The 72,089-nt window shown below is 40.2% G+C and overlaps 1 protein-coding gene, 1 long non-coding RNA gene and 2 pseudogenes across 3 annotated transcripts; 1 reads left to right on the top strand and 3 right to left on the bottom strand.

Annotated features, from left to right (window-relative positions):
* Positions 1-13,254: 13,254 nt before the first annotated feature.
* LOC101002116 lies at positions 13,255-15,221 on the bottom strand (annotated as a pseudogene). The gene has a single exon (XR_641873.3). The product of XR_641873.3 is annotated as a transcription factor Dp-1 pseudogene (transcript).
* A 19,758-nt stretch (positions 15,222-34,979) lies between these two features.
* LOC101002820 lies at positions 34,980-38,308 on the bottom strand (annotated as a pseudogene).
* Positions 38,309-41,590: 3,282 nt separating this feature from the next.
* Positions 41,591-51,267, bottom strand: LOC116271794. The gene is made up of 3 exons (XR_004180546.1): positions 51,246-51,267; positions 46,433-46,576; positions 41,591-41,900 (listed from the first exon to the last, which is right to left on the bottom strand). It is a non-coding gene; the product is annotated as an uncharacterized LOC116271794 (long non-coding RNA).
* Positions 51,268-51,413: 146 nt separating this feature from the next.
* LOC101002470 (putative protein FAM47C) lies at positions 51,414-54,410 on the top strand. Its single transcript, XM_031660600.1, has 2 exons — positions 51,414-51,797; positions 52,492-54,410. The coding sequence occupies exons 1-2, from the start codon at positions 51,414-51,416 to the stop codon at positions 54,262-54,264; spliced, it is 2,157 nt and encodes a 718-aa protein (XP_031516460.1). The 3' UTR covers positions 54,265-54,410.
* Positions 54,411-72,089: the final 17,679 nt, after the last annotated feature.

The following is a 72,089-nucleotide window of genomic DNA, read 5'->3' as shown; positions in this document are numbered from 1 at the left end:
AGCTTTCATGAATAAATGACAATCCACTTTTTAAAATTTTAGAACAGCTTTAGGTTTCAGCAAAAATGAGCTGAAAAAAATAGAGTTCCATATACTCCCTGCCCCTACACATGCATAGCCTCTCCATTTTCAACGTCCCCCACCAGAGAGGTACATTTACTATAATTGATAAACCTACATTGACACATTATTACCACCTAAAGTCCATAGTTTACATGAGAGTTCACTCTTGGTTTTGATATCGTTTGGATGGTTGTTCCCTCCAAATCTCATGTTGAAATGTAATCTCCAAAGTTGTAGGTGGGGTCTGGTGGGAGGTGTTTGAGTCATGAGAGTGGGTCTCTCATGAATGGCTTGGTATCCTCCCCACAGTAATGAGTTCGCATGAGATCTGGTTGTTTAAAACAGCTTTTGGCACCTCTAAGCTTCTCTCACTCCCTCTCTCACCATGTGACGCGCTGGCTCCCTTTCACCTTCCATCATGACTGTAAGCTTTCTGAAGCCCTCACCAGAAGCAGATGCCCATACTATGTTTTGGGTAGAGCATAAAAACCATAGGCCAAATAAACCTCTGTTCTTTATAAATTACTCAGTCTCAGGTATCCATTATAGCAACAAAAACAGACTAATACAGTGTTGTACATTTTATGGGTTTGGGAAAATGTTTAATGAGTGACAGGTATCCATCATTATAGTATCATATGCAGTAGTTTCACTGCCCTAAAAAAACTCCTCTGTTTTCCACCTATTCATCCCTCCTCAATCCCAACCCCTGGCAACCAATGAAACCTTTACAATCTCCATAGTTTTGCCTTTTCCAGAATGTCATACAGTTGGAATTATTCAGTATGTAGCTTCTCAGAATTGACTTTCACTTAGTAATATGCATTTAAGTTTCCTCTGTGTATTTTCATGTCTTGACAGCTCATTTTTTGATAGCACTGGATAATAAATACTCCATTGTCTGGATGTACTAATTTATGTAACCATCCACCCTCTGAAGGCTATGTTGGTTGCTTCCAAGTTTTGCCAATTATGAATAAAGCTTCTACAAACATTCAACTGCCAGTTTTTGTGTGGACATAAGTTTTCAAGTTATTTGTGTAAACACCAAGGAGAGTCATTGCTGGATCATATGGTAGAAGTATGTTTCGTTTTGTGAGAAACTGCCAAAGTGTCTTCAAAATTGGATGTACTACTTTGCATTACCATCAGCGAAAAAACAAGAGTTCTTGTTGCTGCACATCCTTGCCAGTATTTGTTGTTGTCATTGTTCTGGGTTTGGTTTATCTGAAAGAGAATGGAACCCGAGCCCCAGTCCAGAAAGCACAGAAGCTTAGCCACTAGGCCACAGGGTGAGGTTCTCTTTTGTCAATGCTGCAGGAAATAGAAGCAGGCAGTTGAAGCATTTCAAAGGATTTTAACTTGTTTCAGATGTGAGCTCAACTGGAAGGTTGTTTAGCTAATTAATTAGATGTTACCGTTTCAAAGACAGGATCAGATTTACATCTCCAAAGGACTGCGAAGTCCAGCAGGACATTTAAAGGGTATTCTCTGATATTGGGTCAGTAAATAACCCATGTCATTTATTAGTTATGGTTTAGAAGAAAAACTTTATTGGATCTGTATTTTATAATCTCAGTAGTTTTCTTCTCATTCTGTAGTTGTTCCGTTTGTTTTCTCCGCTCCAAATTTAAAGACGTTTACCCTCTTTTGAGAGAAAAAAAAAAGTTTGCATTGTGGAATTTCAAAAATCTCTGCCTAAGAGCTTATGGGAGCTGAGGGAACAAGCAGAAAGGGATGAATTCAGATGACAGGGGTACAAGGAGGAGGAGCAGTTGGAGGCAAAATGGAGAAAGTCTCAAGTCTTTTTTCATTTGAAATAATTTTAGACAATCTTGATTTCCTCTTGCAAAGAAATTTCTTTATCAAAACTCTTTTAAAAGCTTCTAAGTAGTATTGAAACATTGCTCTCCCAGTTAAATTTTGGTTTTATTTTAAAGCCAGCTTTATTTTTATTAGTAGAGCATGCAGATAAACTATATTAGGTGTTTCAAAGACATCCTATTTAGCCTATTGTAGTTAGGGGTCTTTATGCTTTAAGACCATTTTTCTAGATATTGACAGGAGGTGGCACCATAAGTATTGTACGTGAATCCACCTGAAGTTTCTAAAGGTGGATGTCTCCTTTAGAAGTACAAATGCAGGTTTGTTACATATGTAACAAACCTGCACGTTATGCACATGTACCCTACAACTTAAAGTATAATCATAATAAATAAATTTAAAAAATAAATAAATAAAAAAAATTAAAAAATTAAAAAAAATAAAAATAAAAAAAGAAAAAGGGAAAAGAAAAGAAAAGAAAAGAAAAGCATAGTGTAAGGGATAAAATGAAAAATATTTTTTGATCATCATTTTCTCTTCAATTAATGGAGAAAATGCAAGTTTCTGATTAGATACTTATATCTCTCTTTATTTGATAATTAGCATTTTAGGGATTATTTTTGGAAAATAGACCTCTATTAAACTTTTCTCTGTATTTAGTATATTAAGTATCAATGTAAATGTGTTTTTCATGTGTGTCTTTATGCAAAGCATGTTTCTTTTTCAATTCTGTGGTAGGTAAATTGAAGAATTTATTTTAATATGTATTACAAGATATTTTAAGAATATAGCAGTATGCTTTATGTCAACTTGGTTTCATCATTCACAGCACCTCAACATTTTATAAATGTGAATTTCTCAACCTTTGAATATAAAACTAAATTAAGGATTAAGATTAAAGTGTTTCCAAAAGAAAAAAAAAAAGAAGTACAAATGCAAATTAGATTTTCCCTTTGAAAGACCAAAAATATCTAGTGGGAGGAATTCCGGTTACTCCAGATAAAAGTGCAGATTTGACCATTGAACCAAACTTCAGAATCTGGCCAGTTTTAAAGATTACAAATTTTTCATTTAAGCCACAAAAATTTCATTTTCTCTCTTCAAAGAAAAACTGTTTTCTCCTTGACCAAATTTCAAGTGAGTGAAAAGGTTTCAAACTCTAAGAAATAAGACAAACAAAACCTTTACTGCAGAGAAAAATGAAAATGACAAATATGCAGTCCACAGAATCCCTAGAATAAAAGCTCTGCTTTAAAGTAGGAGTTTTCTCAGAAGACTCCTCTTGAGGAAACTCCTACCTTAAAATCAGAGCTTCAATTCCAGCTCCATTGAGCATGGAATTGGGTTGCTTGAATAAAGTTTCAATCTCAAACTGAAACTAGGGCAACTGAAAACCTGAGAGGAGCTTTGACAGAGACCCCCATCAGCTGCAACAAGGTCGGGTGAATGAAAAGCATTCCCTCTTGACATAATTAATTTAGGGAGTCCTGAGATTTTAGTTTCTTTTACATGTACAAAATTTAGAAGTTTTTTTCTATAAACCCAAGTTTAGCTTAAAGCAACCTCCTTACATATTTTAAGGTCGGCCTAAAAGTTTCTCTGTACATCATGAAGTACAACTTAAATGGAGTTGTATATAGACTGTAGCCCACTCTTGTGCCAATCACTGAGTTTTGGTCAATCAACTGTGGCCAACGGTTCAAATCATATTCAAATAAGGCAAACCCTGAGCTGTAACCAACACCAAAATCAAATTTCAGCTTCAAAAATCAATATTTTTTGACCTCTAACTTTGGGATGCTACGGAGAGCCCCTGAAGCATCCAAAAGAGAGGTAAACAGGATTATATGACATGTTAAGTTACATGCAAAGCATTGCCAAATGAGAAATAATGTTTAACTTTCTTCAGCCTATATTTTAATGAATGTTATTAATATATGTTCCAAAATTGTATGGAATTTCTAAGATTCCAATAAGTCTGAGTATATGCTATCAATCGTAATTATGGTTAAGTTACTGTAGACCACAGAAATAACCACATTTCCTTGTCAATTGTGTCTTTAACTGTGACTATTTAAAGCCATTTCCATAGTTAACTGCTTGATTCTGATGCAGTTTCTGAAAACTTCACAAGCATGCAACATCCAAGAATATGATGTCTTTAAGGAGGTTCAGGAAAGGATGGAAAGGACCCTGAGAAGCACTCCTCAGTACAGGTTTCTAATAACTTTAGAATCATATCATTTGGACTGGGTAAGAATTCCCAGAACTTTAATGAAGAGACTGACTAGTATATAAAACTGCTCACCCAGGCAGAACAAAAATTAATTAATATCAAGAAAATATTTTGCAGGTTTTCATGCTAAATCAGCCAGTACTGAAAATGTTTAGATATACAATTTGAATGAACTCCATGATCTAAGTATAATTTCCTATGATAACCCATCAGTTATCAGTGCTATGCACCTAAATTGGAGAAATCGCTAGTATTTAAGAAGACACAAGTGTATTGTTAAGCATAGACTCATGGAAAGCCAGGATGGCTGTCTTGTCCTTCTTAAGTCCTTAAAGCTATGGTTATTAAAAGTTCTAAATCCAAATTAAATATATATATTGGTGTGGTGACTTCTAAGTTGCTAAAATAGTTTATGACCAATGTTTGGTTTGTCAAACCCATATTCTTGGGAAGACAAAAATTTCAGGTACGTTCTACTGTCTGATGGGCTATTTAAACACTTCTAAAGGGATTCCATTCGATTGTCATTTTCAGTGCATGTTTTCTGGTTGTACAAAACGTTCCTATGCAAGAAGGCTAATGTTATAACAGTAGCTCATTATACCAAAGTCTCTTTTCACCAGGTAAAGAAAGCTTTTAATGGTTCACTGAGAGCAATTAACCCCTTCACAATATAGAACATGAAGATTAGACCTTGTAAGAATATCATTGAAAGACTACCCTTGCCATCCACACTGCAGCAAAACTTCTGGATCTTGAACCTTGAGTTCATAATCTCACGACTTAGAGGGGTCCCTCCTCACTCTTGGAACTATAAACACGTTGGAAACCTTAAGGTAAAACTAACCAGGGAAGTTTCTCCTCAGAAGAAGGTGGCATCCTTGATGTAGACAGCTTTATCCCAACATCACAGATCAAGACTTCTCTACTATCATAAGACTCTTATCTTTGACTATTTTTCCCTTACTTATGCCTCTATGAATGATAGAAGTGAAAGGGGGATCTGTTGTGTGCACTCGTGGGGTATACTTTCTTTTTTCTTCTTTTTTTTTTTTTTTTTTTTTTTTTTTTTGAGAGGGAGTCTTGCTCTGTCTCCCAGGTTGGAGTGCAGTGGCGCGATCTCGGCTCACTGCAAGCTCCGCCTCCCGGGTTCACGCCCTTCTCCTGCCTCAGCCTCCCGAGTAGCTGGGACTACAGGCGCCCGCCACCTCGGCCAGCTAATTTTTTGTATTTTTTTTTAGTAGAGACGGGGTTTCACCGTGGTCTCGATCTCCTGACCTTGTGATCCGCCCGCCTCGGCCTCCCAAAGTGCTGGGATTACAGGCGTGAGCCACTGCGCCCGGCCTCGTGGGGTATACTTTTATCTGTGAAAAATTTTGCAGCCAGCCTTATACATGGATAACCTTATGCCTCGATAGATGGAAGATGAAGGTGTAATGTACTTGAGAAATTGTAAGGGTATATAATTTGCCTCACAGTCAGTCAGAAACAGAACACTGGTCCATTCCTCTAAACCTATATCATAGGCTAAAAAGAACACTGCCAGGAGGTCTTCACTCTTCTGAAGGGCATTGTTTGTTAAGTCCTTTTTTCCATGGTTTAGAGTAAATGAGGTAATGATTAGAAATTGATCCCTCATGATATGCTTTATAGCAGATTCTACTGTAGAGGCTATGGTTACATAACAGACTTTAAAGTCTCTTGTGAAAGTTATGCTGAATAATAGAATTGCTCTGTATTACTAACTAGCTAAACAGATGTATCTATGCAACTGCTGGAAATTCTTGTTGCCCATGAAGAAATACATCACACCCAGTATTACAGAGATTCAGTTATAGGGTATTAATGAAGAGACTGCTTAAAGTGAGTAGACTCTTCATCTAGCTCATTCTTTGGTCTATTTCATTTTAGTTGGTTTGATGTATGGGGAACCTGGCTAAGGAGCAGACTCCAAACTCGTGGTATTATCCTCCTGATAGTCTTAATAGTAATCTCCCCGGTACACTGTATTCTCTCAAAAGTTTTAAATACTTCCATGCAGCCATCTCTAAAATGTCAAATGGTCTCTCTTTAACTGGAATGACAAGAGCTGAAAGAAATATGTGACCAAAAAGGCACTGTTACCCATGAATGACATGCTGAGACCAGAAATCCAAAATGATGGTAACTGAGAGTGGCACTAAGGTCCTAAGTTTTGGTCACACTCTCACCGTGAGAATCTGACCAAAAGGGGGGAATTTTAAAACAAATTATGGGACCCCATTGTTTGCCCAACAGACCAGATGAAACCAAAATGTAGTCATTTATGCTAAATGTGACATAATCAAACTAAGACTTTAAGGAAACATACAAGATTTTAGAACAGACCACGTTTTGTTTCTCTCCTGCAGCATAAGAAGGTATTCTCTACTCTAAACCTTACAAAAATAATAATAGTAATAACCTTAAGACCTTGTTTCCACCTTACAAAACCCGCAGTTCTGCTATTTCCCAGTGGGTTTCAAAACCAAATAAGTACATTTACAATGGTGATAGTGACATCAATGACTAAAGTTTTGGTAAATCTCTCACAATTAAGAGGATGACAAAATGGTGGGAATTGTTAAATCAAGTTTAGCCTAAAGCTATCTCCTTACATATTCTAAGTTCATCCTAAAGATTTCTCTGTACATCATGAACTATAACCTAAATGGAGTTATAGATAGACTGTAGCCTACTCTTGTGCCAATCACTGAGTTTTGGCCAATCAACGATGGCCAACTGTTCAAACCATGTTCAAGTAAGGCAAATGCCAAACTGTAAACAACCCCACTGTTTCTGTACCTCACTTCCATTTTCTGTATGTCCTTTCTTTTTTCTGCCCATAAATCTTCTTCTACCATGTGGCTGCACTGGAGTCTCTTAGTCTTCTCTGGCTCAGGAGGCTGTCTGATTTGTAAATCATTCTTTGCTCAATTAAACCCTTAAATTTAATTCAGTTAAAGTTTTTCTTTTAACAGTACATATGGTCAAGTAATTTTCTACAAGGCCACCAAGAAGACACAAGGTAGAAAGAGTAGTCTCTCCAATAAATGGTGCTGGGAGAACTGGATATCCACACACAGAATAATGAAACTGGTCTCTTTACACCATACACAAAAATCAGCTCAAAATGGATTAAATACCTAAATATAAGACCTGAAATGTAAAACTGTTTAAAACAAAGGGGATGGGGAAGTTATTCGACATTGGCCTTGGCAGTGACTTTTTGGATATCACACCAAAAGCACAGGCAAAAGCAAAAATAAATAACTAGGACTATAAAAAACTAAAAAGCTTCTCTACAGCAAATAAAACCATTAACAAATTGAAAAGGCAGCTAATAGATTGAGAGAAATTATTTGTGAATCATATATCTAATAAGGGGTTAATATCCAAAATATTTAAGGAACTAAAAGGAAACTAAAACTATTTTCCTCAAAATATACTTTTTTGGTATATTTTGAAATGGCTATTCAGAGGACCTGCAGACAGGAATAGTTCTGAAAAGCTGTCATTTGTGGAGTATATATGCATTGCTACATTAGCAAAATAAATAGTCAGGCTTTCTTTGAGGCCCTACCCCTTATTCAGATCTGGAAATAATTAACTCAACCACAAGCTGCTACCTATTCTTTCTGATAGCTGTTGCCTTTGAGGTTTCATCTACATGACAAGATTGCCTTTACCCCTTGCCTTTATTTCTCTCTCCCTCCCATAATCTTGAAGCATGGTCTTGCCATGCTTTAAGCCCCTATTCTTCTGTTACCTCAAGATGGTATAAAAATGTCAACTATCTGGCCCTGTCTTTGAGAGTTTCATATTTTGTATGACTCCCACGCACACATGTGCATACTAATAAATTTTCTATGTCTTTTCTCCTATTAATCTGCTTTTTGTCAGTTAATTTTCAGTGAATCTTCAGAGGTCAAAGGAGACATTTTTCCTTTTAGCCCCTTCAGAACTCACAAAATTTTATAGCAAAATAATAATAATAATATAATTAAAGAATGGGCAAAGGACCTGAATAGACTTTTTCCAAAGAAGGCATAAAAATGGCCAATAGCTATAAGAAAAGATGCTCAACCTTATTAATCATCAGATAAATGTGAATCAAAAGCACAATTACATATCATCTCATACCTGTTAGGATGGATATTACCAAAGGGCAAGAGATAACAAGGGTTTTCAAGGGTGTGGAGAAGAGGGAACTGTTGCACACTCTTGATGAGAATCTAAATTGGCATCGCTATTATGGAAAACAGTATAGAGGTTCCTCAAAAACTTAAAAATATAACTACCTTAAGATCCAGAAATCCCTCTTCTGTGTATATACTCAAAAGTTTTCTGTGCTCCCATGACGAGCATTATTCACAGTAGCCAAGATATGGGAACAACCTGAGTGTAGTGTGAGTGGGTAGTTGAACGGATAAATTGTGGTAGATATATAATGGAATATTAACCTTAAAATAAGAGATACTGCCATTTGTAACAACATGGATAAGGATGGAAGACATTTTGCCAAGTGAAACAAGACAGACACAAGGTGAAAAATACTGCAGGATCTTGTATGTGGAATCTTTTTTGTTAAAAAAAAAAAAGTCAAATACTTAGCGCAAGGAGGAAATGGGGATGTGTAGGTCAAAGGTACAACTTACAGTTATGTGGGTTAAATAAATAAGTCTGAGATCTAATGCACAGCAGGAGGACTGTAGTTAACAATATTGTATACTGAAATTTTACTAAGACTTTATTTTAGACGTTCTTATCACAAACAAAGGTAAATATGGATGGATGGTGATGGATACGTAAAATTGCTTACCTGTGGTAATTATTTCACTATGGATATGTACATCAAAACATCTTGCTGCTCACCTAAAATTAATACAATTAAAAGGGAAATATGCTCCTGACTGGGCAGGAGGAGAAAGCTAGGTGACCCGGAGCCAGCGTGGCTGGGTACCTAGGGTCTTCAAGAAACTGCCACTCGCTGCCAGTCGGGGGCGCGGGCTGGGCTCCCCCAGCGGGCCAGGGGCGCGGTAGGGGCGGGACCCGTGCGAGCCTCCGGCCGTGGGAGCAGAAGCCGAAACCACCAGGTGCTGGCCCTCCGTCCCTCCCTGTTGGGCACCACCTCCCGCAGCCTAGGGAGGGGCCGGGACGGAGCTAGCCTGGTCGCGTGGGGCGGAGCGGGCGCTGGGCCGGCGGCGAAGGTCCGGGGTGGAATCGACGTTGCTGCGGCTGCCAATGACCCCCACCCGGCCGGCCGCCTCCGCAGACCCACCTTGGCCACGCCGCAGGGGGCGCGCAGAGCCCCGAGGGAGCGAGTCCCAGCGCGTAGGGGCTCGGCGGCTTCCCAACTCGGGAGGTCGGGCTCCTGGCTCACCGGACCCGCCTGGCGTCCTCGGGCGGCAGCGGCGCCCAGGAATGGCTTCGGCGGGTAGCGGCATGGAGAAGGTGCGCGTGTCGGTGCTGACCCCCTTGAAGCTGGTTGGGCTGGTGTGCTTCTTCCTGACGCTGTATCTGGACCTGGGGGCGGTGCTGAGCCCGGCCTGGGTCACGGCTGACCACTAGTACTACCTGTCGTTGTGGGAGTCCTGCCGGAAACCCGCCAGCTTGGACATCTGGCACTGCCAGTCCACGCTCAGCAGCGCTGAGGGCCCGGCGCACCGCGACCCCTGCCTCTCGCCCCGGACTGCCTCGCGTCCCACTGCCAGGACAGTCGCCACCTGTCCCCACCTCTCCGCGTCCCCTGCCCTGGCCCGTCTCACCGTGTCCAGGCCCTTCTCGGATCCTGGGGCTCCAGCCACCTCCCTGGCCTCCACCCCTCTTCCCTCCACATCCCTGGTCGCCAAACCTAAAGCGACAGCCCACGCCCTCTCCCTCCGCTGTGGCCATTCCTCCTATTCTGCAGTAACACGTAACGCTATTTTGGGTATTTGTTATCATTTGAGGCGAGAGCCATGTGGCTGTGTAAAAAATGCGACGCCTTCCACACCCCCGTTAAAAAAGAAGCAGGCAAAAACTCCCCAACTCCACCGAGATGCTGCGGGGGTTCTCTGTTCGGTCTTCCCCACTCTTTTTTCCCTCCTCTTTCGAGGACGAATTTGCCTAGGTTTACCTCTTAGTGTTCACATTTCTGCCTGTTCCACTCCACCGTATCTGGATTTTCACCAGTTAACTCAGATTGGGATTTTATTTCCTTAAACTTTTGGGAGATATGAAGAGTTGGGAGAGGGAGGGGCTTACTTTCTTTTGTGGTCTTTGGTTGTGAGTTGCCCTCCCATCTCCCCAATCCAAAGTACCTCTCTTCTCCAGTCAGACCTTTATTTATTTCTCCTTTGCAAGAGCTGCTCACAGATAGCCTGGGACTTTATAGCTTATTCGGCCCGTACTAAAAGCTGCAAATGGATCCCCACTGTGGGAGATCCCAGGACAGAGTTGTCTGACATTGGAGCTTGGAGTGGAAGCAAAATGGTATCAAGACATTATTGGAATGATTGTTCAGTTTAAATAGGGATAGTTATTGTATAATTAGATAATATTGTATTAAAGTTAAATTTCCTGATTTGCTCATTGATAGTGGTTAAATAAAATAATGTGTTTTCTGGCCAGGGATTACGGTGGCTCACGCCTGTAATCCCAGCACTTTGGGAGGCCGAGGCAGGCAGATCACCTGAGGTCAGGAGTTCGAGGCCAGCCTGGCCAACATGGCAAAACCCTGTCTCTACTAAAAATACAAAAAATAGCCGGGTGTGGTGGTGGGTGCCTGTAATCCCAGCTACTCAGGAGGCTGAGACTGGGAGAATCGCTTGAACCCAGGAGGCGGAGGTTGCAGTGAGCCGGATCGCCATTGGCAACAGAGCCAGACTCTGTCTCAAACAAACAAACAAACAACAACAACAAATATATATATATATGTTTTCCTTTTTTTAGTCAATATACACTGAAATATTTAGGGGTACAGGGTCACAACATATGCAACTTACTCTCAAATGGTAGAAAATATGTATATATGGTAGAGAGAAAAAATGATAAATGAGACAATGTTACAAATTGATGAATACGGGTAAAGGACTTTTCTTTTACTATTTTTGTACATTCTTGCAAATCTTCTGTAAGTTTTAAAGCATTTAAATTTGTAATTAAAAATATTTTTCCCAGGTATAAAGTACTTTTAGCACAATGAATTCAAAGTGCTTGCCTTTTCTGTAAAGGAGAATGATAAAGTAGGATGAAAAGTTATTAAGTGTGTGAAAACTGTTAGATTATCTAAAATTTATATTTCTTGAAAACATACAGTGTGAAAAAACAGATTTTATGTCCTAAACATATGAACCATATTGAACTCTAAACATTCCATGATATTTGGTATAGATAGTGAACGCTTTCAATAACATTTAGATGACATTTGCAAATAGTACTTTATTCTATTTAGAATATATAATAGCTCACGATTGGTCTAGGAAGGTGAATACCTTAAGACAAAGCCAGTTATGTTAAAACACACACATATATGCATGTTCAACCACACACTCAGAGAAAACTGTGTGAAGCCCTCCCTATTAGAGTGAGACACAAGATGTATTTGTCTTCTAGCACACATGACATCACTTGTGTAGCATCTAGTGTTATTTTTGTGCTGCCCAGGACTGGATCTTTATACAATGGCTACCTCTGGTAATGCAATTTCCAGCTGTGGAGCAGTTCTATGGAATTTTCACCCCCACCATGTGCTTTTCTATCCATGCTCTCTTTGAATAGCATGTAGTCTAGAGTAAAGAATGGTGGGCCGGGCGCAGTGACTCACACCTGTAATCCCAACACTTTGGGAGGTCAAGGCGGGCTGACCACCTGAGGTCAGGAGTTCGGGACCAGCCTGACCAACATGGTGAAACCCTGTCTCTACCAAAAATACAAAAATTAGCCGGGCATGGTGGCAGGGGCCTGTAATTCCAGCTACTTGGGAGGCTGAGGCAAGAGAATCACTTGAACCCGGGAAGCGGAGGTTGCAGTGAGCCAAGATCGTGCCATCGCACTCCAGTCTGCAGGACAAGAGCGAGACTTCGTCTCAAAAAAAAAAAAAGAAAAGAAAAAGAATGGAAGAAGAGTATTCTCTCAGAGTGGGAAGGGAAGTCCAGATATGTCTTTTCTTTTGTATGAGAAGTAAAACCTTTTAAAATACTATCAGCGTCTATTAACTTCCTCCATACTTTGTCTCTCATTAGGCAAAGCAATGATGTTATCTATAACCTTCTAGAACAAAACTTTGTGTGAATCAAATCCTTCCCCCTGGCCAAGGTGATAAATCCTAGCTCAGCAGAGTCCTATAGAAATGGGGCTCTCAAAGACAGTCCAGCACACAGGAAAGTGAACCTAGTTCTCCAACCCACATAATATTATTAGTTAAAAGCATCTTCCAGTGTTCCTAACAAGGGTAATTTTTGTTTGTTTGGTTTTGTTTAAAATGCCCAGGCGCATTTTATTAATAAAAACTAACAGTGCCAAGTTAAACAAGTCAAACAATTAAAGTCTCTTTATATTCCATAAAATATTACAGAAAAGTTTATTTGTGTTTCAATAAAAAGACTTTCATTTTAGAACAGGGAGCTAATAGCAACTGTGCAGTTAATGGGTTTTGTGAATAAATTTTAAAAGAGACTACTGCCTGTCCTTAAATTCCTTGTTCTTTTTATTAAAAAAAAAGAACTATTAAAAATGATTGACAAATTTTGAGTTAAAAAATTGTTAAAATATTCTCTATATTTAATTTCAATTTTATAATAGATTACAGGAAGATGCTTATGAAACAAATACATTTGTTTCAGTACATGTCTTTAAATGATAGACTGATAAGTATGTAAACAGCTATATAATAAAAGGTTTCCAAACGTTACCTGTAAGAAATCAGGCAAATTTTACCATAAGCAATAAACCATTCCAAGCCTTCCAAACAGTCTCCATTGCCGCACCAGCGTGGCAATAAGCTTTAACCAAGCGAAAACAAACAAACAAAAGCACTTTGCAATTTGTTGCTGCAAAATAGGGAGAGAAAAGAGTGTATAAACTTGATGGAATCACGACAGTCAATATAATTTAAGGGAAAATAAAGTTAATAAGGTTGATGGTGTTTATTGTTTAAAAAGTCGAATTCTGCTGTTTGCTTGGGGCTCTGGACACCGTACCACTGAACAAATGGAAAACTCCACAGAGTCTCACTATCTGCCAGTGGGGACGCCGTCCAAACTCATGGCAAATAAACGGAGTCAGGTGCTCACCATCCACAACAGGAGGGCGTTTTATTTTCATGCATGTGGATGAAATACAATTTCTCCAGCAAACTCAGCAAAAACTGTTCAGGGGCAAAACTGAACTCTGCACTTAAAGAAAAATAGAAAATGAAAACACAAAATACTAAAAAGTAAATAAACACTCTGCGTCAGCACACTGGTATCAAAACACATCCACAGCACGTCCTAAACCTACGGGAAACAATCCTTGCTTATCAAAGGTGCATATCTAAATTCAATAGCTTACCAATGTCTTCTTGGGAGTAGGACAAAAGGGAACAGAAAATCCACATTAAAAAAAAAAAAAAAAAAAAGAAGTTTCTTTTCCCTAAATGTTTTCCTGAAGCGGCATTTGAAGTGGGGAGGACGTCAGTCGTCCTTGTCATTCTCGTCGAAGTCATCATCCTCCTCCTTGTCCTCTCCGACATAGGACACCGGGGTCTCCGCCCTGGAGCCGCTGTGCTGAGACACGTTGGAGCTTGTGGCCAGCACCCCATCTGCACCGTTGGTCAGGTCACTGGCAGAGAACCTTGTGCCTTTAGACGTGGAACCTGCCGCTGTGATGAACACGCCTCCAACAGTTCCCTGAGCCATTTCTGTCACATACGGCTCCAGCGCCTTTGGGACCAGACTTCGGGCCATTTTAAGGTCTTCAGCAGAGCAGCTCCCGGACTCCAGCCAGCAAGCCATGCCCATCCGCTTCAGCACTTCTATGTCACCGTGGATTTCAAACGTGTTGTCAAAATTAAATAGATACTCAAGTTTGTCGTTGGAGATGCTGCAGTCGATGACGGTCTTCTTGCTGGTGTTGACGATGATGAAGGGCAGGTGGATGACCGAGTTGGGTGGTGGCGGCCGGCTGGCCTGCTGCTCCGTGTGCCGATTTCTCTGCACCAGGTTCTTGAAGGCAATTTGTTGTAGAATAAGTTCTTGAAGTTGAGACTGTTTCTGTTTTATTCTTTCAAGTCTCCTCTGTCTTTCTACCTCTAAGTTCTGACATTCCTGAGCCGAGTTGGTGGGCAGACCAATCCACTTAATCTCCTTCTTCTCCTTGGAGATGATGTTCATGGCCATCAGCACGTTTAAGGCATCATAGACGCGCCGTCTTATGTTCTTCTGGTCATAAGCTGACTCGTTTGGCAAGATGTGGTTGTCGGCAGCACTGAACTCTGCGACCAGCTCGTCCGCCACTTCGTTGTAGGAAGTGGTCCCTTTCCTCTGCACCTTCTCGCAGACCTTCATGGAGAAATGCCGCAGGCCCTTGCAATTCTCTCCCTTCCTGATGCGCTTCCCTGCAGACCGAGGTGAGGAGTCAGAAGGCTGGTTCTGAGAGGCAAAGTGAGTGCTGGGGGGGTGTGGGCTTCCTACCACCAGGCTGTCTGACGCTGCAGGTCTCTGAGGCATACCAATCACCACTTGCTGGGCAATGCTGACATTGGACTGTCCAAAGGCTTTTGGCAAAAGCTGCTTCCCGAGCGGGTTGACTGTGGAGGGGTGAACGGCCACGAGGGACACCACGCCTTTCCCGGGACTAAGGTTCTGATCTATGAAGACCTTGAGTTCTCCGTTGGCTTCAATTAGACCGGCATCTTTTGCCATGTTACCAGATCCGGGAAATCAATGCTACAAATGTTCACCTTCTCAGAGAAGAAAAATGATTTTTCTGGGCGCAGTCCCGGGGTCCCGGCGCAACGTGCAGGCTCGCGGCGTCCACCCCGGACACTGGCGGCGCCCGCCCGGCAGACCGGTAACTCTGACAGGTGGGCTTCCGGGGTCCTCGCCACGCGCCTGTCACTAGGCCTCCGGCCGCCTCCGCTCTAGGCGCCTCCCGCGCGCGCCGGAACCGGGTCCCCGCGGGCCGCCGTGGGGCGGCCTCCCCTCCCCCGCCCTGCGCGCCTCCGGCCGACCCTGGCCCCGGCCCCACCTCCGGCGCGGGGCGCGGGCGCGGTGGCGGGCGCTGCTGTCTGCCAGGAGGGCCGGGCCCGGGACCCCCGCCCCACGATTACCTGGGGAGCCCCCACCAGCGCCGAGCGCGCGGGGTCCGCGAGGCACAGGGGCGCGCGGGGCGCGGGAAGGCGCGGGTCGGGACCGCGCGGCGCCTACACGTGGCCAGGGCACGGGATGGGGTGGCCAGGGGTCAGCCCGCGCCCCTGGCCGCCGCCTGCGGCTCCCGCGGCATCCCCTGCCCGTCCGCACCTGGTTGCCCGATCCGGCCGCGCGGGTGGGGGCGCGGTGCCGGCGCAGAGAGGCGCGGGCGGAGGCTCGGCCGGGCGGTCCGGGTCCTGGCGGGGTCCCTGCCCTGGGCCGAGCGGCGCCGAGATCACAGGGTAATTTTTAATTACTAGCAGTGTACGTAATTCAGGGATGCAGATTTCAAATATACACCAAAAAGATAGGCAAATCTGTGCGAATTTTTCTTTTAATTCCCAATATACTTACTTTTTAAAATTATTTTCAAAAGCTTGTCTTGCTTCTTTGAATGTGCAGACTTCTGTGTACTCGCCCTCAATCTTGGCTAGCATTTTAATACTGAATTGGCTTTTTTCCTGTGAAGAAAACTAAAAAGATATATAATTATAAGCAAAAAAAATATTTTTTTTATTGAGATAGTATCTCACTTAGTCACTCAGGCTGGAGTGCAGTGGTGATTATGTCTCACTGCAACCTTGACCTCCCAGGTTCAGGTAAGCCTCCCATCTCAGCCTCCCGAGTAGCTGGGACCACAGTTGTGCACCACCACCATACCTGGCTAATTTTTATATTTTTTGTAGAGACTGAGTTTTGCCATGTTGCTCAGGATAATTTTGAACTCCTAGGCTCAAGCGATCTGCCCACCTCAGCCTCCCAAAGTGCTGAGATTACAGGCGTGAGCCACTGCACCTGGCCAACAAAGAGTAATTTTTTTTTTTTTTTTTTGAGATGGAGTCTCACTCTGTCACCCAGGTTGGAGTGCAGTGGCATGATCTCGGCTCACTGCAACCTCTGCTTCCTGGGTTCACGCGATTCTCCTGCCTTGGCCTCCCGGGCAGCTGGAATTACAGGTGTGTGCCACCACGCCCAGCTAATTTTTTGTATTTTTAGTAGAGGGGGGGTTTCACCATGTTGGCCAGGCTGGTCTCGAACTCCCGACCTCAAGTGATCCATCCGCCTTGGCCTCCGAAAGTGCTGGTATTACAAGCGTGAGCCACCACGCCCGGCCGAGAGTAATTTTTTTTTAAAAGCCCACATGGAAAGTTAATATACCAGATGAAAACTGCTAGGTGCTCTCTAGAAAACAGCCAACATCCTAAACCTCTTTCTTGGAGTCAGCAATGGAGTAACACTTAATTCCAAACTAGTGTATCTGCTATCTTCCTCATCATGCGAGTACCTCCTTTCAGTAGCAGTTGCCCTGGGCAGGGACAGTGACATAATTAACTGTGTTATATTCAGACATTAGCACATTCCTGCAAACCAAGGGTGTTTATGATAGCACTATTTATACTCATTAGTATAAGTAGATACCCCAAGGCATTCTGCTGTTGGACAGAAGCAACCAAATCAAAACCCAGCCTCTAGACAATGTCTTTGTCCTGCTTCCTGAAAATAAATAAAACTTCAATTGACCCATGTAATATAAACCCAGAGAACCATTACTTGTATGAAAAGACAGGTGACAAAACAACATTGAGGAGTTAAGATACATTTGGCCAAACCCATTCCAAAAAAGAAATAATAGTTTTAAATAAAATTTAATTATCTATAGTGTGACATTTTAACACATACAACCCTATTCCACTGCCCCTCAGAAAAAGAAAATTCTTCTCTGTGATGTATGGAGATATTGCCACACAGATAATCAAAATTTATACCCATGATACCCTGTGCAGTAAATAAGGCAATGGCTATATATGCACTCATGGAGAATTATTTTTACTTTTCTATACAAGTAAATATAAAATGTACTTCAATTACATATTTCTAAAAAGAAATCTTCCTTGTTTGTATACATAAATAAAATGTCACTGGAATTAAATCTCTGCTAATATAAAAGGCTTACAACATTTCTTAATCTTATAAATTTCTAACATATGAAAAGTCACATTAGTGCAAGATTTTTTTAAAATTTGTATTTTCTAAAGGACTTTTTAAAGTATTCATTTTCCAGAGAACATTTTGAGATAAATGAAAAACAGAAGTGCTTTTTTAAGAATAAGTGTCCAATCAATGAATTTAAACTTTACTTAATTATGTGTATTTCATATAATAGAAAACAGATTTTTAACCTAGTATTTTTTTAAGTATCCAAATTGAATCAGCTAGATGACACACAATAACAACAACAGTAGGCCCACAATGAATGTTTCCATCCTTCTACACTTCATAAGCATAACCATCTAAAAACAGACTTCAAGCATGGCTGAGTGAAGAGGTCAGTGAATTATCTTTGCAAAAAGCAATGATAAACTGGATAAAATTGCCAAAAAAATTCAGTACTCTTGAAAATGACAAAAAGCATACAACAAATTGAAGGTATTGACTCAAGAAATACAGTGAATTTGTGACATTATTAGCCTGAGCTCCTGCCATCCTGCCTGTCTACCCCTAGCTCTGTGGTGTAGCACTTCTACTGTGGTGTAGCAGCAGGCTATGAGACTAGATGATGGAGAGGGCTGATTTTAAAGTGCAGAAAAATCTATGCTGAGGGGTGTTGTTGAAAACAACAACGGTTTTAGTGGCAAACAACTGAGGAAGATCAACATCACAGCTAAATTGGGGTTGCAATATGAGTTGGGGTGAGCTACAGATAAGAAAGTCAGCTGTAAATTTAACAGAGAGATCCAGCAATAAGACAGCCATAGTGAACCTTAAGAAGCTCCCATGTATCCCAACTGTTATGAAAGGCTGTATTCACTCAGGAAAGTCCAGAGATTGCCCTAGCTAGCAACTTGTCCCTGGCTACATGTGAAGCCTTACGTACCCAGAAAGTAAAAGCCAAGGCAGATTTGTAAACTTCCTGAACTTCGAATGTGACTATATTTGGAGATAGGGCCTTTATGGCGGTAATGAAGGTTAGATGTAGTCATAAGGGTGGGACACTGTACTGACAGAAGGGAAACCTCTAGGTATCCAGGTTTAAAAATAAAAAAAAAATAAGACTTTAAAAAAATGAGTAGAAACATTAGTAGCTACACACTACAAGGGAGACAGACCCTATAGAATGAATCTGGGCAGAATCTGTAGCTGCTATAATACAGTACCAAAAATGTCCACTTCTAAAATCAATTATAAGACATGCAAAAAAGCAAGAAACTGACTTGTACACAGGAAATAAAGCATTAAATGAAAACTATCCATGAAGGAGCTGAGATATTAGACTTAGAAGACAAAAATGTCAAACCAACTTTTATAAATATATTCAAAACTAAGGAAACATATTTAAAGATTAAATGAAAAGTACTAAGACGATGAGTTGTCAAATAGAGAATAAAGATACAGAAAATGCAAAAATTCTGGAGTACAAAAGTACAATAACTGAGATGGAAAAATTTCACTAGAGAGGCTTAAAAGCAGATTTGAACTAGCAAAGAAAGAATCCATGAAGTTGAAAGTAAATCACTCGAGAAAACTGAATGGAGACTCACAGACCAGTGGAATACATCAAGCACACCAATCAATATATGAATAATTGGAGTCCTAGAATGAGAGGAGCGAGAAAGAAGGGAAGAAAAGGTTTTTGAAGAAATAATGTGAGAAAATCTCCCAAATTTAATGAAAATCAGTCTCACCTAACCTGATCAACCAAATCCCATTTTCAAAAACACAGAGATATGGCTGGGCATGGTGGCTCATGCCTGTAATCCCAGCACTTTGGGAGACCAAGGCAGGCAGATCACCTGAGGTCAGGAGTTTGATACCAGCCTGACCAATATGGCGAAACCGCGTCTCCACTAAAAATACAAAAATTAGCCAGGCGTGGTGGCGGGCACCTATAATCCCAGCTATTCGGGAGGCTGAGGCACGAGAATCGCTTAAACCCGGGAGGCAGAGGTTGCAGTGAGCCGAGATCATGCCACTGCACTCCAGTCTAGGCGACATAGCGAGACTCTGTCTCAAAAATAAAAATTAAAAAAACACATACACACACAGATCTATCCCAAGACATGCCATAGTTAAATTTTTGAAAAAGACAGAAATGATTCAACACATAGAAGGGAACCACATTAAGAACATAAACCAACTGCTCATCTGAAACAAAGGAGGCCAGAAAGCAGTTGGGATATTCGAAGTGCTGAAAAGGGAGAAAAGTTTATCAACCAAGAATATTGTATAAGCAAAACTATCATTGAAAAGTGAAGACGAAATAATGACATTCCCCAATAAATGAAGGCTGTTAGAAATCATTGCTAACAATCTTGCCTTGTAAAAAAACTAAGGGTTCTTCTATCTGAAAGAAAATAATAGCACACAGTAACTAGAATACACAAAGAGCTAAAGACCACAGGGAAATATAAAATGCTGTATAAATACTTTCTTCTGCTTTCATAACTGTCACAAGCTAGGCATACTTCCCATTTTATAATGTACAAGTGGTAGAATTTTACCATCTTTTGGCTGTTAAAAGGCAGATTGTGAGTGAAAATAGGAAAATATTAATGACCAACCAAGTATCTTGTCCATCAAATACTTAATCCTAAGTGGCTCTGCTGTCAGATCCATAAAAGTGAAAACACATTTAAGCAGGAGCATGTAAAGAGCTAGTTTTAAATTATAGGTTGTCCTTTCTTGAGATTTTTATACTTGAGCCTCAAAGGGAGTTATTTGGTTTCATAAAATTAAAAACATGTCATCTGTATTCCTTCCTTCTTTCTGCAAATATGTATTGAGCATATTCTGTTTGCCAGGAAGGTGACTGTCATTCCGCTCTGTAGTAGTAAAAAGGCACTGGCAATTAAGAGTAAGAGCTTGGAGTTGCCTCATTTAAAGGCTCCCTAGGAAACATGTAAGATGAAAACAAAAGTGATACTGTACGTGCAGTGAGCAATACACCCAAAAGGGAAGCCAGAAATGCCAGAGAAAGGAAACAAGAAAATTATAAAAACGGCTTGTGAGAAAAAATAGCAGAAGAAACTCAGGGAACAAATTTGTTAGAAACTTTTCGCTTCATGGTTTATTTCACAACTTGCCATCTAATTTCACTCCGCATACTTAACCATCCATGCTTGTCTCCAGCATCGCACTACCAGTCCTTTCAATATGTTCTATTCAGGACTTCTTACCTGTATCTGAATGCCTCCCAGACACCTCTCTACAAGTTTTCAAGCTACTTTGGTGAGTCTAGGGCGAGAGTAAGCAACTAATTCAGTCCTGAATCCTTACGACTGGTTTAGAAGCTCTGCCCACTCCCGTGAAAGTTCTCTCAACAAACAAAAACAATTGCCATTCAGTCAACACTTATTGGTATAATTAGGTAATGGGGAATTTTGTTTAACACTATTAGTACCACCATCCCAAGACAGCAGAAAGTTCACAACTTTGGAGAAGAACTTGAGTTCTGGACGAGGCTCCATCTCTTATCAATTGGGGGCCATAAGTCCCATAGGTAAATCTTGGGTTATATCTGTTGTTAGACTCCCCACTGGTTGGTGCCTGTCAAAAGTATCCTGCTTGGGCAACAAACGTTATCATTATTCTACTTCTCAACCATATAACCTTTGGAAAGCTACTTAACCTCTCTGCAATGTTTTCTATTTTCTATTCTGAAAATGAATGTGGTAATAATATCCAACTTGAAGAGATACTGCAAGAATTAAATAGGACAACTTATGTAAAATGCACTTAGCAACTTAATGGTCTATATAATTACTAGTTTCTCTTGGTTGCAATGACTTGGAAGCATTTTAGGATCTTGGAGCATCTTAGAGCCACTGCTGTGAAAAACTATTATTCTTGCTCTGCTTTAGATAAATGGTTCAACCAGTCTTTATTGTATTCTAATCATCTATCTTTTCACTTTCAATTATTTTAACTGAGCCCTATTCCCATACCCCTTTTCCCTGGGTAAAAGCTTAATATAGGTCCAGTCCTCATTTTTAACTCAATACTTTACTAGGGAAGGCACAACTGTGTAAATAAAACCACATGAAGATTTGAATCAACACAGAGGTATTCAACTCTTCATTCTAATAATAAAACATCATCATTAAATCTTAATTTAGTATGGCTTATAAGGATATCAGGGATATATCAAGCTATATTTTTGATGAGGAAATGTTTGTTGACAAAATTGACCTATAAATGACCACATCATTTCTGTTATTAGATGGCATTCATAAATGTTCTCTAAGAACACTGTTTAATCATTGGGCAGGAAGAAGGTAAATGTGAAGAACAAAGCAGAGTGTGTATAAATAATGGCTCAAAAGCACAGGTAAAGTCAGTTAAGGAGTCCTCATTTATTTTCTTGATGTTTATGTCTCAAAGAAATACATGTTTATTGTTTTAAAAGTCAAGAGTTCTTCAAAATAATAGCAGGCTCCTGCCCCCACCTATTTCCACCCATATATCAACTCCTTTGAGGCAAAAAATTAAAACACTTTTATCTGTATATTTTTCTAGCAACTTATCTCCATAGTTTAAAAATGACATCCTTATACAACTATTTCTTTATGTGTTCATTTAGGCATTCTATATTAATCTGCTAACATGAAAGATGAAACTTTAGCTTTTTGGCCGGGCGCGGTGGCTCAAGCCTGTAATCCCAGCACTTTGGGAGGCCAAGTCGGGCGGATCACGAGGTCAGGAGATCGAGACCATCCTGGCTAACCCGGTGAAACCCCGTCTCTACTAAAAAATACAAAAAACTAGCCGGGCGAGGTGGCGGGCACCTGTAGTCCCAGCTACTCGGGAGGCTGAGGCAGGAGAATGGCATAAACCCGGGAGGAGGAGCTTGCAGTGAGCTGAGATCCGGCCACTGCACTCCAGCCTGGGCGACAGAGCGAGACTCCGTCTCAAAAAAAAAAAAAAAAAAAAAAAAAACTTTAGCTTTTTTATAATGTCTCCATACATACATCTCCTTTCTTACCTACCCAAAATAATAGTATCACATTATTTGACTAAATCAATATTCATTGAGCAATATCATGTGCAATTAGGACTACTTTTGTCTCCTTTTTCTCCCCTTGGTATTAATACCCAGCCGTGATCCTGGACTGTCCTTTTACTACTACCCTGGAAGTTCCCTGTGACCCCACTGGTATTGGGGCCTCAGGTTTCGTGATCCCGTATTTTCCAATGTTTTGGTTCATTCCCTCTGTAGTTTTTGACAAACTAGGAAAAGGGTATGTTTTTGGAGACCTTGCATAGCTAAAGATATGTTTTCTACTTTCACACTTGATTGATAATTTTGGCTGCTATAGAATTCTAGTTGACAAAGAATTTTCTCTACGAATTTTGGAGACCTTGCTTCATTGTCTTTTCAATTTCTAAGTTGCTATGAAAAGTCCAATGCTAATCCTTGTATGGAACCAGGTTTTTTCTTTTCTTTTTGGAAGTTTTTAGAGTCTCTTCTTTATTGTTTTTCCATTGAATATGCTGGTGGGTCTCTTAAATCTGACAACTCATGTATTTCACTTATAAAAAATATTCTTGCTTTTTTTCATAATTTTCCTCTTTCCCTTTGTTCTCTTTTAATTGGGACCAACTATTAGACAGAGGTTGGACTTCTCTAATCTTTTCTCTTATTATCAATCTCATTGTCTTTTGGTTGAACTTTCAGACACACTTATTCAACTTACTATTCTCATTTTTGCATTTAATTATTTTTATTTCTGCTATCATATTTTTTAATTTCTAAGAGTTCTTTTCTGTTCTCTCAATATTCCTTTCAACAATATCCTGCTTTCATTTCAGTCATGTTTACTTTCCTCTCTGACAATATTAATTATAGATTTGGACAATTAGGAAATTTTCTTATGCAGTATCATCTGTTTCCTCCAAGATTGGCTTTCCTATTTGTATATTTTGTTACCATCACTGCCTTTTAAATCAGACAGGTTCCTCAAATGTCTTTTGAATGACAGTTCCTATTTAACAGTTTCACCCTAAAAAGCTCCCTGGCAATTCTGGGTATGGGAAAGGGCTAGCTAGTTGATGGGCTTTAGCAGAGGGTGATGAGACAGTGTACCTGCATTCACACTGGGATGGAGTGCTCCTCCAAATGTCTGTGGTTCTTTTTCTTGAATGTATCTGACAACCGTATATCCTCCTTCAGCCAACTGCTTGTTGGAAGCAGTGGCTGCCAATGTTCTGAATGTGGATTTGAGGAAGAGGTTAATTAAATGTGTGTGCGGGAGGGAGGCGCCCACAATTCAACATGTAAACTTTCATGTCATTCTGCCTTCAGTGAAGTACCACATCTCTGCCCTTGACTGTGCCTTGGGCCTCAAAGCTGAGTTTCTCTAATTCAATCTGTCAAAAAAGTGAATCTCAAGGCTTCTACTAAGGTGTGGAGGGCCCAGGTGGAGGAACTGCAGGTTTCCCTACCAAACTTTCTCAGATACTTCTTTATCAGTTCTTTGAAGCCATCCCCCTATGTCCATATACTTTGCTTCTAACAACTCTCACCTGCAGGCTTCTTCAGAGCCCTACTTTTGGGCTACAAGGGCAACTTCAGCAGCATGCCAAGAGAGTCGGTAGTACCTGAAAATTTACATACCCCCCACCGCCAGCTGGAGCTCATTACTGGTACAAGAGTGTACCTCCATTCTAGAGTGTAATATACACTCCAGAGCTTCCCTACAAGATGAGACAGAGACTGGAATTTAGCCTAAGATCACACTCTTGCTTCGTTTCCTTCCATTCACTGCTTCCTACTTTCCCCATTTTCATACTGCTCTCTCCTTGGAACACTTCCTTAATAAACAATTCCATATGAATCCACATCTCAAGGTCAACTTTTGGGAAACCTGGCCTAAGACCATCATCTGGTTGCTCAGATTTGGGAAAGTATCTTGGAGTCTAACCACTGTTTATCAAACTTGCAACTAATTCTGTTTTCATAAATGACCCACACCCCCGCTACCACCAGAGACACCTGGAACCTGCAATTCCTGAACCTTTCTACTGTTCAGGAGGCTGAGACTTCCAGGCTTCTGGAAGTTTGTGGAAAATGTAGAGCACCTTCCTGTATTGTCATTTTAAATAGAAACTTTAGAAACATTTTGCATTTGATAAGAGTTGAGTTCAGGCTATTCTTCCAAATGTCTTGGGGTACAAGCCCAAGATTCTCTTAGAAGTGTGTGCTTTAGGGAAAAAAAAAAAAAAAACAAAAAACAACATGCGGACGGTTTACCTGACTTAAATCTATAGAAATTAAGAAGTTATATAGTCAGACAAATGTGGGTTCTACTACTTTACTAGTTGTGTGATATTAGGCAAGTTACTAAGCTTCTCGAAGTCACAATTTTCTCACCTGTAAAATGAAGAAAATACGCTTATCATAGTGCCTGTCACATAGTAAGTCTTATCCTTTGATTTATTTTCTGGTGGTGATAAGTTTATGGTACTGCTGCCATATGCCCTCACCTAGTTCCCACATTTCAGAGATGTTTGGCCAAGGTTAAGGGTATAGTCTAAGAAATTCATTCTCAAAATGTTTTCCCCAGACCAGCAGCAGCTGCAGCATCACTGGGAACTTGTTAAAAGTGAAAATTCTCCCTGTAGTCCCAGCTACTCGGGAGGCTGAGGCAGGAGAATGGCGTAAACCCGGGAGGCAGAGCTTGCAGTGAGCTGAGATCCGGCCACTGCACTCCAGCCTGGGCAACAGAGCGAGACTCCGTCTCAAAAAAAAGTGAAAATTCTCAGGTCCATCTCCAGAAACTTGGGGAGTGGAGCCCAGCCATGTGTGTTTTAACAAGCCCTCGAGGGATTCTAATGCATTGCAGGTTAAGAAACACTTGTGTCAGAAAATAATAATAATAATAATAACAGACCCACACGGAGATTAAAGCCAAGACTTAGAACCCCAGTTGGTGTGGTATCAAAGATCATAAGCAGAGCTAATCAATATACATGACACCCCCACCCCTGATTAGGGATAGGGGAAAGTCATAATTATAGCTTTATTATTAAAGTAGCATAGTTGTTAATATCAAGAGCATTATGTGATAAATGAATATAAATAGGAGCTAGGAATGAAAGAGTGAAGTGCAGATTTAAGTTTGTAAAACTGACAGTGAGTCTATGCCACGTAGCTTTCAAATACTAATAGAGGAGGGCATTAATGCAAGAAAAAAATACTTTCTGAGCCCAGAAGCTGAAGAAACACTTGAAAGAATCCTTAATTGTATTAACCCTTTTCTGAAACAAGCTAATAAATGTACACGACCTGGAACATTTGCCGAGGAAAACTTATTTGAGTTTGTCACTTTGACAGTGTCACAACTATTGAAATTCCTCTGAAATTCTGAATTAGTGCCATGGAAGCAAATTATCTCTAGAAACAAAGAAGAGAACTTAAGAGCAAAAAATAGCTCATTGAATCCACCACTCAGAATAGGGGGTTGGAGTGGGGAACAGTAAGAAGCAAATATTCCAACATCACCTGCACAGCAATTTACAGTATCTTCAAGCCAATCAGGTGATTTACTCCAAGGAGCACATATCAGAGAGACAGGAAAGCCAATTCTTATAATACTGCAAAGATCCTACAGTTTTTAAAAGAGAAAAGAGCCCTTTCCCTGGAGGAAGTGCAGAGTAATTCACACAAGTCCTTGTTTAGGGGTGATGCCCACCCACTCAATTTACTTTGACATATAATCTGCCTGAGCAGCTCAGCTTAATCTCCTGCATGGCAGAGCAGAGGGCTTCCCCCCAGCCCTTTATGACCTCTGTGTGAAAATCTCAAAGCTTTGCTATTGCCATCCGGGACACAGCAGCTCTGAATGCCACCACAGGGAATATTAGACAGACTGGCTCAACATCCAAAAGAATACACATGCTATTTAGTCAACGTAGAGTGCTTTAGCACCCTATGCTAAAGCCCAACAATACTCAGAATCAATATCCAGAACACTGGCAGCCACTGTCTCCACCAAGTAGTAGGTTGAAAGAGGATTTATGGTTATCAGATAGATCCAAGAAAAAAGAATCACAGATACTGACATTTGGAGGAGTACTCCATCCCAGTGTAAATGCAGTTACACTGTCTCATCACCCTATGCTGAAGCCCATCAATACTCAAAATCATGGCTGACACAGGGAATTCTTAGTCTATGCCTGGGAGCATCCTCTGCCAAGCACATTACCACACATTCTCAGTGGCCCTTCATAGCACACCTATGAGGTAGGTGCTGCTTGAATTGCATTTTGTTGGTGAAGAAATTAAGCCTCAGAGATGCTAAGTAACTTGCTTAAAGTCAACCAAATATTGCAGTGGAGTCCAACAATCGCAAGGCTACCTGAATCTGAAAAGACTGTTCTTAACCATCATGCTTTATTGTCTTCATTGAGAGTCCAGCCTATTTCAACAATTGCAATTTGTAATAAATGTGCAATTCTCTTTGCTTCACAAGAAAAAAAAAAAAACACAACATTTTAAAAAGCAAGATTATGTTAATGATATATGCATGAGGACAACACGTCCTTTCTGGTTGGACACTGGATCTCTTCGGCTTTGGATAGCTGTAAAGTCTGTTAGAAATGTGTCTCCTTCCTAAACTCATTGTGTAAGCAGAGATTCAGCTGGTCCCGACAGTGCTTGCTTTGAGATTGGTGATGCTTTTGTTGCCATAGACACCAGATTTCAACACACCACTGAGCACAGGGAATCCATTCCGCACAAAGTAATGGGGCCAGCAGATGGGCACAGGAACAGCTAATAGCACATAATGCCATGACCAATATTTGTTTTGCCACCTCTCATTTAGATGTTTTTACCAACGAAGTCTGTAAGACTTTGTCTCTCATCTGAAAAACAGCTTCTTTATGACCCAGATAGCCATACTCACACATTAACGGGCCAAAGTCGCTCATTTCTCTGGTTTGCTGAATGGTTAAGGCTATTCAGAAAGGAAAAGCTGATCTTACACAAAACACTCCTTCATTCAGCTTGCAGAAAGAAAGATCAAATACTTCTTGAAAATTCAGTTTGTTCAAATGGCTAGCGCCCCAAGAATAATGGGCCTGTTATCTTGGCAGGTTTCCCTAGTAACTAAAACCATAAAGAAAATAATTAGGAAGAGTTTAGTGATGTGTGCATGTGTGTGTATCTTATATACACATGCATATATATATCTGTGTGCATGTGTGTGTATAATGAGAACAACTTGTTTTTTTATGAGACAAACCAAACAATCAAATCATTGTATTTGACTGGTGTCAGAGATGAACTTGTAAGTTGAATCATGAAGAGAAAGACTTGGACATATCATGAACTGTTGGACCAGTGTACCAAGAGACCATCACCATGTGGGGATACTACAGGACCGCCCTGTCACTTGGAGGAAATCCATTGTATATTGTGTTGCAGCCAATCACACGACAAACATCATTTACTAAATTAACCAGCAAAAGTGTAATTAGAGAAGTTAGTAAGAAATTAATATAATCTGTCATTTTCACATTCAAAGGCCAATACATTCAATAAAATTCCATTAAAACAATCTCCTTATAGAGCACTGGGAGTTTAGTTATTGGCAAAATAAATAATTAAGTTCATTTAAAAGAATTTTTACGGTATTTAGTTTTCCATTTACTCTAACAAAAATCATGAACTATGTTCTCTTTAAATATAATACAAATAAGTTTGGGTTTTAGTGGAATGTATATTAACAGATGAAAGATATAAATAAAGTGTATCTAAAGCTTTTTGGATTGAGTAGGTCTGTTAAATCATTGTGATTAGAAAATCAAAAAGAAAATACCTGATCATTTTTAATTTAAATTAATTTAGAGTTGGAAGAGAAGCTGCTTTATGTGATACAGGTAAAAATCAATGGAATGATTAAACAGGCATTGTATCATGATTATCAGGCTCATGTTTTCTGTTTGGGAATAATGTAATAAAGTGTCTCTTGAATTATGATGAAATAATTTAAAACTGCTGGGATATGGTTTGGGCCTTTAAAGGAATTCTAAAAACTTGCTGTATATGGTGAAAAATTACATCTATTAGGAAAAAGAAATCCATGCATTTGCTCATTCATTCAATAGATGTCAGCAGATTCCTTAAACATGCAAGGAGATACACCAGGAAGTGACTCTTTCCTTCAGTATAACATACAAACCGGAGAGCTGCTATTTTTGCACCTATGGAAGAAGTCATCCTTAGTACAAGAAAAAATGATGAAAATCATGAAGTTTGTGGACTCGGTTACATTTGTTGACAGGCAACCCCGTAAAACTGGGGAAAAAATTGTAATTCAGAGTGTTGTGCTCAAGTCTGCTCCATAAACCAGCAAGAGCGGCATCACCCGAAGCTCAGTAGAGATGCAGAATCATGAGCCATACTCCAGACTCACTGAGCTAAAAGCTGATTTTTAACAAGATCCCCGGGGTTTGCATGCACATTAAAATATGAGGATCACCAATTGAAATCACAGATTTGGCAACCAGCCTGGGGAAGATGGAACCCCATCTCTGCCACTGACTTGCTGTGTGATCTGGAACAAGTTTCTCAACCGCTCTGTGCCTCAGTTTCCCTACTGGATATGATGGCGATAATAATGGTGCCTATGTTATAAGGTAGTTGGTAGTATTAAGTGACATATATGTAGAATCTAAAAACGTCTAACTCATAGAAGGTGAGAGTAGAATGGTAATTGCCAGAAGCTGGAGGTGGCTGGGGGAAGATGGGCAGGGAAAGGGTAGAAGGTGGTAAAAGGGTACAAAGTTTCAGTTACACAGGAGAATAAGCTCCGATGATCTACAGCAAGGTGACTATAGGTAACAATAATGTATTCTATACTTCAAAGTTGCTAAAAGCGGATTTCAAATGTTCTCACCACAAATAAATGATAAGTATGTCAGGTGATGGAGATGTTAATTAGACTGATTTGCTCATTCCACAATGTGCACATGTATCAAAACATCACATTGTGTCCCATAAATATATACAATGATTGTCAATTACAAATAATAAAATTTTAACAAACAAAGTTACACTTAGCTACATTTTGAAAAGTGACATAATACATGAAAAATTCCTACAACAGTGTGTGGAAATAAGTGATCAATCATTGTCAGTTCGTATGACATCATTTTAGCACTCACTGGGTTCTGGGTCATGGATAACAACGGGTCTAAGCTGTAGCCCATAGAAGTGCCCGCTTCCAGGTGAATCTGTAACCAGCCAATTAGGAATTGGACCCAGCCTACAAAAATCCAGCTTGCCCAACCCTGCCGTCATTTCAAGCCAAACTTCAGGGTTTCAGGGTTTACTTAGGCAGTATGCAACACACACCTGCCTAACAAATGGGGACTGCTCAAATCCAAAGAATGCATGAAATCCTACACATGCATTTTGTTTGGTAAAAGTTGAAAGGAACAATAAGGAGACTCAGTTTCTACCCTGGAAACCTCCATCCTAACTGCCTGCTCATCAGCTTGGCATATATTAAAAACTCAGATGAAACCCAGTGAGAACACAGGCACTCCCAAATGCGGGTGGAGGGAATAGAAATTGATGGAACATTTTTGGAGAGCAATTTGATAATCCTCTATCAAATAAAAAGTATATGTCAACTTTGACCCAACAATTGTGTTTTAAAAATTTATCCTACATAGATAATTGCAAAAGCAGACAAAAATACAAATATAGAAAGACATATATATGTGTGTTTCAGTTACCAGCAGACATCCAGGGTCCAAAAATACTATGCAGAAAATTCCAGAAATAAGCAATTCTTGAGTTTTAAATTTCATGCCATTCTGAGTAGTGTGATAAAGTTTTTGGATATCCTGCTCCTTCCCACCTGGGACGTGAGTCATCCCTTTTTCCAGCGTATCTACTCTGTAAACCACCTGCCCCTTGGTCACTTAGTAGGAGTCTCTAGGCGTCTCGGTTATCAAATCGAAAAAGCAGTATATGTAGCATTTGTTACTATCCACGGTTTCAGGCATCCACTGGAGGTCTTGGAACATATCCCTGGCAGATACAGGGAGACTACTGTATATGTATATGCATTTATATTATTTATGGCACTATTTATTTGTGATAGCAAAAAAGAAGAAACGAGTCAACCTAAATGTCCATCAATAGGGTTAAATTATAGTATAACATTAAATGGAACGAATATAAAGAATGCTACATCTCTCTGTACAATATGCAAAGATGTCCAATGTACATTAAGCAAGAAACCAAGCTGTATAATATATGTATAATATGATAATTTGTATAAGTGGATAAAATACAGGTATTTTATGGAATAGACTGTTCTAAAAAAAGAAAAAAATGTTAACTTTTAAAACAAATTTTAAATAAACAATTTAAAGACTCATTTTGTTTTAGATCTTTGATGAGAGAAATAATTTTTTTTTTTTGAGACAGAGTCTTGCTCTGTCGCCCGGGCTGAAGTGCAGTGGCCGGATCTCAGCTCACTGCAAGCTCCGCCTCCCAGGTTCACGCCATTCTCCTGCCTCAGCCTCCCGTGTAGCTGGGATTATAGGCGCCCGCCACCTCGCCCAGCTAGTTTTTTGTATTTTTTTAGTAGAGACGGGGGTTTCACTGTGTTAGCCAGGATGGTCTCGATCTCCTGACCTCATGATCCACCCGTCTCGGCCTCCCAAAGTGCTGGGATTACAGGCTTGAGCCACCGCACCCGGCCGAGAGAAATAATTTTTAAGAAAAACTAGGAAAAATGCTCCCCAAACTTTACTAAACTTTACTAGTTTAAATCTTAATTAATAGTTAATATCTTAGCTTTTATTTAATTGGCAGCTAGCTGACAGCAAAAACAAGATATCTTACAGGTGTCATGATGCATGGAGGTGACTTGGAAAAGGGAAGAGAAACACCAAAGGGAGGAAAAGCGAACGGATAAAGGAGGTCACAAGACAGACCTTGCCAAGGGATGCAAAAGGGCAGATGCTTTGGTAACGACCCAGTAGCCATTTCCTTCTTCCTTTTTTCATATCAGAACCTATGTCCAATGATCGAGGTTAAAAATAAAAACACTAGCCTTCCCAGCCTCCCTGAAACTAGAACTGACTAATGCCCAAGTGCTGGGCAATGAGTCAGAAGGGAAATTCTTCTAGGATAGAGTGTTCTACATGACGTTAGACAAAGATGCAGGGGGGAAAAGCCTCAGACTTTACCTCACTACTTCAGTTAGGGGAGCACGATTAGTGTACGATCACTACTTCAGTTAGGGGAACACAATGTTTGCAATGACAGCAGCCATGTTACAACATTGAAAGGTGAAACAGCTCAAACACTGAGAACAGCAGAGAAAACAGCTGGAAAGAGCTTGGATTTGGATAACTCTCCTGAGTTGCTGAAACAATCCTGGAGTGGCCTAGTTTTCCACTGCTTGCTAAGTGAGGTAATAAATGGTCTCATTATTTAGATGACTTTTTATTGGACATTTTGTTATTTACAGCTAAAAGCATTGCCCCTTATACAGCTGCCAACCACCTGCCTTAGAAATGAGCCAAAGACCCAATTAACAACTTTGCAGTAACTTGCTGCTGTTGTTGTTGTTGTTTTCAAATCACAGCAGGAAGATAGGTACATCATATTGAGTATCATTTTCTATCTGATATTCAGAATTACCTTAGGTTTTCTGTTAGTAGTAGCGAAAAAGGCTACCACTGATTCCATTTAGCAGCTACTACGTGCCAAGCACTGTATCTAGGACTGGTCATCACAGCAACTTCCAAACCAGTCGTCTTTGGCTGGGGAAATAAAATCACATCTACATGTTTCCCTCCTTACTTAAACAACTTAGCATTTCCTTACAAATGTAAACCACAAACCACTAGTCGTACTTGTGACTTTGTCACCTATAGAAATCACAGATATATGCATGCCACGCTGCAGCTGTGGAAGGTATCTCAAAATATCATTGACTCTCATCACTGTTTCAAAAGTATCATCATCATTAGACCTGCCGTAAAATCTTATTTAATGTGTTAATAAAGGAGCACATACGCTACTGCTCACACATTTTAAAAATGTTTTGGTAACGGGGCTGCAATATACAATATACTTGACTTCCTTTGTAATTCTGTGTGTTTTCTTTTATGCATTTAAAAATATTATCCTAAGAAGAGGTCCTATAGGTTTCACCAGACTGACAAGGAGTCCTTGGCACAAAAGGGGTTTAAACCCCCCCATAACCAGTCCCCCTTGTTATCATTCTTAATATTGTCAATCCACTCTTAATGCAAAAAACCAGGGCGATCTTTCTAAAAGGTAGCTTAGATCAAGATATTTCCTCCTTTAAACACGAAACAAATGCAGACTCCTAACTTTGACTAACTTGGGTCTCCAGGATCTGGTTTTACCCTGCTCATGTCTCCTTCCATGGTTTCAAACTCCTCTATGCCCTGCTCTCTCTCTCCTCCAGCCATGCTAGCCTCCTTCTATTTGTTTGAAATGTCCAAGTCATTTCCTACCTTAGGGGCTCTTGCCCTCTGCCTGGAATGCCTGTTCTTAGCGCAGCCACTTGGTTCCCATGCTCTAGTGATAAGCCAGGACGTTGCCTCCACAGAGAAGCTTTCCTACCACAGAGCCGCCCTCCCCTTTCCCACCTGTCCTCAGTTAGTTCCTGATTACATCCTTAAGAGCACTTAACTAAAACGACTGATGTTATTTTTTTCTTCACCAACAGACTTGTATTTTTTGTTCACTACTGAATCCAAGCATCTAGTAAGTTGCCTCACACCATGTAGAAACCTGACGTTCACTGAATGAATGAATGAAAACCAGAACGAGTCAATGAAGAAGCTCTTATTAATCAATTTACAGGTGAGGAAATTAAGGCTCAACGATGTTAAAATATTTTTCCAAGATCATTCAGTGGCAGAGTTATTATTTTAACTGAGATCCCAGGTCTCCCCATAATCCCTCTGCCATTGTCCGCTCCATTTCCACCAATCAGTGGAAAGTCGAATGGACCCAATATAAGTTTATCTGGCATGATTTCTTGAGACTTCAATGCCCCGTTGCTCAAGGATATCTGCCTAAGAAATCCTTTGAGCTATTCCAGGAAGGCCAAGTTAAGTGAAAATACAGGCCAAGTTAAGTGAAAATACATGTGTATGTATCCTGCCACATACATACACATTTTTTTCTTATATCTGAACCTTGTAAACATAAATACAAACAACAAAATCAAATCAAAAGAAAATAACCTAGAAAAGGGTAAACTAAGGAAGAAACAAATTAGATAAACCCAGGAGAAACGTCTACACATAAATACAGATCTGCTAAGGTACTGTATGCTAGCTTATATGGACCACAATTCTAGCCATACACTCCCTAGTAGCCAACACAAAGTGACAAACAGAATCAGTTACATGACATATTTTGAAGATTTTTACAATTCAATCAATTGCCAGGAGTCACACAACTATTACTGTCTCTACAATCTGAGAGCAATTCCTCTTGTGGGTCTTTAGAGTGAAAGGTAGGATATAGTAATCAGCATTCTAAACTACAGACGTTTTAAATAAACCTATCAAGCTTCATAGAATGGTGTCTTACAGTATGCCTTAATAGAGGTGGCAGTTATAATGCTAAAATCTATGCAGCACAGTATTGCCTTGCTATTCAAAGCATGCTCTATGGACCCGCAATATCAGCATCACCCAGGAACTTGCAGCTCTATAAGATCTGCAGGTGATTTCTAAGCACATTAAAGTTTAATAAGCACTGCTTTATTGGTTGAGCTTAAGCCAAGAAAAATAATGGAAAGAAACTATAATTCATTCATTCATTCATTTAACAAATATTTACTGAAACTTTGGCAGTGGGAAAAGATTTCTTTAGACATGACACCAAAACTACCATCATAAAGGAAAATATTGATAAATGGGACACCACTAAAACTGAGTGATATTTGCAAACACACACAAAGCTGGGTATCTAAAAATGTGCCAGGCAGTCTTGGCAATGAACATCAATGAAACCAAAAATGTCTACCCTTATGGAGCTTACATTCTAATTGGCAAAGACATAAATAAACAATTTAAGTAAAACAAATCACTAAAGGGGGATAAGTTGAGGATCGGGTTGCAATTTTAAATAGGGTAGTCAGGAAAGGCCTCAGTGAGGAAGTAAAGACCTATACAAGGCCAGGCACAGTGGCTCATGACTGTCATCCCAGCACTTTAAGAGACTGAGGCGGGCAGATCACTTGAGCCCAGGAGTTCCAGAACAGCATAGGCAATATAGTAAAACTCTGTCTCTACAAAAAATACAAAAAATTAGCCGGGTGTGGTGGTGCATGCCTGTGGTGTCACCTACTTGGGAGGCTGAGGTAGGAGGATCACCTGAGCCCAGGAGGTCGAGGCTACAGTGAGCCATGGTTGCACCACTGCACTGCAGCCTGGGTGACAGACTGAGACCCTGTCTCAAAAAAAAAAATATTTATATGTGTGTGTATATATATATACACACACACACCTATACAAGGTCAGAGATCTAGCTATAAATACTTAGAGGGAGTGTTCCAAGTAGAAAGAACCGTAAGAACAAACAGCCTGAGACAGGAAAGTAACTAAAACAGTAAGACGGCCAGTGTGGTTGAAGAAGAATGAGCAAGGAGTAGAGTAGGTGTGTAGGAGGCTAGATCATGTGGGGCCTTCTCAGCTATTTTTAAGAATCGTAACTTTAACTGTGAGATGACAAGCCACTGGAGAAAAAGTAATAGGGAGCCACTGCAGTATGCTGAGCAGGGAAATAACATGATGAAAAGTGTCTTTTGAAATATTTGTTTCTTAGGGGTAGATGGAACGGCTCGAGTGGGAGATTCTAGCTCAAAGTATATTGCACCAGTCCCAATATATGGTGATTCATTCATTCAACTCTTTATTAGGTGGCAAAGATGTGCCAAGTAATGTGGGGAGGATCTAAATTAGAGTGTTAACTGAGGGAACTGCCAGCGGAATGTGAATATAAATGACATCGGAGGGGAAGAAACCCAGGTCATACTGACAGATTATTTATAAAGAAATGACACAAATTCGCAATTCAATTTAATCAAGGTTTATGGATCACCTACTGAGGGCAAAGTCCTGTGCTGGCTAGGACTTGAGGGTTGGGGATGGTGTGTAAAACTTGTACTTTCCCCTCAAAGGGCTTCCAGCCTGGCGTGCTTAGCCCCTGCCCTACACCTTTCAAGCCAGAAAGTCTTGAATTGCCACAGCTGCAGCTGGCACTGGAACTAACTGGTTTGCTCAGGTTAAGAGCTGGGCTTTTTTTTTTTTTCTTTCCTTATCCTTGAAGCTTGTTCCATCTCCTGGGAGCAGGGTCCAAAGCACCTCAACTCGATTAGCACAAAAAAGAAGATCTGGTTTGGCAGGAGGGCAGAAGAGAGGTCTTAATAAAAGTCTTTGTGGCTCAGTGTTGCAGAATGGCCCAAACCACCAGTTTTTGGGCAGAGTCCTTCTGGTCTGCTTCCACCTGTGTGACCTGGTGGTCACACACTCTTCCCACTCCATTCTGGAGAAAAGGCCTCGAGGCATGGAAAGGGGAAGAGGCAAGATTAAGGAAAACAATTGGAAAAAAATTTTTGAAAATCGCCTGCTGCCAGACTACAAGGTGAGGGGAGCAGATGCAAATGCATGCAAATGATATGTAAATATCTCTGTGGCCTGCTAAAAGGTTTTCTACAACTGGAAGGGCATTTGAATAACTGCTGGCAGCAACAGTGACTCAGAAGCAGAGTAAATGATTTCAAGACAACTTTGTAACATAGATCTTTGCTGCGCAGCTAACACAGTGCACTTTCTTTAGTCATCTTTTTTCTCACTTGAATCAACCTCACCTGCTATTAAAAAAAAACCTGTCCGCCTCTGTAGAGGTGATCTAAGTTAATTACTCTTTTAAAACACTCTATATACCTTTAATTTTTCTTCAAACGCCTTTCTCACCTAAATAAAGCCAAGTTAAATGTGTCACTTCCTCCCTAGAACAATACCTGGCTCCAGTGGATTATGAATGAAAGTGCCTCTCTCTCAGTTCTAGTCACTATGATCCTTCAGAGTTTTGTTCTTTTTCCTACTCCACAGGAACTGGCATATTCTCTTCTAATAACCACATGCTGATTTCAAAGTGAGTCCAGGAAAAAATACGTATGTGAAAACCAATTCACTTTTAGGAGCCACTGTAAAGTTATTCATCAAGAAAAGCTGTCTGTCAAGAAAGCTGTGGTCTTGCCCATCCTAAGCAAATATGTTTAAGTGAAATAATGCACATGCAACCACAATGGGGTACATTTCCGGGTACATTTCCGTCTACCTTTATGTATTTTTAAAGGGGACACTCCTATCAGATATGCATTTAATAAGAGCCATGGGTTGAACTGAATAGTAAGCAAGACTGTAAACACATCAGACCCACAGCTGAGTAGTTATTCTTGGTTACAGACCCAGGGCTCCAGAAGCAACTTACCTCCACATCGGCCCCGAAAAGTTCCATTACTTTCTAGCACTCTAACATTCGAGGATGCCTCAGCTTTTGACAGCAGAGTCAAAGGAAAGGAAATGCCCTCCATTTCTGAGGTTTTCATCTTACTTGAAAGGGCCACACTGTCATCCCCCAGAAAGCTAACAGGCATCTGGAGTGATGCCACGTTCAGCGTAAAAACACGGACAAAGCGCACAGACGCCGAATCTCAACAAATGAGAGACCGAAAAAGACAGGAAAGAAGACGGACAAAAGCAGGAGACAGACCTCGAGACTGACGAAATGCTAGTACCACACGAAGAGTAACAAAGAGATGGAGAGCAACCTGGGGCAGTGCTGCCAGAGCCAAGGAGTCCGGGCAAGCGGCGAGCGCCCTCCCGCGGCCGGGGCTACCTCTTACCTCCTGGGCGAGTTTCTGCTTGAGCACCAGCGCGGCACACAGGTAGCCTGCGCGGCCCACGAACAGCTCGTCGGAGCCGCACTCCAGGAAGGAGACCGGCGCGCAGACGGCACACAGAGCCCGGAACTTGCCCAGCGGCTGCACGTAGTCGGACCGGCCCAGGGCGTGGTACACGAGCGTGGCCACGGCGTACACGCCCGCGCCCCCGAGCAGGAAGGCAGCGCGGGTGTCGGCGTCCGGCTCGCCCCACTCCTCAGCGCGGGCGCACGCGTCGATGAGGCGCTTAGCCGAGCGCAGATAGCGTTCCCGGGCCGTGGAGAAGAGCGGGCTCTGCGAGACGTGGTAGAGCATGTAGGCCACTCCGGCCACGCCGCCATAAAGCCCCCCTTGGCAGCCGCTAGCCCCGGCCGTCGCCCCTCGGGCCTCCGCGTCGCCCCCGAGTGGGGGAAGCTCCTGGAGGATGCGCTCGATGGTGGCGGTGACCAAGGGCGCCACCGCCTCCTCACACTGGCCCGCCAGCAGGCTGCCCTGGTAGTCATCGAAGCGATTGGCGAAGCAGCGCTTGGTGTCCATGCTGTTACCCGTGCCCGCTAGTGCGGAGCTGAGGACCGCTTGAAGTCTTGCCCTGCAGCCCCGCACACCACCTCCGGCTCTCTGAGGCACTCGGATGGCGGTGTATGCGGCGGGGAAGGAGCGAGAAGGATGAGACGGGAGGTGACAAGAGGAGGCGGGCAAGGAGCCGATGGCCAAGTGGGGCGCCGGGCTGCCGCGAGGCTCCCGAGTGGCCCGGGCGATCGCGGGGATGCGTATCGTGCGCTCCCCTCTCAGAGGCCGCGCCCTCGCCGAACCCGCCCCCTCCTGCGCCGCCGCAGCTCGGCTGCCTCTCCAAGGGGCCGAGGTGATATCTGGCAGGACCCACGCGGGGCCCGCGCCACTCCTCCCGCTCCGCCCCCGGCTCCTCCCCTCCTGGCGGAAGGCCGAGGACGTGCGGGACACTGATCTGGGACTCTGGGACTCAGCATAGACACACCTGGCGGTAGAGGTGACAGTCTCCAGTCCTTTGTATACTCAAAGTGTGGTCCTTGGGTTAGAAGCATCAACATCACCCAGGAGCATGTTAAAAACGCAGCATCTCAGGCTTCGCTCCAGACCTATTGAATCCAAATCTGAATATTCAGCAAGATCCCCAGGTGATTCGCGTGCACATTAAAGTTTGAGGAGCCACTGAATTAGGCTAGAGTACCAAGACAAAAGTACCAAGAGTACCAAGACAAAACTAGGCGCCTTCTTTGACGTTTGTATTTCATCTTGGTCGCTTCGGAGTTCTCATTATGAATGTTTCAATCCCAAAGGCTGGGGTATTTGAGCACATCATGTTTAATGCATTAAAACGGTGAAATACCCCATACGGGAACTTTTTTCCCAGTTTTGGTTTTTGTATTGTTTTCTTCGAGTATACAGGAGTAAAAACTCAAAGAACCACACAGGGTTAAGGCAAGGAAGGGGCACTCCCCTCCTGCCATGCGTGCATAGTAAAAGCTCAATACATATCTTGAAGTCATTAACTAGTTAATATTAGGATAAACGCTCTGTGATAATTTAATTAGGCTTTTTATCTCCCCCTTCCCTCCCTTCTTTCCCATGTTTGTTCTCTTCTGCTTTCTTCCCAAGGGTATTATGGAGGTTCTCCTATATGTGCTGAAACCTGAAACCTGGAAATAGATGGATGAATAAGAGGGGCATGATCCTAGACCTCTTGGAGCTTACAATTCAGTAGGAAAAAAGAGAAAATGAACAATTACAAAAGCTAGTGGCCTTTCTTGTGCTCAGCTGTTTGAAATAATTCTGCCTTTCCCAAAGTGTTGACTCTTGAAGACTAAAGAGGTCACGTTTCCCAGAAGTATTTGTATTTTGACAGGGACTATGCAAGACACAAAGGAGTTAGTGGCTCATAGAACAGTTTCTGATACTTTGTGAGGAGAGTAACTATTCCACTTACTTGAAAGGCCAGTTTGGACGCAATTTTTTTTTTTCCTCAGAAGTGTTAAATGTCACCATGATTGGGAAGCAGAAATTAAATACCCTGCCCCTCCACCCTTACTTAATGTAGTCTAGGAAAGAACCTTAGTTTGCCAACATGACTGCCAGGAGGGACACATCCACATAGTTCAACGACAGTATGGCCATTGTCCCCCTTTGATGCTGCCAAAATGGATTTATTTTTAATAATAATAATAATAATAAAATTCCACTTTTAGGCAGGGAGCTTGATATGTTAAAGGAAGGAAAGGCATCAAAGAACCAAGAGGGATGTTGAGTTTCTCCTTGAGACGTCCTTCCTCATCCCTCAACCACAACAGGCATTAGAGGTGATTTTTGTCCCCTCAGACAAGGAAACATAAAATAAAGCCTTTACCAGCAGAAATGAAGCCTTATTCCACTTCATTCCTCCACACCCCACTCACCCTTGTCATGAATCTAGAGGCAACTCTTAACTCTGACTCTGATTATTCTTCCAAACACTCCATCCCAGAGGGAGTGGCAGCAACAACAGGGATCTGCTAACTGGCTTCAAAATAGAACTGTATGTAAACGCATCTCCGAGAAAAGGAGCTCTTCTGCTTTTTCCCAGTTGTGTCATCTGTCCATTGCCCCAAAATGCTGTATAAAAAGCAATCACAAAATCTTATAGCACATGACAGTAAGTTTACTGTTCATGCATCTGGGATCTTGGCTGGGCTCATTCAGGTGTCTGGAGGTCGGTTGGGTCATGCTTGGGGAGACTGAGGTGACTGGGCTGCGACCCATGTCTCTTGTCTTTTAGCTGACCAACACAGCATGCTTGCATGGCAATGGCAGAGGGGCTAAAGCAAAAGGAGAGACATGCAAGACTTCTGAGGGTCTAGTCTCAGGACCACACACTCTTTTCTGCCTTCGTCTATTGGCAAATCACATGAGGAAATATAAGGTGTTTTTGTTGAACTTCAAAGTTGCATGACAAAGAGTATGGATACAGGGTAGGGTGAAGTATTAGGGTTCTTTGAAACCCCACCTCTAATTGTCCTATACTTAATTTGCATGCAGCGTTATTTATTTTAATACCATTACTCCACTAGAATATACTCTCTGTGAGGGTAGGGCTTTTTCTTGCATTTATTTACTGATATGCAAGAGCCTAGAATACTCTCTGACTATACTACAACTACTACTACTACTATCACTACTACCTGTAGTAGATATTTACTAAACGTTTATGAAATAATGAATGAATTACCATGAGAGCGCCACGAGAGACTTAAGGTACCCTGAAGTATAGAATACAGAGTGAGGCCTTTTTTCAAACCTTAACCTGACATGTCTAAACTCCTCCTATATTCTTGGATCCTTTTCCTATTGTGAGCACAAAATGTAAACATTCTGCAGTTTCTGCTCTTGTCTGTTTCTCTACAAGATATGGTGACCTCTATACTTTATCTTGAATTCAGGGCCTTCACACATTCTACTTTTGCTAACTAACCCTCTGTGGCAGCTTATATTTTTCCAATATGGCCACAACAATATCTCCTAGGCCACATGTTCCTCTACAATCCATGTGACCTTGACATTCCTCTCATCAGGAGGGAGGTACATGTAACCTCTTCTGAACTCTGGGTGGGCTGATATCTCATTTGTAACAAATAGAATGTGATGGAAATAACACGGTATGGCATCCAAGGCTAAATTATAAAAAGTAATGCAGCTTCCATCTTAAATGTTGCAGCACTCACATTTGGAGCCTTGGGCTACCTTGTAAGAATCTGACTACCCTGAAGCTGCCTTATCGGGAGGAAGCCCAGACAACATGAAGAGGTCACTTGGAAGTGCTTGGATTGACAGGCCGAGGACAGCATCAACTGACAGCTATGTGAGTGAACCACTTTGGATATATCCAGTCCAGTCAAGCCTTCAGATTACCACCATCCCAAACCCTTCCAGAATTCCTGACCCAAAAAATTACAAACAAAAATATAGTTGTTACAAGCCTTTAAGTTTTAGGATAATGTGTTATGGAGCAAGGTAACTGGAATGTCCTGCTAGCTTCCCATAATCCGATGCTATGGAAGTCCCCTCTAATCAACAGTCTACACTCAACAGGGCAATGAGCAGTTAGGAAGATAAATATTTTAGAGAAATCTGGAAGACAGAAAAGTATGCAGGCACCCAAAGAGTTGTGTTCTGAAATAACAATTCCAATTGGATTCTTTAAAAGTAGTGATGACCCCACAAGAAATATGCAGTCTATACAAAATCTTGCCAAGGCCATTTATTTTACCATTATCTGCAAGATTTGTCCTGATAGTCACAGAATTTCTAGCAGCATTTGCTGACAGGCAGCTCCCAACACATGTTTCTGAGATCTTGCTGAATTGCTCAGTTCCCAGTTCTTCTTCAGTATGTCCTTATTATGCAGATTATGCAAAACTATGGATTGAAGAGAGTATTAGTGGGTTCATCAAGGAAATCGCATAAAAATTATGCAAACCTATCCAGAAAAGAGAGTATTAAAATCAGGGTTTCTCTTATGCAAATTATTACTCTCTATGGGTGAATATGAAAAAAATCAGTAATTGTATAACTGTCAAACCTTACCAATTAAGGTTTAATACATTTTGTGGGTAATGCATCCTAGAAATGCTTTCAAAAGATTTTCCAAAGTTTTGCTCAAAGGGTGCATCCTAGAAATGCTTGAGATAACTGAATAGTGCTTTGTTCATTCCTTATAGTGTATCCTCTGTGGAGACTCATCCCTACTTTATTAGATGTACAACATAATTGGAAATTTTCCCTAATTCTGCTCTTTGCTTTGCAGTTTTCTCTCCTTGAAATCCTCTTCAAAAAGTTACCTCATGGCTTGCCTCTTCACCTCTCTCTCAATGAGGTTGTCTCCAACTTATTATTTTAAAGTTATTACCCTTCCACCAACCATTAGTATCTAACGACTATATATTTTACTTATTTATTTTGTTTCCCATCTATCTCTCTCCACTAAAATTTAACCCCCAGAAGAACAGGAAATTTTGTCTGTGTTGTTTCCTCTTGTATGCTCAGCATCTAGATCAATGCCTGACACATGATATGTGCTCAGTTGATATTTATTGATGTCTGTGATGCTCTTCATAATGTCAAAATTTTCTATCCATCCATGGCTGAGTTTTGCTGTCTTTTAGCTGGCTAACCCCAGCATGCTTGCATGGCAATGGCAGAGGGGCTAAAGCAAAAGCAGAGACATGCAAGACTTCTGAGGGTCTAGTCTCAGGAGTGCACACTCTTTTCTGCGTTAGTCTATTAGCAAATCACATGAGGAAATATAAGGTGTTTTTGATGAATGTCAAAGTTGCATGACAACGGGTATGAATACAGGATAGGGTGAAGTATTAGGGTTCTTTGAAGCCCCACCGCTAATTGTCTTATACTTAATTTGCATGCAGCATTATTTATTTTAATCTCATTACTCCACTAGAATAATTTCCTGACCAGTTGCTTGATTATACACCTCTGCCAAAAGCAGCCACAGAAATGTGCATTCTAACATAGGATTTGATTCTCTTTATTGTCTTTTTTTCCCTCTACTTCCAGTTTTATCAATTTAGGGCACTTCGTTAGCCATTATAGGCTAATCATGATCGCCAGTACATGTGTAATCCCAGAATTAAAAGCCATCTGAAATAAGCAAGCAAATTGGCCCTCGCCGCTCCACCTGAAGGAGGGGCAGCCAAGTTTGATTAGGTCACATTGGCCGAGAATGAGCAATGGCCCACACCCGAGCTTACTGGATATGAAGAAAGTATATGTCAATTATACCTTTGGGTATTACAATGTGTGTGTATGGATGAGTGATTTGAATGACTTATAATAAAACATTGCTGTATGGGACACTGCTAAAACAGGTATTCCTCCCTTGTAAACTAATGCATCTGTATAAGGTACATTAAATTGGCAAGTGGGGATGTATGTGTTCCTTTAGGTAGAGTGAATTATTTAACTGGAAACGTTTAACAGCTTCCTACATGTGGTCATTTCTAAGGTTTTCACCAGCATTCAGAAGGATAGGAGGGAAAGAGTGATTTTAAATTCCTATGGTGGTATAGTTCACCGGCTATTAAATAACCTAATAATACCCTAGTGTTGATAATGCATTAACACATCTGCTTTTTGTCTTATGGTACACTAATATTTTTCACTTGTACATTTGCAGTTCTCCTTATTGTAAGAAGTTCCAATGTCAACAACATAAGGTAGAAGTAATTCTCATATACAATTTTTAGACATTTGCATGAAGCAAATGGTGGTAGTTAAAAGAGCAGATATGTTCCAAATAATTCATATTGATTTATACTCTGGAATGGCCATGGTTACGCTTAGCGAGCTGTTCTCAATGTGAGATGACTGCTCAACAGGACTTGACCCAGCATTCTCATGAGATACAGTAAGAGGCGATAACCAGAAAAACACAGGGTCTCAGTCCATAATCCAAAAGGTAGACAAACAAATTACCAAGTGATTAAACAGAGCTAACTACTTTAGGATGGCAAAGATTAACAGAATCATAGAGCTGGAGATCATCTCCAGGAGATCATCTCTTTATGCCTTTCCTTTAACAATAAGGAAACCAAGGTCCATGAAAATCATACAGCAGGGAATCGTTGAAATGTTGTTAAGAGGAGAGTCATGGGATCACATCTGTGCTTTCGAAAGATCAGTTTTCTTGAAAATTAGAGAACATATTTGAAAGGAGGACAATATGTCAGAGTGGTAAGTAGAATAATCAAGAAATGAGGAAATCTGAACTGATAGCAAAATAGGGTGGCAAGACTTGGAAGAAGTCAAGAGATCTGAAGCGAGCAGGTTACAGGGTTTTATGAATAACTGGCTGTGGGAGTAAAGGAGGATAAAAGTCAAAGATTATGGCTCGTTTCTTCTCTGGACAATTGGGCCAACAAAGATACTATCCACCATGCCAAAGAATACATGCAGTGGAATAGATATGAAGCATAAAGAAGAAGGAAAATAGCTAATTCAGTTTTAAAACCTGAGTGTGGTTTTACAGTCTCATGATGTAAAAAGAGAAACAATAAGGCAATAAAATGTTAACAATATGTCCTGAAGGTTAAAAATTCAGTACAACTGATTAAAGGAGGTTGATAGAGGTGAGCTTTGGAAATTGGTTAATATAGGGATAGTACGGATAAAGGCATGTAGCTAGACTTCAGAATGAGGAAGCTTGACCACCTAGTTTTAATGGCCTTCTACTATCAGCAACATCTTGAGTTTATTTGGAGAAACCACCATTCCCTATTCCTGGAACATGTGATTTAAAAGAAACTATACCATTTCCATGTCCCCAAGGGGGAGCATATATCCCAGGTCTGCCCAGGGAGAAACAATCCTGAGCTTTCTTGGCTAAAACCATTGGGAAAGCTAAGATTGCTAATGTAGAAGGATTAAACCTACAGCTACTGCTGGCCCTCTTATGACTGCAAGGAGAAAGCACGCTGAGGATTAAAGCACACACAGGAAAGCAGAACTGTGTAAAAAAAAAAAAAAAAAGTATGACATGCTATAACAAGATGTTCTAGAATAAAAAAAAATAAAATAATAAACCAATAAAACAAAAATTATAATAAAAAAGAAAAAAAGTATGACAAAAAGTGTGACCCATGACATTATTAAAATGCCTGCATCTGGCCTTACCTGAAAAACTCATCAACTATGGAACCCAGTACATTCCTTCTTTTACTTAAATGGGGGTATGTCACTTGGCAAAAGAAGGAGACCTGGAATAATTCAGGGTTTTTTGGCCATTTGAAGTAGTTTGCTGTGATTCCATTAGAGAAGCTAGGTAGGCATGGACGGGAGCAAGAAAAATATTTGCTGAAGTCACATTTGAGAGGATTGTTGACAACAGAGAATTCTATGAGCCTGTGAGCAATGAATGAGAGTGGAGGTGTTGAAATGAGACTTGATGTCAAATTCCTGCCCCACCAAACCTCACTGTGTGACCTTGGGAAAGTTATTTAACCTTCCTAAGCCTTGGTTCTCTCGTCTGTAAATTGGTAAAGACAATGGAATCTTTCTCGAAGTATGGTTAGGATAATGCCTATAAAGGGTTTAACTTGATGTCTAGCTCTGAATAAATGTTAGCATTTGTCCAAAATCATTATTATTCTTGATGGAGTTGCTTTGAGAAGTGGATTATCACTGCATGCTTACAGCCTAACCTCTTGCATCTTCCTCTTTTTCTAAGTTGGTTCTCCTTAGAAAAGAGTCATAGGTTTTTGGTTTGTTTGTTTGTTTTGCTTATTCTTTCTCAATGATTCCTAAATAAAATGTGTTCCGTTTACAAGCCTAGCTATTTTTTTTTTAGGGTGACTAATTCAACTTCTAAGGTGAAAAAAGAAATCTTGTGTTTCTCAGCTTTTATGTGATCACCGGTAATAAAGATTCAAGTTGACAACTTCTGTTGCTGATGCATGAGACAGAATAAAGTTAATCTTTTCAAGGCTATCTGGTTCTGCAGCAGTAAGAGTAAACAGGAAAGCAAAAGCATGTGACAGAAAGCTATGTGGGTGAGCAGATCTGCAAAGAGAGGATAAGCAGATAATATCTGAGGCGGCACTCTTAGTTATTTTCAATCTTTTAAGTTCTGTGTAAGTTTCCCACAATTTCTCTTTACCAAGCTCTGTACAGTCTTTGCAACTGGTTCATAAATCAAAAATTATTCTAAAATAAAAGGTTTCCAATTTAGACTATGTATTGCATCATGATAAATTATCAGCAGTCTAGATGTTGCTGTGGAGGTATATATATATATATATATATATATATATATATATATATATATACATATATATATATGGAGAGAGAGAGAGAGAGAGATAGAGAGACGGAGAGAGAGGGAGAAATTTTATTGGTTTATGCAACTGTGGGGGTGGGCCAATCCAAAATCTGCAGACCTGGTTGCAGGTTAGAAATTCAGGCAAAAGTTGATGTTGTAGTCTTGATTCTAATGGCTGGAAACTGAAACAGATCCGTCTTCTAGGGGGAACTTCTGTCTTTTTCTTGAAGGCCTTCAACTGATTGGATGATGCTCACCCATCCTATGGAAGGTAAATCTGATTTACTCAAAGTCTACTGATATAAAATGTTAAATGACAACTTAAAAATCTCTCCACAGCAACATCTAGACTGTTTGACCGAATAATTGGGCACCATAGCCTAGCCAAGTTGACACAGAAAATTAACCATCCCAGAAAGTAAACTTACCAAGAGCTAATAAAAGCAAAAGAATTCCAAAGTGGGTTGGATCAGAATGAAAATGATTGGGTATCTGAAAAAGGCTGGCAGGTGCCGCATGTGGGTGGAAGAGGCAGCAAGGCTGCAGATAATGTGAGTCTGCTGGAGGGTGAAAATTGTGTCCTGAGTTAAGTCTGCAGTAAAGGTTGTAACTAACTAAGAGCAGTCAGAGGCACACAAAGATGTCAGAACTGGGACTACTTAAGGCTCCATTAAACCAATGCACTTCATCACATGGATTTTCATTGTTTATTTTAATTTTCTTGTATACTTATTCATTATATGCTGCTCTACTCAGAGCATTTTGACTTCCTTGAACATTTATTTATTAGCTTGTTGGTGTTGGTTTTGCTTGTCAGCTGCATTATTCATTTCTGGAGTAACACTTCATACTAAGGCGGTTGTTGCTTGTTGATTGAACAGGCCAGTTGTAATTTCTCTGTACTCTATAGTGATGTCAGTTTTCTTTAACCCAAGAAGTGCTGTTTACACAAGTAAGTTGCTTTCACTCCTAGTTTTTTTTTTTCACTGCCAGTCAGGTACTCACCAAACTTTGTATCTTCTTTACTCTTCTATCATGACTTCATTATCCTGTGGGCCCACCAGTTATGTACATGTCATCTAAGTGAATTATTTTGTCCATGGGCTCCACTATCTGATTTTTACATTCCCATATAGCACTTGCTGAAATTTAATTTTCTCCAAATTTGGTGACTTTGGATAATACCATAACTACTGTGGTTTTTGAACTCTTTGAAAGTCTTCGGGGCCTATAAAAGGCACAGGGCTTTAGAAAAGTAATTTTCACCTATTGGTGTGTATAATTTAGAGACCATGTTAAAATGTAGATGACTGGCTCCACTTCGAAAAAATTATGATTTACTATATATGGGGACAGAGGGGCCACAAGTATGCATTTTAAAGAAGCTACAGCTTTCCCTCTTATATGGTTAGTAGTGATTTGCTGATCATTTATCATGATGCAATATATAGTTTAAATTGGAAATCTTTTATTTTAGAATAATTTTTGATTTATGAACCAATTGCAAAGACTGTACAGAGCATTTTCATGCACATTTTACCCAGCTTCCCCTAAAATTAATATCTTACATGGTACATGCGTTTAAACTAAAAAATTAACATTGACATATTACTATTAACTAAATTTCAGACTTTATTCAGATTTGTAGATTTTTTTATACGCATGTCCTCTTCAGTGTCAGGATACAGCTCGGCCTACCACATTGAATTTAGTTTTCATGTCTCTTTAATCTAAAGTCTATGTCCAGTTCTCTGCCTTTAATTGTTTCCCATGACCTTTATGATTTTGAGGAACGCTTGAGAATTTTGTAAGATGTCCCTGGACTTGGGTTTGTTAGATGTTTTCTCCTCAGTAGACTAGGATTCTGGAATTTAGAGAAGAATACTACAGAGGTAAAGTGTCTTTCTCATCACATCCTATCAGAGTAGTGCATGATACCAATGTGACGTCTCACTGCTGATATTAACATTCATCACTTGATTAAGGAGAGAACTGCCAGGCTTCTCCACTAAAAGGTCACTATTTTTCCCTATCCATATTCTATTTTTTAGAATCCAGCCCACACTCTGGGGAGGGCATTTAAATTCCACCTCCTGGAGGGAGGAGTATCTATGTATATTTTTTGAAATTCTTTATAAGACAGATTTGCACTTTTTTTTCATTATTTATTTGTACAATCATTTGTATCAATATGGACTCATGGATATTTTATTTTATATTGTGTTATAATTTTAAAATTTTAATTCTCATGTTGCTTAAATTGTTTTAACTTTGGCCATTGAGTGCTCTTTCAGTTTGGCTCCTGATCTGCTTTTATTCTTTTGTTATCTGAGAACTTCCTATTTTCTGTCATCACATAATACTCCAGGCTCATCTTATGTTTTCACTGCCGCAGGCCTAGAATTACTCATTTCTCCAAGGATGTCTCATTTTGCTTTTGTTATTTTGGATAATTGTATTTAGAAACCAAGATCTGGGCAGTGGATGTACTTTTCGCTACTTGGATGTCATTTTTCTCTAGTTTCTCAGCAGACAGAGCTATAAAATATATGCATGTACACTAACCAATATGTGCACACAACTATATTTCTTTAACTATGTATCTCTATACAAGTTAAGCTACTACTATGTATTATACATTTTGTTTTGTGTTATCTGTTGTCTTACTGTTAAGTTTTAATAATTATTTATGTATTCTGGATATGAATCTTTTGTATAATATTCTACTTTGAAAAATGAAAAAAATGAAGTGGTTGTAAAGTACAAAAACTTTTAATGAACAGCCACATGAAAAATTTTGGAGATGCCCAGTTGACCTTTAGGAGCTTCAATGTGTGTTTTTCTCTGGGATTATTTAGAATATAGAAGTTTTATTCAAACCCTCACCCACTTTAGATAAATGAGAACTCATATGAGCTTACTAGTTAGAGTACTGTTATAGAGAATTGTTGAAATATTGGCTCTTGAATTTAACATACATTCCATGGAATTTTTCCAAGTGAAAAAGTTAAAAATAAATCCATACCAAAATGGTCTTAGCAACTTCGCATTATGAAATCTACTAAATATGTTGAGAGTTTAACAGATTCTTATAACTGATAAATGAAAATATTTGTGACATATAAATAGATCTGTATGATTTCTGCTTCTCCTTTATTTAGGCACTGAATGTAGAATATTTTTATTTTCAAGTTGTAGTAATCCTGTATAAAATAACAATACTTTACTGGATGCTTATTCTGTGCCAAACATGATACAAAATCAAAACAAAAATATATGTTATATAGATTATCTTGATTTACACATAAACCATTTTTTGCATTAATGAGAAACCTAAGAGGAATATATATTGGTCTATTTTACAGAGGAGGAGCCACAGGGAAGAGAGGTATTGATCATGCCTTATTTACAAGGAGGAACTAAGGCATACCTGTTAGTAATGGTAGAAAACATTTTCAGCTGCACTTAACAAGGGAAATAAGAGAATTTCTTTTAAAAATGAATAAGAATGTACAGAAAAAAATTACCATGTGATGAGAAAATAATATGCTGAAGGAATAATGCAAGCTGAATTTGTCTAAAATTAAATTTTTTATAAAAAATCTTTTTCATAGTTATAGTTTTAAACACCATAAGAGAGAGAAAAATTTCACTAATATTATTCAAAGGAAAATCAAGGATTGCAACTGGGCTGAGCAGAGGGGATGAAGATACTCAGTTTGGAAAGAAAGAAGGGAAACTGTCTTTATTCACAGAAGACATTATCATATATATAGAAAATTCAATGAACTCTACAAAAATGCTCCTGAAAGTAATAAGAGAGTTTACCAAGGCTGTATGATACAAGATGGATATACAAAACTCAATATTTATATATACTAACATCAAAAAATTGGAAATTTCAATTTAAATATACTACATATAATAGTATCAAAAGCAATATTTAGAAAAATCTGGGGAGAAACAATGTAAAAGACATATGAACTAAAAACTACAAAATATTCCTGAGAAAATTTAAAATCACATAAACAAATGGGAAAATGTACCTTTTTCAGTGGTCAGAAGACCTCGTATTGTTAATATGTCAATTACCTGCAAATTGATCTACAGATTCAACAGAATCCTAATCAAAATCCCAGCGGAATTTTTTTTAGGCATTGACAAACTTATTTTAAAAATTTCTGTAGAAATTCAAAGGACCTCGAAGAAGCAACTTTGTAAATGAACATTGTTAAAGAACTAATATATCCAAATTTCTAGATTTATTTTAAAGCTAAAGTAATCAACAGAGGGTGAAATTTGTGTGAGAGAAAAATCTGGAAGAGAAAAGAATGTCAAGAAATTGACCCACAAAAAAATATAGACAGCTGATATTCTACAAATTTCCAAAGGCAATTCAGTGGAAAAAATATAATCTTTACAAAAATAGTTCTGAAATTACCAGATATACATAGACAATAGACACTTTAAAAAAAAAAAAAAGTACTTTGATCTGTATCGTGTGCTGTTTACAAAACTTTAAACAGATTTAAATTTTAAAAAATCTCTGTGACCTTTGGATAAGCAAAGTTTTCACAGATACATCAAAAGAAGTACAATCTGTAAAAGAACAAATTAATAAATTGGACTTCATCAAATTAAAAAAAATTTCTCTTCGATAGACACTGTTAAGACAATGAAGGGAAAAGCCAAGGACGAAGAGAAAAATTTGCAAATCATATCAGTGATAACGGACTTAGATGCAGAACAGAACAAGATTTTTCAAAACTAAATATGATATCCAGCAACACAATTTAAAAATGGGAAAAAAAATCAACAGAAACTTAAACCAAGGAGAGATAAGGATGGCAAATAAGCAAATATAGAGATGTTCAATACCAGTAGTCATTAGGACACACAAATAAAACCCAGAATGAGATTCCACTACACACCTGTTAGAATCCAGGCTGCAGCCAGCACGGAAGACGCTCAGAGGGAGTGGAAGCCCAGCTGGACGCCAAGCCTCCCTGGCCATGAACTCCACCTGGGAGAAGATATGCCTCCAGATCTCCCACTACAGGTGCTGAAACCAAGGATCCTGAGAGGAAGCTGAGGGATGCATGTGCTTGTGGGAGGGCCAGGGGATCTACAACCGGACGAACCCATGGGAGCCTGGTACCCCCCAGGGAATTCTCCTCGCCACCCGAGACTCGGGTGTCCTGTCTCCACCCAGAGCCTCCCAAGCCTCCAGTGTTCTGTCCTTCTGCCCGAGCCTCCTGGAGACTGGAGTGTCCCACTCCTCACCAGAGCCTCCTGGAGACCAGGTGTCCAGTCTCCACTCTCTGGAGCCTCCCCGAGACTGGGAGTATCCCATCTCCCTCCCGAGCCTGGAGACTGGAGTGTCTCATTCCCCAGAGCTCTCCCAGCACTCTGCTGCACTCCTCTCCTCACCAGAGCCCTCCCCGCAGAATGGAGCGCCTTTCTCCCCGAGCCTGCTAAGACTCGTGAGCCCACCTCCGCCGAGCCTCCCGAGACTGGAGCGCCCCTGCCCCAAGAGCCTCCTGGAAGACTCGGGTGTCCAGTCTCTGCCTCCCAGAGCCTCCCAAGACTGGAGGTCCCATCTCTGCCCGGAGCCTCCTAAGACTCTCGGGTGTCCAGTTCCCCGAGCCTCCTGAGACTGGAGTGTCCCATCTCCCCCAGAGCCTCCTAAGACTCCGTGTCCAGTCTCCGCCAGAGCTCTCCCGGAAACTGGAGTGTCTCATCTCACCCGGAGCTCCCCAAGACTCAAGCAGACCTCATCTCCCTCCGAGCCTCCTGGAGACTGGAGTGTCCCATTCTACCAGAGCCTCCTAAGACTGGGTGTCCAGCCTCCGGGAGCCTCCCTGAGACTGAGTGTCCCATCTCCTCACCAGAGCCTCCCAAGACTCGGGTGTCCAGTCTCCCGCTGAACCCTCCTGACCTGGGAGTGTCCCATCTCCTCGGCCCAGGGCCTCCCTAAGATTCGGGTGTCCAGCTCCCACCGAGCCTCCTGAGACTGGAGCGCCCCATCTCCCCCAGAGCCTCCCAAGACTCGGGTGTGTCCCGTCACCGAGCCTCCTGAGACTGAGCCGCCCCATTCCCCAGAGCCTCTCCCAAGACTCGGGTGTCCCGGCTCTCCACCCAGAGCTCTCCTGAGACTGGAGTCCTGCCTCCGCCCAGAGCTCTCCCAAGACTCGGGTGTCCCGCCTCCCAGAGCCTCCTGAGACTGGAGTGTCTCCATCTCCCACCGAGCCTCCAGAAACTTGCGATCTCATCTCCTGCCTGGAGCCTCCAGACACTGGAGTGTCCCATCTCTGCCCGGAGCCTCCCAAGACTCGGGTGTCCCGTCTCCACCCAGAGCCTCCTGAGACTGGAGCGTCCCATCTCCGCCCAGAGCCTCCCAAGACTCCGATGTACAGTCTCCGCCTGGAGCCTCCCGAGAATGGAGTGTCCCATCCCTGCCCAGAGTCTCCCAAGACTCGGGTGTCCAGTCTCCACCCAGAGCCTCTTGAGACTGGAGTGTCCCATCTCTGCCCAGAGCTTCTAGAGATTTGCGTATCTCATCTCCGCCCGGAGTCTACCGAGACTGGAGTGTCTCATCTCTGCCCAGAGCCTCCCAAGACCCCCGTGTCCAGTCTCCGCCCGGAGCCTCCTAAGACTGGAGCGTCCCATCTCCGCCCAGAGCCTCCCAAGACTCAGGTGTCCAGTGTCCGCCTGGAGCCTCTCGAAACTAGAGTGTCCCATCTCCGCCCGGAGCCTCCTGAGACTGGAGTGTCCCATCTCCGCCCAGAGCCTCCCAAGACTCCGGTGTCCAGTCTCCGCCCAGAGCCTCCCAAAACTGGAGTGTCCCATCTCTGTCCGGAGTCTCCCGAGACTCACGTATCTCATCTCTGCCCGGAGCCTCCCGAGACTGGAGTATCCCACCTCAGCCCGGAAACTCCCAACACTCGTCGGGTGTCCAGTTTCCTACTACAGGTCCTGAAAGTGGATTCTGAGAGGAAGCCGGAAGACACATGGGCTCGTTGCGAGGGTCAGGAGACAACAACCGAGGAACCCACCGAGCCTAGTAAATACCTTTGTGGGGAATCCAACCCGCGGCCTTTCGAGAGTCGAGTGTCCCATCTCCCACTGGTGCCTCCCAAGACTCGTCGGGTGTCCAGACTCCGCCCAGAGCCTCCCAAGACTCGTCGGGTGTCCAGTTTCCGCCCGGAGCCTCCCAGGACTCGTCGAGTGTCCAGTCTCCGCCTGGAGCCTCTCAAGACTCGTCGAGTGTCCAGTCTCTGCCCGGAGACTACCAAGACTGGAGTATCCCATCTAAAAGAACTGTTTCAGGAAGATACACCAAACACAACGGAGTGTGTTTCTGACTCTCTTCAACATAGATACACATCGAGAAAACTCCGTGACTTCAAGTGGGGAGGAGACCTGGGAGTTGATGAAGAATCCATCAGCAGTCTGTTTGACTTTACCCCTGAGTGCAAAGCAAACTATCAAGACCAAAAGATTAAGACGGTAAATGAGTGTTCCTCAGGGCTGAAGTGCAGCATGGAGCTAGATGACATGGATGAGGTCAAATTCTTCTCACAGAAAAAAGACTTGGACGGGAAAATCCACACTGCATCGAATTCTTATAGTGCGGAGCATGTGAACATGGGGTATGGAGCATGGTACCTCAAGCCTAAGTTGGGACAAAAGCTAAGAAGTGATGAACCGTTGATTGACCCCAAGCTCCTACTTGAAAAGCCTGATGAACCCGACATTCTTGACGGTCTTTATGGACCAATTGCCTTTAAGGATTTTATATTAAGCAAGGGCTATGAAATGCCTGGCATCATTCAAAGGCTGTTTGCCAGGAATGGATGGACTTATGACTCTGTTAAGACTCCTATTCAACGTGCAATGCAAGTTTACAACTACGAAGAAGACGTCACAGATGCATCGGAAGAAGATTAGATGGTTTTCAATTTACTACTTAATTGGGTATTTCTTGCTCTCATTTTAAACATCAATCAGAATTTATGATGACTAGCCCCATGAATGTACAATGATGGCAACATCTGTAACTTCACTACCTAATGTTTATAAAGATTTCTTAATGACCTGCTTTGACTTCATTATTTCATATATTTTATCAATTATGTGATTAATATTCACATATACTTTTTTCACATTTTGAAGCGTTGTGAATATTACGTCATCATTTCAATTACTTGTAAAAATACATACAACCAGAAACAAAAGCAGAATTAATCTTAGAAAGAGAAATGGGGTCAGCTGCATTGACTCACACCTATAATCCCACCCCACTTTGGGAGGCCCAGATGGATGGATTGCTTGAGCCCAGGAGTTCAAGAGCAGCCTGGGCAACATGCTGAAACCTGGTCTCTACAAAAGATGCAAAAATTAGACAGGCATGGTGGCATGCACGTGTAGTTCCAGCTACCTGGGGGGCTGAGGTGGGAGGATGGCTTCATGCCACCACACTGCAGTCTGGGAGACAGAGCAAGACCCTGTCTCAAAAAACAAACAAACAAACAAACAAAATGTGCTGAGTAAATTAGAATTCTGTAACTCTTCTTATATGAAAATTCTAATGAAATAATTATTATGACAATTATTTTGTTAACCAAAAATTGGAGACTATAGCCAAAATAATGTTAACACTTTTTAATAGTAAAATTGTTATCTTCCCCTTTGGGATTCCATCAACCCCCCAAAACAAGTTTGAAAACTATTTATCAAAATCATAGTTGAAACTTGAGTTATGCCATTTTATCATATCTCTCAATTGAATGTATGTATTTCACCATGTTCATAAACCTTCACAACAAAAGACTATTACCAAATCATATAACCATGTGCAGAATTGGAGGTAGCTTCAACTCCCTGGCAAATCTCATGTGCAAAACAGGATCTGTATGAGAAAAAGCTACCAAGCAACATCAAATAGCCTTACATATCTGTTCAAGTTCAAATAATTTTCATTCCATTAATAGCAATTTAAAATGCATTCATAAGTTTAAAAAATAAATTAAGCAACGCTTTACCTTTCAGACATAGCAGGTAAAACTGTCTGGTATATCATGTGACCCAGCCATCCCATTACTGGGTATATACCCAAAGGATTATAAATCATGCTGCTATAAAGACACATGCACACTTATGTTTATTGTGGCACTGTTCACAATAGCAAAGACTTGGAACCAACCCAAATGTCCATCAATGATAGACTGGATTAAGAAAATGTGGCACATATATACCATGGAATACTATGCAGCCATAAAAAAGGATGAGTTCATGTCCTTTGTAGGGACATGGATGAAGCTGGAAACCATCATTCTCAGCAAACTATCGCAAGAGCAGAAAACCAAGCACCGCATGTTCTCACTCATAGGTGGGAATTGAACAGTGAGAACGCTTGGACACAGGAGGGGGAACATCACACACCGGGGCCTGTCGTGGGGTGGAGGGAGGGGGGAGAGATAGCATTAGGAGATATACCTAATGTAAATGACAAGTTAATGGGTGCAGCACACCAACCTGACACAGGTATACATATGTAACAAACCTGCACGTTGTATACATGTACCCTAGAACTTAAAGAACTTAAAGTATAAAAAAAAATCTGGTATAGGTAAATTTCTAGGTAAATATATTTGTAGTGTAGATCTGAAGTGCACTTTTTCTTTCAGTGATGAAAGAATCCATCTGTAAATGGACATATATGCATATATTTCATCCAAGTCAGCAGTGATATATACATCTGTCTATGTGCAAATTCTGTTTCTAGTGAAGTTTGTCTGTGGGCATTGTGTTCCTGAAAAAAAACAAGTCTTTTTTTATGTTGTTTTCTAAGCCAAGGCCTAGAATTTCTCTTCAAATTCATCATCATAAACTTAGGTTCATGTCACCACTATCTCTTATGGTATTTCTGCAACGGTTTCCAACCCGTGTCTCTTCTTGAGTGTATTTTTGCAAAATACAAGCATGGCTTGTTAATTCTCCAGGCTCATCTAAACTTATCTAGGTACATAAATACTCACACACATGCATACACATACACGTACATGCTCCTGCATTCCAGACTCCAGTTAATATTCTTTTTCTTACCTCTGTGTGTTTCTTGTGTCTTTGTACATAATCCTCTCTACTGTTAGGACTTCACTCAGGCCATGTTTCAGTGCTCTCCCATGTTTCAGTGCTCTCCCTGTTTCAGTGCTCATCCTGTTTCAGTGCTCTCCCCATCAAGGTCAATTTCATGATTACTTTTATTAAGATCTTATATCTGTAGACAAGGACCCTCATTTTCCAGTTGTCTTCCACTGAATAACTTACGTCAGTATCCTAGAGAAATAAGTCATTAATGCCTTCAAAATAAGGGAAATTCCCATACTTATTTATTATGACTTCTGAGAGGCCAATACCATGCCTTATGGCTCAGAGTTATCTGGTTTCTGAGGTTCTCCACTGAAGCCTTGGGCTTCATGCAGCAGCAGTCGATATTCACTTCCTTTCAGCAAGAGACAGACCTACTTTTCCACATTTGGTTATGTGACCTTGCACTTCATGGAGGATGTATCCTCACCTACACAATGGACACCATATCATCAAACTCAAATTCTGGTGAGACTTAAAGGATTACTTATTGGAGTGCCGAATGCCTCAGGCATCACAGAATTAATACAAAACCTGTATTTGTGGAAGAGAAGGAGGGAGTTGTAAAGGAAGAAGGATACGAAAACTATCACAACAGAAATACACTATAAAAACATAACTTTTTGATGGTGTTTATCTGGTGATAGCCTTCACCTATATCACACACAATCTTAGCCATTGCTTAACATGAAAAAGTAGTGCTTGCTTTGGCTGCACATATACTAACCTTAAGATGAAAAACTGTAATTGCAAAATAAGAGCCACTGGTTAGGGTTTCTGTTGCTTCTTGGTAATGGCTACTTCCAGTGAAATAAACTTTCCTCAGAGAAACTATGTGGATTTCTCCATGTTGTAATTACACACATTGGTATTAGTTGTCACACAGATATAAACAGAAACAATGTTTGATCTATTTGGATTTTTAACACCAATTGGACTTCTGAAAACATCCTGACTTCAAATCCATAGGTTTTAGAAAGAGAGAGAATTCAAGAGAGCTTGATATATAATTGTTCCTGTGTAGCCTAAAGCTATGAATGGTATATTCCACAAATACTGTAGTAATCAATTGGATTACAGCATCACATAGGTTTCACAAAAGCTTTGGAGAATTTGATTGTAGGAATATGTGATTTAACAAAGATGAAGGAAATTATTTTTCATTTCTGAGAGCCTGAATGAATGAGCAAGGCCTTTGGAGCTAGGCAAAAATGAGTTCACATCCCAGTGCTGCCATGTTCTTATCCAGTTGCTTTAGGCAGAGGCAGAACAGGAGGAGGGAAAATACAGAGGGTGGGCTGAAGGGGGAGGAAGCTAGGAACCCCTCCTAGGGCTAGTGCACACCGGAACATGTTCCTGGCCCCCAGTGACTCCTACAGAGGGGATGAGTTTAACAGGCCCACTCTCACCGTGGGCCTTTGGAATCTCAGCAAGAGGAGACCCTAGACCACCGTGGACACTTGAGTTGGCAGGGAAAGCTACTTAGAGAAGTGGTAGTGGTAGAACTCCAGTCACAGGCAGAGCACAGAGGGTGCCCCGTGGGAGCAACTGTAGTGGAGCACTGTCTGAGATGTGCATCCCCCTAGGCTAGAATTGCTTGCATAGGATAATTTAGCCCTAGGGGAACTTTTGGACCTGAACTCTGCAGGGCAGTCTTACCCATGAGACAGGACTAGTCCAACCTGAGCACCTCTCAGTCTGCTGGCCTCCTGTGGGGCCCCAGCCTGGCCACAGCTGCCAGGTGCCTCTTGGGGCCCACATTACAGCTAGTGGACCACACCTGACTGGCAGAGTGCTCCAGCAGAGTGGCCTCTGAAAACACATAACAGCTCGTTTGCACCCATGGCCACCCTCCATGTCACGATGCTGGTACATATATGCGCAGGCAGACCTAGCCTTCTATTCCCCGCCAGCACAATGGTACACCTGCACCCTGTCTTGCCACTGCTGCTGGAGTGAGTGCACCTCCTCCCCCCACCCCCCACCCCACCACACCGCCATTGTCTTCAGAACATTGGTGGGCACAGAGCCCCTCAGCCCCCACTGTCAGCACCCTGCCCCTGAGCCTAGGCCGCCAGAGCAAATCTAGGCATGGAAAACAGTAGACTACCCCCTAGCTTTGAGCAGCCACTGCTGTCAGCGTGAACGTGCACAGAGGGCACACACAGTCCTGCACCCACCAATGCTCCCACCTCCACACTATAACTACCACCTGCAGGGACATGCACACAGTCCCAGTGGGGGCTCCTCACCCCCACCAAGCCATACTGCCACCACTGCTGCTGCAAATACTCACATCAAGGCTAGCACCCCGGCCATGGAAATAAAAGGGATTATAAGAGACTACTAAGAATAATTATATACCAACAAATTGGAAAACCTGGAAGCAATGGATAAATTCTTATAAATGTATAACCTACTAAAACTGAATCATGAAAAAAATAGAAAATCTGAACAGATTTATAACTAGTAAGGACATTGAATCAGTAATCAAAAACCTCCCAACACACTGGGCATGGTGGCTCACGCCTGTAATATCAGCACTTTGGGAGGCAGGTGGATCTCTTGAGGTCAGGAGTTCCAAACCAGCCTGGCCAACACTGTGAAACCTCGTGTCTACTAAAAATAAAAAAATTAGCTGGGCGTGGTGGCGGGCGCCTGTAATCCCAGCTACTCTGGAGGCTGAGGCAGGAGAATCCCTTGAACCCGGGATGCTGAGGTTGCAGTGAGCTGAGAACGAGCCACTGCACTCCAGCCTGGGTGACAGAGCAAGACTCCATCTCAAAAAAACAAAAACAAAATACCTCCCAACAAAGTAAAGCTCAGGACCAGATGGTTTCATAGGGGAATTCTACCAAACAGCTGAGGAAAGATTAATGCCAATCTTTCTTGAAATCCTCCAAAAATTTTAAAAGATGGAATACTTCCAAACTCATTTTATGAGGCCAGCATTATCTAACAGGAAAGCCAAAAAAAGACACTACAAGAAAAGAAAACTGCAGGCCAATATTCTTGAATATAGATGCAAAAGTCCTCAAAAAATAATAGCAAACTGAATTTAACACATTGAAAGGATTATACACCATAAATAAGTGATATTTATCCCTAGGATGTAAGGATGGCTCAACATATGCAAATCAATAATGTAATACATTAACATAACAAAGGCTAAGAAGTACTTGATTATCTTAATAGATTCAAAAAACTATTTTTTAAAATACAATTTTTTAAATAATAAAGGCAGTCAACAAACCTAGAATACAAGGAAATTCCATCAACATAATAAAGGCTGTATATGAAAAGTCCACAGCAAAGATCATACTCAATGGTGAAAAACTGAAACTTTTCCTCTATGATCAGGAACAAGCAAGGATGCACACCCTTGCCACTTCTATTCAACATATTGATCAGAGCAATTAGGCAAGACAGAGAAATAAAAGCACCCAAGTTGGAAAGGAAGAAGTTAAATTGTCTCTATTTGCAGATTACATGATCTTATATATAGAAAGCCTTAAAGATGTAACAAAAAAATAATAATTAGAACAAATAAATGAATTTAGTAAAGTTGCAGGTAATGAAATCAATATACAAAATTTAGTTATGTTTTTATATACTAACAATTAACTGTCTGAAACAAATTAAGAAAATAATCTCATTCATAATAGTATCAAAAAGAATAACATTCTTAGAAATACTTAACCAAAGAGGTGAATGACATGTACATTGAAAACCACATGCTATGGTTTGTATGTAGTTTGTCTACACGAAAATTCATGTTGAAATTTAATTGCCAGTGTAATGGTATTGGGAGGTGGTAACTTTAAGAGGTGATTAGGTCATGGCTTTCTCACAGGAGTGAGTTCTTGGTCTTGTGAGACTGGATTCGTTACCATGAGAGTAGGTTGTTATGAAGTAAGGCTGCCTCTCGTGTTTGGCCTCTCTGCATGTGCCTGCTTCCCCTTCCAATTCTCTGCCATGTTATGACACACAAAGCCCTCACCAGAAGTTGGCCACCTGATCTTGGACCTCCCATCCTCTAGAATTGTGAGCTAAATAAACCTCTTTACTTTATAAATTACCCAGGTATTCTGTTGTAGCAACAGAAAACAGACTAAGGCAACATATAACATGGATTAAATAAATTAAAGCAGCCATGAATAAATGGAAAGGCATCTCATGTTCATGGATAGGAAAAATATTTTAAAATGTCCAATTACTCAAAACAATCTATAATTCAATGCAATCCCTATCAAAATCCTTATGATATTTTTTTGCAGAAATAGAAAAAAATCCTAAAATTCATATGGAACCACCAAGAACTCTGAATAGCCACATGAAATAACATTATTTCTCTTTGTTCTTCAGAAAAACAGAACAAAGCTAAAGGCTTCCTGTTTCCTAATTTTAAAATATATTATAAAGCTACAGTAATAAAAAAAAACAGTATGGTACTGGCATAAAGACAGACATATAAATCAATGAAACAGACTAGAAATCCAGAAATAAACCTGCCCATATATGGTCAACTATGAGGAATAAACAATGCAAAAAGGATACTCTCTTCAATTAAGGTGGTGGGAATATTCCGTAGCCACATGCAAAAGAATGATCAGATCCTTGTCGTGCATCATATACAAAAATAAACTCAAGATAGAATAAAGACTTAAATGTGAGACCTGAAACACTAAAACTCCTAGAAGAAAACATAGAGGGAAAGCTTTATGACTTTTGTCATGACAATTGTTTCTTGGAATTCTCACTTTGTGAGATTTAGTGGAAGTCAGACCTTACTTCCTTTTACAGAATTGAAAATGCCACATTCAGATTTTTCACAACAATCCTTGCAGCTAGGATGTGAGTACATGACAACATTCTGCCAATCAGATGCTCTTGTCAGTACTATCACACTTTGAATTGAAGCTAACCATGCCAAAAATCTGTGACGATGGAGATTCACCTTGGGTGGAAAGTTTGGTTGTCTCAAAATCGAATTCCCAGGAAAGCAGAGACAGGGTCTTAGTGGCAGCATGAAGTGTCCCATACCGTGGTAGTTCTGACACAAAGTGGATCATCTATTACATAGTGACAGTGGCAACTGAGTCCTCAATAGGCTTTTATGTGGCGTGATTTAGAGCAATATTCCTGCCTCTCAGCCTCTGCCCAGCTTTCCAGCCCTCCCAGAGTTTCAGTGAGCTACACAATTTTCTTTTAATAAATTCCTTTTCTGTTTAAATCAGCAAAAGTTATTTTCAGACAGATATAACCTCTCATCTTCGTAAGTGTCCAGGGTTTCTCTTTTTTCCTGATCTTCATTGTTCTAACTTTTTCAGTTTGAAATTAATTTTCTTCAATGAAAAAATAAAGAAAAAGAAATGGAATAGTTTTGCCTTCCTTCTATCAACTGTTATGAAACAACCAATACTCCTACAACTTTTTGTCTCTTCTTTCTCAGAGAATAAAAGAAAGGAATTGTGTCTTGTTTTTGCATGTTTACTTAATAATCCTAAACTCTCTCTGCCTTTCTGATGCCATTTTTGGGCTTCATGCCATTCTTCCAATTCATATTTGGTTAGTTGCTTCCATCTCACCTTTGTGTTTTGACGATCTTTGTCTTTCAGCAAATTCTCTCTGCAACTTCAATGGACTCTTCAGCTGCCTCTTTATTAGGCAAGAACTCAACTCACCCTGAGTTTCTCCAAAACAGAACTGATGGTTTGAAACCAAGAGATCCTGGCATGGCTTACACTAAGCACTAAAATAATGATGTGAAATTTTTCTCCCTTTCTCCTGCCTCCTCCCTCTCCTTGTCCTCCCCTCACCCCAGGTTGGATTCATTCTGAGGCAGGCTTTTTCTATAGTTTAGCAATCTTAATAGAAAAAGAGTGTTCCTCTGTGGACACATAAAAGAGAACCACAGACACTGGGGCCTATTGGAGGGTGGACAGTGGGAGGAGGGAGAGGATCAGGAAAAATCACTGATGGTACAAGGCTTAATACCTGGGTGACAAAATAATTTGTACAACAAACCCCCATGACATGTGTTTACCTATATAACAAACCTGCATATGTACCTCAAACTTAAAATAAAAGTTAAATTTAATTAATAAAATGAAGGAAAGGAGTGTTTCTCTCAAGATTTTGACTCCCTTTGGCCTAGTTTTGTTCACATGCCCATTCCAGAACCAATCAGGTTGGCCAAACTTTGGTCACATGCTTATGCCTGGGAACATGTTATGAGAGTGGGAAAGAAGTGATTCCCCAATGAAAATTAGGGTGTTGATGCCAAAGCAAAGGCTATGGGCTACTGGGCAAGCAAAATCTTTCCAGTTTGTTTGAGTGTTTCACCCCCACACTTACAAAGTAACTGTCAAGGAGTTTATTCCTGTCTGTGAGAATTTTGAAATTACTGCTTCCCAAATATGAGCCCAGATGTATCCAGGATCAAAGTCAATGTGTATGACAACAATGTTCTACTCTTCCTATTCCTAACACTTCTGAATCACCACCATCATTACCCAGTTTTTCCTTGTAGTTAATATTAAGTGAACATCAGTGGTTCCCCTTACTTTTACTTTCCATTGACAGATAATACATGTATTTGAGGTAGACAACAATGTATCAGATAATCTGTCTTTAGTACAATGAGATTTCCGCAAATGCCCAGTGGCTGAAACCCTCCTTCATCACTGAACCAGTTTTGCTATAATGCTAAGCTAATTGGACAGCATTACAGGTAAAAACAACTCAAAGTTCTCAATCTCCTCCAAGTTTTACTTATCCTTTTCCACCAAGAAGGAAGACTCAATAAAAAATTTATTTCTGGTTTTTCCATACACTAGTATGTGACCTTAGGCAAGTTTTCTCTACTTTCTAGCATCTCGGATTTTAAATATATTTTAGAAGTTGGTTGTAAGCTAAAGTGTGGTAAAAATATAATAAAATAATTTTAAAATAAGAGATTATAAGATCTCAGCTATACTTATTAAACTGTTTTAGTTTGAAATTCAAATCAAGCAAATTTGGACAATTTATTGGCTCACAAAACCAAGGGAATGACAGGGAAATAGCTAGGCAGAAGAGACAACTGAAACTAGGAACTTGAGTGTTGTTAGAATAGTCTCATTCTGTTTGTATTCCTCTAAGCATAAAGGAATATGGCTGCCTCACAATTCACAATGTTCTCATCAAATGGAAACTGAGACATACTCCACTAATTCAATTTAATTAGCTCCTACTATGTAACTGTCATTATTCAAGGTGATACACATATATCAGAGAGCAAAACAAAGTTCCGGATCCTCATGTAGCACCCAGTCCAGTGGCCATAAATTTAAAATTCTAAGGAAGAACTCTCATTAGTTCTGTTTGAGTCATAGGCTTACTCCTGGGCCAATCAGTGATGGTCAAGTGGAGCTTGATAAATGGAATGGTCTTGTCTCTGGAAATTTGGATTCAAAGAATGGATCCTGAGAATTTGTGTTTTTAACAAGCCCTCCCAAGTGATTCTGATATAGGTAATTATTGAAAGAAACAGAAAAACACTTTTCTCTTGCACAGAGGCACCATCATTTTTTGGCATTATCTTAAAAAGTCACATTTCTGTCTACATGCCCTGATGCTAGTAGCATGCTATCCTCCAGTAATACTTTCTCGTACCTTGGTATTAAGGGCCAACCATGACAATGAATGAAGAACTACAGAGTGAAAATTGCAACAACCACGTTGAAACAACTGTGGACTTTTCTAAAGAGCTTGCATGAGGCAGCAACTCAGGCATGGGGAAGCTCGTGGAAAAAAAAAGATTTTCTTTAGCACATGTGACAAATGATGAAAAAAATACTTTAGTTCTTTAGAATTTCTGCAACAGCTTTTTCTTTTGGTCAGGCTACATGTTTATGAAAGCCTAATTTGCATGGACATTTGTTGAAGGTGAAGATCAATTTAGCCTCATAGGATGACTTCTGAAATTTAGTGTCCAAGTGCTTGATGGGAAGAATATTCCAAGGCATTGTAAGCAACTGAGTTAAAGCAGACATACTCAGGAAAGGCCGCTTTCCTTCTCCAGGGGGATGTCCCTGCTAGGCGATAGAGAGAAGGTGCATTTTGCTTGTCAGCTAGGTTGCTAATTTCATTTGCATGCTATGAGAGTTTTGCATGTTTGTAGCCCAAATGTGGCTGAACTGAAAATATGTTAGGGAAACAGAATTCATGAAAGGGAAAGGGAATTGAGTAAGACTGGTTTGGATGGCAAAGAAAAGAGATTTGATGAAACCTCTTGTCTCCTTTTTCATTTCTAATTATGGCTTTTTGAAAAATCTGTCAGATTACATTTGAATAACTTTAGTAGGCATTAATCACAAAATAGTCCAAAAGACAGAATTTGCAGTGGTATAATTATTTTCACCATTTCTTACTTTAAACTGCTTTTAATGGTGAATTCATTTCAAAGAAAATTTCACTTGGTTATTTTTAAGTCATAAGATTTTTAAATATTTGTTCTGCCTTCCCAGAAAAACAATCGTTCAATAATATATGGTTTAAGTTCTTCAGATATCACGTTTGACTTAATTAATGCATATGTGTATAAAATGAATGTGTATTCTATCCTATTTGAGAAAACACAAACAACATCTTGGAGCACTTCCTCTGTATGGGAGTCTGTGAGGCATTGGATCAGGGAGAGGGCAGAGAACAGGGGCACAATGGGAATAAATCAGTTCCCATTCATAAGGACCCTTTAACCCAACGGAAAATACAGATGTATAAAAACATAAATGACTAACTGATAAATGCAAAACAAAAAAAATATTAAAGAATACTGAGTGTGTAAAACTCTGTGTATGTATATTTATATATTTATGCAGAAATATGGCATTAAAAGTACCTTCAGTCATGATTCTCAGAAACAAACCCGAGAAGATGATTGGCAAGCAACCGATTTATTAAAGATATTCCTGGAGGACTTGGGGGACTGCTAATGGGAATGAGAGAAGCTAAAAGGAAAAGATAAAATGACAAGTCAAAGTACCACTTTAGATCCAGTCTCACAGAGGATAGCTTCAACGTGATGTCAGGAGTAAACTCTGGAGTGTAAGTTACCCTTCAGAGTTGTCCGAATCTGAATTGAAGAAGCTATGATTTCATACTTCCGCATCTACAATCACTGAAAAGCAGTTCCTTTAGCCTGAGTGGCATTTTCCTCCTGAAGAAAAGCTCCAGATGTTGGACCGATTGTTGAAAGCACACCAAAGTGAGGAAGTGCCATGAAAACTCCTAAAAAGGGATCCTTGTGCCCTCCACGGCAGATGTGGAATATTTTGCCTAATTGCAAAATATACATTATCTCTTTTTGTGAGTCGTTATCATACCATGATATTTCCACTTAATCCTGCTAAGGGGTGATACTTTCATATTTTCATGCCCCACTGTAGGCATTTAAGACATGTAATTCCTTAGAGTAGATATTTAAAATGATTTACTGTTAAGTAATAAGTGAATGAATAAACTAATGCATAAAGCAATGAAAGTCCAATTCTGGTAATATGGAATTTTCCTTAGAAACCATATAGATGAAGTAAGAGACTCTAGTTCAGGAATTTACAGAATGCATTATTTAAAATGTTTCCCTTAAACAGTAACTGCCTCATAAAAAATGCATCTCATAACTCCATCATTTTCAAAACCAGATGCTTTCTGGGGGTTTTCTATTTTGCCTGAGTATAAACTCTGCCATGTACATGGCAAATCTCCATGCAGGGAGATGATTTTTGGTTTCAATTATTGGTCCATTACATACGTATTTATGGAGGGCTTAGGAATCCTAGATGCTCAAGGACATCTGGTCCCTCTTCTGAAGGAGCACCCAGGGTAGGAGGGGCTGCAGCACCCACAGCAGATTAATTCTAATCAGAGAAGGTGGCATACAGGATGGAGCCTCACCTGAGGGCACTTAGGGTGAGCTATGCAGGGTCAGTGTTTGAATGCTAAATGTGCATTTTCCAGGTGAGGAAGGAGGGGAAAAGACATTCCAGCTGAGAAGTTTTCCCATTTTAAGGCAGAAATAATAATAGCTAGCTAATATTTATTGAGGGCTCTCTTTGTGCCCAGCACTGTGTAATATGAATCAACATAGATTTGTGAAAGACCATGGGATTTTGCGGCAATGTGACTGAAGTAAGTAGAATTTGATTCCTAAGGGTCTTGTGGAAGGAGGCTCATAAATGGTGTCAGAGTAATCAGTATTATTAATGAACTGATTTCCTGAGATAATGAGGAGCTCCTAACAAGAAACAGAATCATCCCTTGCCCTTGAGAGATCATTACAAACATGCATCTACCTTGGACACAAAAGACTATCCACACCCATGGCCTTAAAATCAGAAACCGTTAAACACAAATGCTCATGACTATCTGCGTCAAACACAGCGAAACAGAGGTTGGAACAAAGGTAACACTCATGACCTTGATGTTATTAACCCCAATGATATTTGAGCACTCTAGAATAACGCTGCTCAACCTTTAACATGCATATAGATCTCCTGCAAATGTTTAAATGCAGATTCTGATTTACGAGGTTTGGAATGGGGCCTAAGATTTTGTACTTCTGACATGTTTCTGAGTGATGCTGATGCTTCCAGTCCGTGGACCACACTTTGAGTAATAAAACTCTAGTTCACTGGTTCTCAATGCATGATGCACATTTGAACCACCTGGGAAGCTTTACAAACTACTGAGGCCTGGATTCCACCCACATAAATTCTGATTTAACACGTCAGGGGTGTGTTCTGAGCATTGGAAGTTGTTTAAATTTCCCAGGTGATTCTAATAAGTAACAAAGACTGAGAACCACTATAGTTAGTTATAAATTCACAGGTAAATTATCAAGGGTATATATGACATGTCGATAAAGCACCGTTGAGAGGAAAAATAATTTCGTTGAAAAGATGATTTTGGAAAATGGAAAGAGTATCACTTCTGCTTGGAATAGAATATTTAAAAAAGTTAAACAAAATTACCAAGACATGCAAATGATATTTCATATTGCAATGCTTGATCATTCAGACTTTCTATTAATAACTTGGCAGTTAGGATTGAAAGTGTGTCCTTTAAAGTTTTACATATATCATAATATCGAAATCTTAGTAAAATATTTTTTCTCTTTAGAAATATAATGTGTGCTCACCATAGAACATTTGAGAAATAAATCTCATAATTTCAACTACTAGAGAAATGTAATATTTTCATATATTTTCTTTCATAATATTTCATGCATTTTCAAAGGGTGTTTTGAGTTTTACAAAACTGAAAATGCTGTACTTTTTATTAAAAGTATCTTAAAAGTATAATTTGTAATGGCTACTGTTGTGTATCTAGTATTTAGTTATTTTTGTAAATCAATGTGGGACATATTATTCTTTTCTTTGGTAGAGTGGCTCATCATTGTCCCTGTTACAGCAGAACATGAATAATTCAGTTAAATAAATTTTACTAGACTGCCATTCTCTATCATTTCTAAAGCAAAGACCTATAGTGAGACCTCAATATGAAAATTACATGACTATAAATAGTAGCAAAACTGAGCTGCAACACAGAAATATTTCTGTTAATGGGTTGGGCTTTACTTTCCCTAGGCACAAATGGGGCTTAGACTAAGAGTACACATAGTGATGCCTTATCTTGCTTGGTTATTCAAACATCTACTTGCTAATTTGGATGCTGGAACTGCTGCTAAAGAGATATATAGAAATTGCTCAAGACCTGACAGATACTTAAAATAGTTCAAACCAAACTCCAGGAATAGTCTTTGGCAGAAAAGTGCAATCAGATTTGCTCTAAGATTTCTGAAGGAGGAGTCTTTCTTATCGTTAGCAGTAATTGAACAGTAACTCTCCTTATTTAGTTTGATCGGGTGCTAGAGATGGCTTTTATAAATTTACCCAGGCTAACAGTTGGTAGCTTTATCACTTCGTTAAAACTCCCCAAATACTTCATGTACATAATCAATGGTGAGACTTTGAAAATGGTATTATAATTATTCCTTTACTATTTTTAGTTGGATAATTTTAAGACTGTATTCTTATTAGATCTTATGTGTCTTCCTGTTCTAGAGGTTGTTAAAATCCTACATTTTGTGTTTATTATTTCCATTTATGTGTTTATACTTTATGTATACATGTAAAATTCATACATACATATTTATTTTGCAAGGTTAATAAACTATTTGTAAGCAGTATCGTACTGTGTGTACCCTTTATAACTTGCTTTTTGATCAGTGTCAACTTTTTTTTTTTGAGACGAAGTCTTTCCCTGTCGCCCAGGCTGGAGTGCAATGGTGCAATCTCAGCTCAGTGCAACCTCTGCCTCCCGGGTTCAAGCGATTCCCCTGCCTCAAGCCTCCCGAGTAGCTTTGATGACAGGCGCCCACCACCAAGGCCGGCTAATTTTTTGTATCTTTAGTAGAGATGGAGGTTTCATCATGTTGGCCAGGCTGGTCTTGAACTCCTGACCCTGTGATCCACCCGCCTCAGCCTCTCAAAGTGCTGTGATTACAGGGTGAGCCACCACGCATGGCTAATGTCAACTTTTTTGAGATCTATCTCTATTGATACAGATAGCTTTAGTTCATTCATTTTCATTGCTGTATACTATTTCATCATGTAACCATACTATACCACAACATACTTATTCATTTTGCAGATGAATATTAAAGGTGTTTTCGTCTTTTTCCTACAAAAATAATGTTGTAAGAATCTACTCATTTTTATGTTTGAGAGTTCCTTTAGGGATTATACATAGGATGGGAAATGCTGGGTCGTAAGATTGGCCCATCATACATTTTACTAGATATTGTCCAATTTTAATCCGAAAATGTTGAAGCAATTTACAGTCTCTAACAAGAATAATAGAGAGGTTGAATTACTTAACATCCTCACCAAGCCATGGTATTATCAAATATTTTATATTTTGTCAATCTGATGGATGTAAAATAGTATCTTGTAGTTGCTTTAACGTTCATCTCCTATTTTATTGCATTACTATTCTGTGTATTAGTCAATTATTTTTCCTAGTCTATGAATTGATATCTTTTACCCATTTCTGATTGGGTTGTTCATCTTTCTTATGTTAATTCAAAGTAGCTTTTAATGTAGTCTGATAACTAATCCCGTCAGTTGTATATGTTATAAAAATCTCTCACAGTCTGTATCTTGTCTTGTCTTATTTTTGTGGTGTTCTTTGATAAATGGACATTTTGAATTTTAAGGTAGTTAAATTTATCAATCTTTTCCATTATTGTTTATACTTTTAAGAATTCCTTCCCTACTTTGAATCATAAAGAGAACCAGAAAATCATTCTCTTTTAGTTTCCTTCTAAAACTTTTACAGTTTTGCTTTTTCACATTTGGATCTTAAAATATACTGAAATTGTTTTTGGTATGTGGTGTGAAGTATGGATTCAGTATTTTTCCATGTTGCTAACCAATTGCCTGAATCATTTATTGAATTGTTTATCCTTTCTCTACCTAACTGCAAGGTACTTTATAGGTGGGTTATATACTTCCATCATGAGGTTCATAATGTCTGGGTTATTCTATTTTCCTTTTTCTTTTTTGCTTTTTGTGAAAATAGCAGACCCTGAAGATCACTGCCTGGATTCATTATATCAATAGGAGTCACGAATTGGAAATATTCTAATTCTATCTTGCCTTCTTCATTTATTGCTGGAACTCTTCTAAAAACAGAACTCTTCTCATCAACTATTTGGTTACTTTGGCATACAGGCCATATAGGAAAGGTAGAATAAATGCTTGGGTTCTTTCCCCTTATTACAAGCTCTCAAAATAATATGTTGTTTTCCTGGTATAGATTTAAAAATATTTGATGTGTTTTAATTATTGTTGCTATTCTTACTGATGTCCTCTTTTTTTTTTTTTTTGTAATTGTTTTTATTTTACAGCAAAGCTATTTTTGCAGAGTATAAGGAGCCAAATAATTTCCCCATTTACCACCTTCCAAAGGCAACAATTTCGTATTCTTTTAGCTAATTAGTTTGGTATATTTAAATAACCTGATTATTACTTTCTTTATTTTCAGTTTTCAGCATTATCCGCTGACTTCTACTTACTGAAGATGAGGATTTAGATCACTTCACTTTCCCAAACCTCTACCACACACATGCACCCATCACCTATCATCTTCATATAGTTACAGGATGATCATGATTAGTTCAATCTTAAGTGTTTTCACTATGTAAATACTATTCACAAATGAGCCCCCAGTAACAGTAAGATTATTTTTTCCATTTTTGCACAACATTTTCTTTTACCTGTAGTTAATAATTGCCATGTTTTTCGCTTGTTCAGTTTCCCACATTCTTAGTACAAACTCAATCTCCACCTCTCCATTAGTTGTCTAAATCTCTTCCTAACTCATTCGATGGATCAAATGTTCTCTCCATTTCAACACCTTGAATAAGCTCTCTGAAGTCTTCAGGCTACCTCTAACCCAGTCTGCTAGTGTATAGCTGCCATTGTGTGATCTCCCCCATCCCTTAGCCTGTGAATTTCTGTGGCCTCTTTCATTGCATCCACTGTTTCGTGGCTTCCTTATCTCCCTTTTCCTAGATTATTTCCTTATTTTGATGACGCTCATCCTCTAGTACATTCCTAAGAACAAACACATAGGAAATAAATTTTTGAGACTTCACTTATACAAAAATATTTTCATTTGACTCTCACACTTAGTTGAAAATTGAATAGAATTCTAGCTTCAGAATCATTTTCACTTAGAATTTTTGAAGGCATTGCTCCATTGTCTTCTAGCTACTGGGCTGCCATTAAAATGACTGAAGCCATTCAAATCCCTGGCCTTTTGAATATGAACAGTTTATTCCTCTCTCTGGATAAAGGAAGGATTGTCTCTTTGTCCCTAAGGGCTCCAAAATTTAGTGATCATATGCCTTTGTATGAGTCTATTTTTGTCAATTTTGCTGAGCATCCGATAGGCTATTTAATCTGAAAGATCACATCCTTCAGTTAAGGGACATTTTATTACTAGTTCTTTAACAATCTCTTTCTCTCAATTTTCTTTGTTTTATTTTTCTGTAATTCTTAATAACTGCATGTTGAACCATCTGGATTGGTTCTTTAATTTTTTTATCTTTACCCTATTATCTATTTGTCTTATTGCTCTACTTTGTGGAAATTTTTCTCAACATTGTAGTTTAAACTTTTAATATTTTCATAATTTTAATTTTCAAAAGAATTGTTTTTGTTCTCTGAGTGTTCCTTTCACTAGCACCCTTTTCTTATTTAGTAGATGCAATATTCTTTTCTCTCTGAAGATATTAATGAAATTTTTTTTTTTAATTTTACTTTAAGTCCTGAGATACACGTGCAGAATGTGCAGTTTTGTTACGTAGGTATACACATGCCATGGTGGTTTGCTGCACCTATCATCCTGTCATCTAGGTTTTAAGCCCCACATACATTAGGTATTTGTCCTAATGCTCCCCATCCCCTTGCCCCCCACCTCCCAACAGGCTCCAGTGTGTGTTGTTTCCCTCCCTGTGTCCATGTGCTCTCATTGTTCAACTCCCAATTATGAGTGAGAACATGTGGTGTTTG

The sequence above is a fragment of the Papio anubis genome, chromosome X, assembly GCF_008728515.1.
Source record: "Papio anubis isolate 15944 chromosome X, Panubis1.0, whole genome shotgun sequence".
Taxonomy (NCBI): domain Eukaryota; kingdom Metazoa; phylum Chordata; class Mammalia; order Primates; family Cercopithecidae; genus Papio; species Papio anubis.
Note: the sequence above shows the minus strand (reverse complement) of the source record. Positions and strands in the feature narration are given on the sequence as shown.

Bases quoted from the DNA above. Each gene is read 5' to 3' on its own strand.
- LOC101002470 (XM_031660600.1), top strand. From the start codon at position 51,414: ATGTGCTTGTGGGAGGGCCAGGGGATCTACAACCGGACGAACCCATGG. The intron at 51,798-52,491 runs GTGAGCCCACCT...GCCTCCGCCCAG, and splicing joins CCCCGAGCCTGCTAAGACTC to AGCTCTCCCAAGACTCGGGT.